Source organism: Pteropus medius, unplaced genomic scaffold, assembly GCF_902729225.1.
Source record: "Pteropus medius unplaced genomic scaffold, Ma_sr-lr_union100, whole genome shotgun sequence".
NCBI classification, from domain to species: domain Eukaryota; kingdom Metazoa; phylum Chordata; class Mammalia; order Chiroptera; family Pteropodidae; genus Pteropus; species Pteropus medius.
Window position 1 is genome coordinate 1,205,249 of NW_024342470.1, and position 64,820 is coordinate 1,270,068.

A 64,820-nucleotide genomic window follows, 5' to 3' on the forward strand; every position below is an offset into this window, starting at 1 on the left:
CTACTTTGCTTCCCTATATCGCACTCCCCTAGAGTCTCCCTCTCCCCATGATACCCATTCAGCTAATAACAGTTATAATCATAAGAGTATCTAATACTAATTGAGGAACTACTATGTGCCACGCACAGTACTAGGCACCTGTCATACATCATCTCATTTAATCTCCCTAATACCCCTGTGAGGTAGGTGGGATTCTGAGGCACAGTCATGTGATGTAACCTAGGCAAGGTCAGAAATGACAGCAACAGCACCTGACACTTAGCCAGACTTGAGCCCCCATTTTTGACCAAGTACATACTACCAGCAGCTTAAAGCCATCAAGGACATAGATGTTCCTATGTCTCCATTCTGCCTTCCTTGGTATCAGCTTCATTCTAAGGCTTCTTTCTTTTGTGGTCATAAGTGGCTTCCAGTGGCAAACAGAGCTACCTGTTTCCTAATTTATGTACAAAGAAGAAGACAGAAAACCTCTCTTCCAGCCATAGAATATAAGTCCTTAGTCTCATTAGGATGACTTGGATACCTACTCATCCTGAGCCAATAATAGGTACCAGGAACACTCTTTCGATATAGACTGATCATCTATGGAATGGAGGTTAAGAGTAAAGCAAATGTCTACCACAGAGGGTGTCTCAAGCAGACGTTCCCTTGTTCCTGTGTGAGAGAAAGACATTTATGCTTTGGCTCTAGTTCATTCTCTCAGCCCGACGTGCATTGCTTCATCCTGGATTTACCTAAGAGAAATTCACCACTGCAGCAAAGCCGATTCTCACAGAGGAGTGCATGTTCTTCTTAGTGTCTGAATTTTTATTTCTGTCCAATAATTATGACCTTGAATTACTGTGCTAAGGAAGTGTTTGACTTATTTCTAGTCCCGCTTTCATAGGATCCTCCAGTCACAGAAAATGCCTCCACCTGAGTCATTTGGGATATTGGCGCCATTATCTATCTATTCATTTCTCTATGACACGCAAATGTCATCCGTGGTGACAGGGGGCAGAGGAGATGGCCACAGTCCATCTCAACTCATATAAAATTTTTTGCTCAATGTGAACTCCTTTCCTTTGGTCATTTTAATCTGTGCTTGGAGATGCCCTAGGAGAAGGGGATTGGTAAAAGTCCTTGGGAGGAGATCCGGGAGGTTGGGTTTTCTGAAAAGGGAAAAAGCAGATCTTGCAAGCTGTGACAGGGGGAGCATATCACCTCTGCTTTCCCAGGAGTGTTCTAGTACACTTTTTTTGAATGGATATAAAAATAAAAACGCCCAGCAGGGGCTTATGAAGAGCAAGCCATGCAAAACTCATTTCTCACCTGGGCAATTGAAACTGCAGGTGTCCCCACCCCTGGTGTCAGCTCCTTCTGATTCACCCCGTATATCACCCCCAGAGTGAGCTTTCAAAGAGTGCAGATCTGATCATGTTCTTGTTCCACTTACAAAGCTCTGACATTTCCCTGTTGCCTCGAGGATAAAGGCAGACCCATCTCCCCAGAACCCCTGCCAGCAACCTTGCCGCTGTCCTCCAGGGCCTCCGTGTTCTGTGATGCAAGCACACCAAGCTCTGGGCCGCCCTCACCCGAGCCTCACTCTATCCCACTTCTGGACCTTGACCCACTGCCTGCTGTGCTCATCCTCCTTTGTTTGATGGTTCAAGGATCCTTTCCTCAGAAACATTCCTTGTCTCTTTGGCTGAGTTAGTCATCTTCTCTCCCTTCTTTCTGACACTGTGTCTTGACACTGATCACACTGAGTTATGACTTTTTCACAGGCTGGCTTCCGACTCCCCTCCTTTCTGTGAGTCTTTGAGGGCAGGGACTTTGCTTAGTTTCTTTTGTATCTCCCTTGCCTCACACTACCTTAGACACACAACATATGTTGGGTAGATAGAAAAGTACATGGAAGGAGGAATGGAAGGAGGGTAGAAGGGATAAATTAAACCAATATCACTTTTTTCTGCCTAGGTGAATAGACATCCGCCAGGGATGCTTTGCAATGCCTGGACTTTTGATGAATACTTTCATAACCTCATCCATGCCTGTAATGGAAAGTTGTATTTGACATGGTACTACTCAGCTATTTGAAGAACCTCGCCCAAAGAGCACCTAATAATGGTAGCCTGATAGGAGGTCACTAGTGACTAGTCACAGGGCTCTGCCCTAGGCTATGTCATGATTCAATTTTTAGCCAAGAGAGTGGTCATCTCTACTTTTAATCAGCATTATTATTCCTCTGCAGAGGCGGTGTTTAAAAACATCACCCCATTGTTCTGAACTCTGCCACCTGCTGAATGCTTTTGGTCTATCATGCCTTGGAGTCCTCCCCAATAAAGGGCATCCTCTAACCCCAATCATGTGCCTTTTTTTCACAAGACAGAGACCATCCAGTATCTCCATTAACTGCACTTCTTTATTTTTCCTTCCCCACTTCTGGTGGGTCCCTCCCCACCAGCACACATGACTACCTGCTCTTCCAGAAGCTCCCCAAGCATGGTCCCACCTCTAGGCCTTTGCCCTGGCTTTTGTCTTAGCATGAAATGTCCTTTCTCCATGTCTCAACTCAGTTAAATCCTAGACCCAGTTCAAATAAGCCCATTCTGCTTCCTGGGCTCCAACCCGACCTACCAAAAGCCTTCTTCCTCAGTACTCTTGCTCCACTGCAGGCTGTCTCTCTGTCCTTAAAAGATAGAGCTCTGAAAAGTGATGCCCAGTGAGGTTCTCTGTGTGCCTGCAGGAAAGGACATATTGAAGGTGTCCATGGGATTCATGACTTAGAAAACAGAGGACTTGTATCTTTCATCCTGCTCAGGAACATATGACAGCTCTCTAACACCTCATACATAGAAGATTAAACTCCTGCTCAGCTTCCAATTTCCTCTCCCCCACCTCAGCTACAAACCCATCCACATCCCAATGTCCCCTCTTCTGTTTCAACCAGTCAGGATTTCAGACTCCCCCTGTACCTGTAAGACCTTCCCTTATACCTCTAGCTTATTTCTGCAAGAAGCAACTCAGATATTTTGTGCCAGAGGGGCCACCTCCTCTTCAGAGTTTTCACAGCATGATACTCATCCACATATTCTCATCATGTATTACTTGTATTGATGTTGTATACCTGAGGTGCCACAGAGTGGATACCCTGTCCCAAGATTTGGAAGAGCTGACTTCTATTCTCTTTTCCGTACCACCTAACCACATTATAATGAGTTTTATTTTCTCACCTGTAAAGTGGGGATATTAACCTGTGCATTTTCCCAGGGAGGCTGTGAGACACAATATAGCAATGAAGGTGACAGAGCTTTAATAAGCAGAAATATTTCTCTTATGGGAGTTTTAGTTGGCCTTGTTGGGTGTTAAGTTTTCAGAGGGTACAGACCTGTGACCTCAGGAAAGTAGACTGCGCACAGAGAACAAGGGGCCCTTGATGTCCCCCCTTGAAAGTCTCAAGGCCCATGGGCATTATTTTGCTGGATATAGGGGCTACATGATGAGCAACAGAAGTAGGGGGGGAATGTGAGCATTTCCCTAGAGAATAAAGGCAACCAGAAATGTAATGGGGATCTGGTCACCATCCAGATGGGATCAGGAGCCTGGAACCTACATCTACTGTTGGACTCTGGAATCTGTGCTCCTTCTTCTCTATCAAGTTTTCATCTTTGCCTGTTTCTCTTCAAAAATCAGAAGACAGAGCTTGAAAGTTTACAGGACTGGGAGAGTGTAGGAAGGGGAGTTAGGGATATGATGCCTCGCTCTTAAAAGTGTTGCCGATGGTGAGGGTCACCAGAGACAAGGCCACTGGTGGAAGGGAGAGTCCGACACCTGCTTAGCCTGAAGAGGGCCCAGGGCTTGGTTATGGGCTAAACTTCAGTGGCTATCTGCTGCTGGTGGGGCTGGGAAGAGAGCATGCAGTGACAGCCCAACATCACATGTCTCTTGGGAGGAGACTCAAGGGCTCCCAGAATGTGGGAGAGGGAGGGACTTCATGGATTATGTAGTAAAGCCTCCAGCAAATACAGGAAAGCAGAGCCAGATAGACTCAAGAGCCCAAGTTAGAAGCCCTAGGTTAAAGATAAACTGTTAAAGCATCCCTCTGTGATTTAAAATAAATATAATATCTAAAGTGCAAAATAAAATTATATTTTTGAAATGAAACAAACTTATATATATGCTGAAATTAAGATTGCCCCTTTTTAGATAGTCCGATTTTTGATTTCGGTTTTTCTACCTTGCAGGTCCCAGACAGGGGCAGAAGAGTCTGAGCAGGGTCCTCCCTTCACAGAATCAAGCTGCCTCTGGAGATAGTGAGCTCTCCTTTTCCAGGCAAAGGTCACTACATGATACTTGGAGGTGCTTTCCACCACCTGTTCCAGCCTGTGCATCTGATCATGAACCAAAGGATTGGGGCTACAAAACTTCAGTACCACGGAGAGCTCAAAAGAGTTCTGCAGCCCTGCTCTTGTTCCCCCTCCTACAGAATGTGTCCCAAGCCTTGGATTTGGGCAGGGAAGTTGTGCAGCACTGAGGACCCAGAGGGGCTGGCGGCCACCATTCGCGAATGATTTTCCCTCTCTCCCTCTCCCTCAACACCTATTTTTTGTCTAACCCTGCCAGTCTTCCTGAAGTCACTGGGATGTCTGCCTGGAGGAAGAAGAGCTTCTGATGCTTCCACTCTCTCTACTCAGAAGCCTGGAAAGGCTTCTGTGAGGAGCCCCTGCCTGAACTAGGGCAGGTGGGAGGACAAGGAGCAGGGTCCCTCTTTAGATGGGAAGTGGCAGTAATTAGCCTTAATGAGGAGGGAAGGGTAGCCCATTCCGTTGCAGGGAAATGGGATTTCGAAATCTTTTTAAGGTCTACGTCAGCTCTAAAATGGCACATAGTGGGGCCTCACAGGGGCTGGTAATTAGTTCTCTTGTCTCTAATGAAAGCAGAGGGGCAGAAGGAGGGGTCGCCTAATGACTGTAGAGATTAGCTTCCAAATAGGCTCCAAATAAGTAGACAGGTGCAGGGGAGGGGGTGAAGACAGGGCCCAATCACCTGTGCCCCAGGATAAGGGGCAGCCAGCTTGTGAACTTGGAGAACAGGGTCCAGGGCCCCCTGAGTCCCACAGAACCAGTGCCCACCCCCACCCTACTTTGTCCCCCTCACTCCCTCACTGTGAGAGGCTAAGGGGTGGATGGGGGCCTCCCCAGTCTGGAAGTGAGGAGCTCTACTACCAACCAGATTCTGGAAATCCATAGCTCTTCATGAAAAGCCCAGAATGGAACATGAAGCAGTGTCCCAGAAGCCAGACAAAACACCTCTCCTTCCAAGGCATGTCGACAGCAGACAGGAGCTCCCATACTTTGACCCAGGGATGCACACCCACTTGCCTTGGCCCCTCCAGACTCCAGGAGCCAGGAAGATCCACTAGGAGCCCTGAGGGTGAGCCTCGATCGGAGCTCCTCCCCCTTAGAACAGACAAGCCTGGATGAAGGCAGCAAAGTCTGGAGAAGAGGAAAGGAAAGGCTGTTGTGCCAGCCCCCACCACCTGTGGCCCCCTGGGCATCGCCAATTCTCACTTTTACAGCAAAGCCTCTTTTTCCATGGAAAACTGGTCATGCGGAGTCTGCAGAGAAACCTACTTTCTTGATGCCACCTCTGTGAAGAGTGGTAATTCCAAGTGTTCAGAACAATGAAGCCAGAGGCCCCAGAAGCTGTGGATCCAGCCAATGTGTCTCAGGTTAGTGGCGTGATGGGGCAGGGAGACTAGTGGTGGCAGCCAAGAACCCAAGCCTGACTTTATGGTATTTTAAGGAATGACATTTATTGACCCAGAAAGCAAAGAAGAGGAGCACTGAGCAGGCAGCAGGGCAGAACAGTGCTTCCTCTCCTCCATGCACTGGGTACCCAAGTAGGATCCTTGGCTTGGGTGAAGTCTCAGGATGCAGGAGACAGAGACCTGGGCCAGGCCGAGGGCCAAAAGGCCAGGCTCCCAACCCAGGCTGGCTCCAGTGTATCCCTTCCTTGCTAGGCCTCAATTTCCTCAAAGCGAAACCATTGGATAAGGTGGTTTCTAAGGGCGGGCAAGAAAAAGTCATTTCTTTCCACTATGGCCTCCCTCCAGCCATACTCCAGCACTGAACGCTATCTGTAGCTTGCTATTGATCTATTTATTTGTTTATCATCTCTCTCTCCCACTAGGCTGTGAACTTCACACAGAGAAGGACCCTGTCTGCCTTTTCCACTGGCTCTTCTATTCCTCAGCACCCAGCATCTTTGGCACATAGCAGGAAATCGATTCATGTTGGTTGACTGACTGATTGACTGACTGACATGCTGAACCAATGCTGACGCATTTGGTGCCTGTCTCACTGAGTAACCTCTAGCCCAGGGGTTGGATGAGCCCCCACCCAGGGTCAGACCACTGCTCTGCCAACACTGCCTCTGACTATATCATCTGTAATAGCTCATCTTACCAAGCACTCAGCATAGGCCAGGCCTAGCAACAGGCTCAGTTAGGATGTGCAATGAGACAGAAGTGCCCAAGGGCCCTCCTTACCCAAGGACCAAGCCCTCCCTGGGGGATGTATTATAGAGAGAAATGTGGGCTTTGTCATGAGTAAAATCTACCTGTGCACTCCCAGAGACTTACACTGTGGGGCTGCCTCTACGTGTCAGTTTCACAGGGGAATTACCTGCAAGGAATCTGGATTCGGACTAAGCTGGAGTTCAAATTCAGGTTCTATTACTTCTATTACTTACTAGAACAGCTCTTTGAGCCTTAGTTTCTTCAACTGCAAAATAGGGATGATTAAAAATAGCACCTTCCTAGTAGAGTTATGGAGAGGCTTAAACAGGTTAGGCGTGTTTTTATTTATGAAAGCCCACTTAGTTTATCCTTTACTGGTCCCAAGGTACAGTGCCCTCTCCAGAGAACACACATCCATGCCCAGGGAGAGCCTGTAGGAAAAGGCAAGAAGGTGCTGTGAGAGCCCAGGCCTCCTTGGGAGGGACGCTGGGCTCAGACTTACTGCTGGTTGTATAATGTGAATGTTCCAGCAGAATAAAACATGTTGTGTGTTTACCATGAGCCAGAACAGTTGTAAATAAGTGCTGTTTGTGTGATGACTCATTTGATGTGCAGGGCAGCCCTGAGAAGTAGGTACTATCAACATCCCCCTCATAAAGATGAAGACACTTCTCATCTGCAAGATGAGAGTTAAGTAAGCTGCCAAGGCTGTGTAGCTGCTGAGTGGGGGAGCTATGATCTGAACCCACATAATCTGGCTCCTGGGCCACATGCCATGACCATGCCACTCTGCCCTTTGCCTCCAGGGTCACCCTCACCCCTTGCCTTCCCTGCAGTTAGAAGATTCTTCCCAGACCTGTTCCCCACTTTCCTCTCCTCTCCCCTCCTCTCCTGTCTTCTCCTCTCTCCCTCTCTTGCCCCCTCTTTCTCTTTCTGTCTCCTCACCTGTCCTCTGTCTCATCTCTTTCCACCTGTTTTTTTCTCTCCCTCTCCCCATCCCTCTCCCCCATTTCCCCTACCTCTGCTTTCCTCCCTTCTTTCCTCTCTTTCTTATCTCCCCCTGTCTCTCTACCTCTGATAAGTGGGCTATCTCATATCCCTGATCTCTGCTGGTAGATGAAAAAGAAGGCAAGAGAAGGGGAGCCTGGGTCATTCTGAGAAGCCCTCAGGCCCACGGTGGGGAGAGCCCCATATTCCTCAGGCGCATTAGAACAGGAAGCATGGCCTGGGGAATTGCCTCGGTCCCTGAGTACCTTCAGACTCTGGGAGACAAAATTGTGCTTGCCTGAACTATAGGAAACCCCAGACCCAGAAAGGCTCCCCACTCTGCTCACAGAGCAGACCCCGGAGGTAGGGGTCTATAAATCAGGCCCCGGGAGAAGACTCTGCATCAGCTCCTCTCTGGAATCTGGGAATACAGAGAAGGCAGGGGATTGAGGGAATAAAGACCCTAACCCAGGTGCCACAGGCAGCCAAAGGACTCCTGAGCCCTCACTCATATTTTCTCTGCAAAGGCCACAAGCTCTGAAGAACCCAGTGCCAGTGGGATAGTCTGGGGACTGGCTCAGACTATCCCATTTGTCTTGGGCTCAGAGTATGTGAGCTCAGAGAATCAGGGCCTAGGCAGCACCCACAGCAGTTTCATAGTAAAGCAACTCTTGCCTCTGCCCCACACACCTGATGGATGCTCTGAGCAGCAACGGCTTTCCCCTTCCTAGGTTTGGCCCTGAGCCCCTAGAGAGGGCCATGTACAACTCCAGTACAAAGAGCCCCAGAAAGGATGTCTCCTGCTCCACAAAGAGGGGTATAGGTGGTAAAAGAAAAACCACAGGATGGAAAAAAGTTTGATGTGAAACTTATGATGTGAGTGCTGGACCCAGCCTGGAGAGGACAGTTGGTGAGTGCTGGACACCACTGGAGCCTGGGGATGTGGGGAGCTCAACATGGTGGCAAGAGCGAGTGGTGCTAAGATGGGGGGGACATTGCTGGGTGACAAAAGTGGTACCAACTGGAGGGAGCTCAAGAATAGTCTACTCTGGAGGTACCAAGAGTCTGAGAGATCTGGGACACCCTTAACCTCATGTCTGGGTGTGGGGGGGCAGGAGGCTCCCACCCTTGCTGGGACAAGGCTGTATGAAGTCTACCCCCAGGGGCCAGGTACAGAGATGAGGTTTGCTCATGAGGTTCTAATTAACTTCTTTCTGAGTTTTAGCTGCGCACCCAAGTGTGTGTGTGTGTGTGTGTGTGTGTGTGTGTGTGTGTGTGTGTGTGAGATTCATCTGATTATTTTTCATGATAAACCAGACTTGACCAAGTTTTTTTTTTTTTTTTCTGGACCAACTCACCTTCATATTAGCCTATCTTTATTCATTTGTTTTTAGGCAATCATAGTTTTAGAGGTAATATATAGCTAAATATCAACTTACGGACTGATAGCATTCTCTCACTGGAACTTTCACCACGGATGATGCACTGTCACAGCTACAATGCTTCTTTCCTCAATCTGCCCTCACTTGGTGGCAGTATTCCCAACTCGTGGTGGGAATCACTGAGTGCCAGTTTAGTCTGGCCATAACTATCTCTGACAGCTGTAAGAGACAGAGCAATTATCTCCGTGCAGAGATGAGTTTCCCAGTCTGGAATGTCATGTGATTCTGCCCATGGCCCCTGAGTGTCTCAAGATGTGGGGCATGGTTTCTGGGACCAGGCCCAGGAATAGAGAGGATCCATGTGATATTTCACAATGGACCCTGCAGCAGTGTCAAGATTAGACTCAAACTTCTTTCCAAACACAAACTCTGTGGTCGAGCTTCAGACTAAGGAGTGGGGATATAAGCAGCTACCATATTCCATGGGTCTCCAGCTCCTTGTTAGGGTATCTCTGATACCAGGATACCTAGGAAGGCATGAGGGGAGTTGGGGTGCCCTGGGCTGGTTGGGGAAAAAGGAGACTTGTGCACAGCTACAGTATAAGGCCATCCACGTCTCTGCCATCCACATGCCCCAGGCTGAGGATCAGGCTGTTGCAGACTAACGGTTCATGTTCAGTGCTCCCTGGCTCCCCTGTACCCCAATCCTCTATAGTGCTACAGCGCCAAGGAGAACCAGGCCAGGATCATTCATGCTCTATAGTTAACCAAGTTCTCTATGCAATGGCTGGGGCCGAGGGGAGGGGTGGGTCAGGTCAGGCTTTTCCTGGGTTTCTGCTAGGGGTTGCAAATCCTCTCCAGGGGTACAATCCTTGGCCTCCAGTAGCCATTCCAGCTCCATCTCAGTTGCCTTGCTGGAGAGAGCTGGTCTCCTCTCTGTTCTCCGCTTCCCCACTATTGGTTCCATACCTACCAAGGCAAGACTGTGTGGGCCCTTCTCAGGGGCAGCTCTGAACTGCTATGAGACTTCCTGGGTGAAGGGTCTCCAACTCAGGACCTCATGATGGTGAGGTCGTGGTGACTCCAGCTCATGTAAGCACAGTACTTCACAGTGTAGGTCTCAGCTTCAGGCCTGCCCTGGGAAATAGGCCATTCCCCTTTCCTGGATGAGAATGGTGAGGCAGTAATAAGTGGAACCCTGATGCAGGACCTGGCATGTTCCATGCCATGTTGAGCTGAGGAAGCCCTCGGGCAAGGTCTGGGGTGGGCAGAGTGGGGCTGGGGTCCTCTTCAAAGGCCAGTTCTGTTTGTGGGGTCTTTCAAAGCCTGGCTGCCTGACTTTGAGTCTATCTCATTGTGAGTGAATTAATTGTTGCACAACCTAGAGTGGTGAGACAAGTTAATTACATAATTACTGCAAAATGACATGTTATTTCATGGCTGCAATATGGTAACTCTGTTGGAAGCAATTGTAATTGCCCAGAAACTGCATTCAAGTGGCTCCGTTATCTCTGGATAACCGTGTAATTAACTTGTGTTACAACTTTATCTGCAGCAAACTCTGAAGTTAGGAGTTGGGGACTTTGGGGATAGACACGGTCATCTGAGACCTAAGGGAGGGTCTGGCATTGAGAGCTCTGCTATTATCCAGGAAAATAATTTGCTTTTTCATGTCGAGCAAGAAAAATTCCTCATTACGGACCCCAGCCCTCAAACTCATGCCCTCAAACTCATTCATAACCTCACATGGTCACGTACAGACAGCTCCCAGGGGCCAGGTACAGAGATGAGGTTTGCTCATGAGGTTCTAATGAACTTCCATCAGACTCATGTCACACAAAAGTACCCACCGCAGCTGGGAACTGGTTCTCTGCCTTTCTTCTGTCTCACAAACATGGGCGCAGTTCCTTCTCAGGAGAGGGAGGTCCCAAAGTTGAGAACTCCTACCCCTGGATCCTTGGTCCTCGCAATCCCTTCCCACAGACTGGGCCACTGGCCACGAAATAGCAACGTGGAAACGAAGGCTCCTCCAAGTCCCCACAAGAGCCCAGTCGCCCTCCCCACTTCACTCAAAGTGGAGGAGCAGGCCTGGAGACAGGGCGACATGAGCTCTGGCAGCCGTTTCTCTATCCAGGAGCAGGCAGAGATTGGCTCTGCTCTGTGGCCAGGATAAAAAGTCTTTGGGGGAAGGAGTGAGTGGCCCAGTGGTGGAGGCAGCCTATTGATATAGCCTTCCCTGTCCAGGCTTTGGACCCAAGAAGTCCCCTTTTAAGTACTGTTCAGTGATACTTTTTCAGTTCCAGGTTCTGTGCTTAGTGCTTGGCTGCAGCCAAGACAAGACAGCACTCCTTCTGCCCTGGGTGAGCCTGGCTCAGCCAGTGGACAGAAAACACCTTGGGTGTCTGCCTGTCTCGCTATCTTCTGGCCTGAGTTGAGTGCCTGCCAGCTTGCCTGTCTGTCCCTGCCTATCTCTGCCTACACACACATCTGTTTGTGTGTCCATCTCTCCTGCCTGCCAGCGCATGCATCTGACTGTGTCCACTGGCTCATCTGTCCCTGACTCTCCAGACTCATCACAGTGGTCCCATGTCCGCTGGAGGGAACTGGCCTGTCCCAGGTCTCTCTGCAGTGTTTGTCCTCACCATGATGTGCTCTGTTTGTTTTCTTGGCTTTCTCCCTCCTCCTCAAGGGCACAGACTGTGTCCAATTCATGATTCATTCTTGGGTCTGGTGCTTGCAGCACAGGGCTGAGACAAAGTGGATTAAGGTTTGCTGGCTGAATGAACGAAAGCATCCAGCCTGCGTGGGCTGTTACAGAGGAACAAGATTGTTCTCACTCAGCCAGAAGAATAGAAAGCCAAGACCCAGGTTGGGCCCAAGCTGCTGGGAGGAGACAGCAATCACTGTCCATTATCCTGAAAGTGAAGACAAGTCTCAAGATGGTACTCCCATGGTAAGGGGCTCAAGATTTGGGGTCCTACTGTGGAGGAGGTTAGAGCTGGGTCGCTGTCTGGGCAGTCAGGGGGGGTCTTACTGGTGGGATATAACACAGAAACTCAGGGAAAGGAGGGTTTTATCTTGCCTCTCTTTATCTTGGGGGCCTGCTCAGAGCCAGAGGGACACCTCAGTAACCACTTCTGGCTGTAGGGTGCTTGGGGTTGTCCCTTCTCTCCAGTTTCTTCCCCTTAAAGCCCACCTGGAACACCCCATGCCCTGCTTCATGTCTCCCCCAAAGGCCAGGAGGAGGGCCCTGCCCACTCCCAAGCAGAGGGGAGGAGCCCAGGTCTGTAAGTCATGTGATCAACGCAGAGTAACCTCCCCGGAAACATCCATAAGTTTAATCCACGCCAGTAATAAAATCGCATTACATTTTTCATAAAATAAATGTTCCCATTTATATACAGAAGACAGAATGTACAGGCCCAGCCTGGCCCCAGGAGGGGTCACACACAGATGGGCAGTAGTGGAGGAAGGGCCGTCCCTTCCATCAAGGATGGAGGAGTTCTAATTGGCAGGAGAGCGGCTGGCCGGCCAGGTGGGTGGGCAGGCGGGCAGACGGACAGATTGGCCTGGAGGCCAGGCGCTGGGTGTTACTGAACCTGGGAGTCAAAGGTGCCATTGAGCTGTCCCTCCTCATAGTCCATCTGACACAAGATCATGTTGTTCTTCAGGAAGAATTTGTCTCCCACGCAAAATCTGGAAAATCCAAGCAGGAGAGAGAGGCCATGGAGGAGTCCCAGTGGGTGGCGGGGGCTCCAGACAAGACCCAGCCTGGCTGGGAGGTGGACATGTGGGAAGTGAGGTCCTGGGGAGCTTGCTCCTTGACCACTCCAGAGGGGATCCTCAAAAGTCCCTGGGTCAGCCCCACTCTCAGCCAGGCCCTGCAGCCTGGGGATAGGACAGATAGACAAGCCTGGGCCACAGTCAGGTCCCTTGTGGAGGAGTGGGGTTCATGGGAAAGCATAGGAATAACCTACCCCAGTCCCAGAGAGGGAGAAAGAGAGAGAAGGAAAAAGAAACAGGAAAAGATCCAGAGAGGAGAGAGATGGAGAGAGGTAGAGATGGGAAGGAGGAAAGGATAAAAATGGTTGATTTTTCCATCCCTCTGTTCCCTTATCCAACTTAAGAGGACGGCTCAGTGAAGAGTACTCTTTCTCTAAACTGAATCTGTGGGTTTCCTGGAGTATCCTTCCAGGAGGAGGTGACTCTGTCCCACCATCTTACTCCCTATCTGGAGAAGACTCTGCTTTGGCCCCCCAGTCCTCCTCAAGTATTGGAGGATCCAGCCCTTTCCTTAAAGATGTCCCCAGAGTGGCTGAGGCCTTTAGTGAGACCCCAGGGTTATAGGCCCAGTCCCAGCAGATCCTAGGCAAACCACCAGGTGGCGCTGCAACTTCACTGAGCCCTCCCGGCTGCAGGTCTTGCCTGAGCCTCAGCCGGACTGGTGTTCCCTGCGGGTCCCTCTGGACCTAGCCCTTTGGGAATTCTTGTATAAGCTCTTTCCTGACCTAGAGGCTCCTGAGGAAAGGGTCTGCCTTCTGGTGCCAGGCCCCCAGTCAGGAGGGTCCCCAGGGCCTCCCACAGGGCTAGGGCACTAAGCAGTGGCTAAAAGACCAGAAAGGAGGCTGGCCTAAAACCAGAATCATAGGAGAGGGGGCAGCAGTGAGGGGCCATCTCCTGAAGGCATTTCGCCCTCCAGGAACCCCCTCTTCTCACTAGAATGTACATGCACACACATGCACTTGGCACACACACAAGGGCACAAGGCATGTGTACAAAACCCTTGCACAAGCACATTTAAAACATGCATGCACTCATCATGCACACAGATCACACACATACCCTCATTTGCATATGGAGACCTAGAATAGAAACATGTTTGCACGTGCATTTTAATTCTATCATGAGGACATACCCAGGTGGACATGGGCATTTAAAAATACACACATGCTCATGACTCACAATGCATGTACACAGCAAGCTCATGCATGTTCACGTCCATTACATTTGCACAGAAATGTGTTCCACAAACATGCACACACAGTATTGGAGCATACACATTTGACTATAAGACTTGGGCACGCATAAACCACACATATGTACATGTCACAGCGTGCACAAGCAGCCATATGCACACGCAGAACCCACGTTTGCATGCAGGCCTCCACGGCACTCCTGGTCTGCCCCAGAAGGAGTCACCTGGGGTCCAGTAAGTGTATTGCTACAAGTCTAGCACTCACCTCTGGTTGCAAAGCTGGCAGGCAAAGCAGTCGAGATGATACACATTGTCCCGGGCCCGCATCACCATCTCGAAGGCTGGGATCAGCTTGCTGCAGGCGGCACAGTTTCCTGTGGTGCCGAAGAGCCTGCGGAGAGAAGGGTACAGAGGGCTCAGGGGCCTGCTAGGGAGCTTGGGGTAAGGAGGTGGTAGGGGAGTTCCTCCACACATGGCACCACCTGTCTCCCATCCCTGCAGGCTTAGCAGGTAGGCCTGGGCAAGAAGATGGCTCAGTGGGTGGGAGCACAGTTGGCAGAATCTAAATTCTACTAAGAAATCAGGTTTCAGAGAAATCAACATATCTACTCACGAAGGAGCTCAGGTGTCAGCTGACACTGTTTATCCCAGCTGGGCTAACAAGGGTCCTGGCCCCCTCCCAGGTTCCCACTGTGGTCCCTTAAGCACTGAGGCCCACCAGGAGAATACTGGGCTGGGCCTTGAGCAGAACTCCAGATTTATACAAGCCAGATTTAAGAGGCAATCTAACAATCATGGGCTGTGTGTTCTCAGGCAAGTCACTGAGCCTCTCTGAGCCTCATTTATTTCAATTATAAAACAGAGACCTAAATACCTTCACAGTCTTGTTGTGAAAACTTTGGTAAACTCTCAAGTCACAACTCATGTAGTAAACATTTATGTAGTGTTTGCTATGTGCCAGGTACTGTTCTAAGGGCTTTACAAAGATCAACTCATTTAATCCTGACGACTCTATGAGGAGGTCTTTTTCAGCTAGTGACTCACTGTGTGACTTGCCTAAATCCCTTTTTCCTTTCCCTGGACCTCAGTTCATCCTTCTTTAAAATGGGGATGCTAGACTAGAGGATTCTGTTCAAAGATGCTTCTAAAACAGGATTGATATTGAAAGGAAGTTCTAAGGACTTCTGGCACAATGCCTCTTTGAGGCAGACAACCCTTCTATTAGCTGCTGGCTGCAAAGCTCTAGGGATGTGAGCTCACTCCCTCCCCCATGCAGGCCAGTCCTTGGCTGGAGGTTCCAATGGTCTGAGCCAGCAAGTGTGTACATCGCTCATACTCCTAGCTTCTTTTCTGCACACTGGAAGAGCAAGCCCCAAGTGAGACAAGGGGGCTAGAGATGGGTGGGAGGCCCCTCTAATCCCTGATTTGTCCAGCTCAAGCTCAGGCGCCTGCAGACAAGCTTGGCTCCATTATTCATCAGTCCAAGCTGCCTGGTGGCTCAGATTAAGGTAGACAAAGGCTGCGCCACAGCATCTGCCTGCCAAGAGGGGCCTTTCTTGCCATCAGTCCAATGAGCAGGCTGCAGAGAGGCAGGCTCTAGACAGCCATTTTCTGGGCCTGAGCAGCTCAAAGAAGCAACCCCCACCCTGGCCCACTGGCCTACCTGGCCCCAAAGTCATTCCTTGGCCTCTGCCAGAGCTCAGGAAAATACCTTCAGGCACCAGTAGCTGGCAGGGCCCAGAATGCATGTGGGTGCTTCAGCTCTGCTGACAAGCTCATCCTGCACTGTAGTCCTCCCTCTCTGCATTCTGTAAACTCATCAGTTTGTCCGCCACTGCCCCACAACCTGGTAGGTTTGGCCTCCAGCTGATGTCCTAAATCTCCAGACTTGGAGGACTTTTCCAGTCCTCAAGGGGTGAGTCCCCAGGAGTATCCCTTCTTTAACCCCTCCTCCCACCTCAGCCTCTTCTCCAGCCACAGCCAGGAGCACTGAGTCACAGATCATGGCTTAACGCACAGCTTAAAAAACAAAACTAAAAACAAAACTTCTACAAAAGGCGGAAGTTAAAGCAAGTGCAGGCAGGTAAATCTTAAGCTCTTTGGGGGAAGCAGGGGAGCCTCTGCTGATAACCCCACCCCCCAACATGCTCACACCTGAGCAGAGGGAGCCCCAAGAAGCCCTCGTTCTGACCTATTAATTAACGCAATGTGTCTTTCTTTGCAAGGCCCAACCACCACCCAGCAGCCTGTGTAAAAGCCAAATGCAGATGCTGGGTCTCAGCCAAGGCCCCTACTCTGTGGCCTCCTTCCAGCCTTGCTGATGTCATAGAAGGTCTAAGGGAGGATTAATTGGGGGAGGCAGCCCCGGGGGAATAGGATCCAGGCTGTGGGGGAGGGTGGGTTAGATTTCTGAGGAATGCAAAGCAAGAGACCTTATTCTTTTCACAACTTCACAGAGGAGTAAACTGAGGCTCAGAGCAGGTTAGAAGCCAAAAAGTTCAGAGCTAGTTCAAACCAAGGTCTTTCAGCTCCAACATCAGTGGTCCTTCTCCCAGGGTCTGGCTACCTGCCAGGCTTCCAGGCTTTGGGGTATCTAATCCCAGGGTCCACCCAGAAAGGGGGGAGCTTGGCACTGGGGAGAGGTAGGAAGGAGGACCCAGGGCAGTCAGGGCTTCCATACCTGCTCCTGGAAGCCCCTCTGAGGATGTCCCTCCCAGATTCCAGGGACAGAGTGGGTCAGTAGCACCTGACAAAGGCAGGGGCAGGGCCAGGCTGGTGTCTTCAGGAAGCTCATCTCCGGTGCCTGCAGTTACAAATGCCTGTCCAGGACCTGTGCTGGCCACTGAGTCCCAGGAGAAGATGGGGCCCTGCCCTAGGGGGTGTCTCGGAAAGCAAGGCAGGGCCAGGACAGTCTGGGATGAGCACGCAGTAGGCTGTGTACTTTTGGTACTAGGTCGAAAGCCGGGGTAGGGCCACGCTGGGTGCTGGAGGATGGGGGGGGCACCCTGAGAAGAAGGGCCAAGTGGCAGGAGGTGGCCCACCTTAGGTAGTCGCGGCGACACAGGATGAGGTTTGCCTTGGTGTAGAGGGTGGAGCCCACTTCGCCAAGGCGGCAGTCACAGCAGGCACACTTGAGGCAGTCCTCGTGCCAGTACTTGTCTAGCGCCTTCAGCAGGTAGCGGTCCTTAATCTTGCGGTTGCAACCTGCACAGCCCTTCTGCTTCCCTTTGGGCTGGACGGACAGCATCGGCACGCCTGCAGATGGACAGACGTGAGACAGATGGACATGAGGGTGCCCTGCAGCTCTGGGCTCTCTAGGAATGGGTGACCACTGCTTCTCCCCACAACTCCATCCCAGGGACCTTCGCTTTCTCCCCAGCAACTCCATCCCTGGTCTTAGGTCCTGTCCTTGGGGCTGCGTGGCATAGCATGTACCCCCGCCCTGTGAAAGTCCCTCCAAGAGCTGCAGGCAGCACTGGGGAGCCCTGTCTGCTTTGCTGCGGGCACACACACAGTCCCAAGGCCTGGTCCCCCTGAGTTGTTTGACCCCATTCAGCCACCGCCCCTTCTATGGTCTGATCTACAGGAAGCCTGAAGCCCTCCTTATGCAGCCACCATCTCACTGGCTCTTTCTGCAACCCTAAGAATGAAATCTCGCAAGGGGTTTGGGGTCCACTAGAACTCCCAGATTTTTTGCCACCTTAAGACTTCCTCAGACTGCTTTTGTGTTTATCCATTTTAACCCAAAACGTCAGACTATAACCTCTTGTTCTATTTATACAGAACTTTGGAGGTGTCAAGAAGAAAGTAAGATGTCCCTTTGACACTCCCAGGAGGGGGCAGGAGCTCTGGAGCTCCTGGCAGGTACCTTCGGGAGGCAGTTGGGCCTGGCCTAGTTGGGGCTCTCTCCAGAAATGCTTCCAGCGAGATTCAAACTTCTGATCTACTGTTGCCCAAGGGAGAGGAGGTGCCCAGTTTCTGGATCCTTGCTCCTCCCACCAGGATAAGAAACTCTAAGCCACTGGCCTCCTCCCAGGGCCCATATGAGATTCTCAACATACAAGAAAATGCCAAGTATAAAGACCTGGAATCTCAGCCTGGTATTCATCGGAGGGAGGGGCAGACCTCACGGCAGGCAAGCGTGTGCATCACTCATCCCCCATGCACACAGGTGCAGAGTACAGGTGTATGCATGCATGTGCACAGAGGCATGGGCTCCTAGCCTCTGGCCCTAGGGCCACAAGGAGTGACCACAGGGAGGGAAAGTTCAGGAGGAGATGAGGACAGATGTCAGGAGTCATCTGGGAGCCTAGACGTTTACATGAAGCCCTGAGTATGGCGAAGACTAGGCTTAGAGGGGAGTGCGGGGAGTCTTAGAGCCCCAACCAGGATGGGGGAGGGGGAGGAGAGGTGCCTGCAAGCCTTTCATGAAGGTGGTGGAGATGGGGGTGTTCCTTTCCTGACCAAGGCTCAGGTGGATGGAGGGGCTGACTCTGGAGGAAATGGTCCACCCCTTTCTGCCTCCCGGCTTTCCAACAAGTCCCTGAAATTTGCCCTCCTTCTGGCCCCATCCTTTCCAAGGGATCCCTGCACTATCCAGAGCTCTGGGTTCAGCTCCCGTCCCCTGGCATCCCTCCTCCCACCCCCCCTGCTCCCAGCCCAGAGTCCGAGCTGCTTGCTTTTCCTTCCTAATTCCAGGTGTGACCCTTCCTCAGCCTTCAGGGGAGAACCACAGCCTCCAAGGGGCCTCAGTCTCAAAATTCATGGGTGTCAGGTCAGATGGACCCTCAGAGTTCTTCTAGGCAAATGGTCTCATTCTACAGAGGGGGAGACCGAGGCTCAGATGGTCCAAGGAGCTAGTGTAGGCCACTAATTAAGCTGGCCCTGGGGGCCTTTACCCGCTCCTCTGCCCTTTCTCAGCCTCATTGTCTCTGAAGACTTCTCCTGGAGAAGGGGCATCCCTTGGGTGTAGGGGGTCGTCCTGAGCCCAGGAGCAGCAGGACAGGTGAGGGCAGGGAGGAGGCATCACGGGCTGCTTTGGGCTCTCTCCTTCCTCCCTCCTACAGTCCCGATAGGGCTGTCTGTTAGCTGGGAAGTTTGCTGCCTAATTTCCTTAATGCAGCTCTAAAGGTTAATTGGTCTTAGAGAATTATGGGGCTCAGAATGACTCTGTCATCAGGCCTGCCTGTGTCTCCTCTGGCAGGGTCCAGCCCGGTCACAGTTCTGAAGAGCCCATGGAGGCCAGTGGGGGATCAGGCACCCCTGAGAGCAAAGGGAGGACTGAGGGGCTCCTTCCAAGGCCTGGCCTGGCCCTTGAATGAGGAAGGAGTTACAAGAGCTGGATGTGGGAAAGTCTGGGGACTCCAGTATGGGACTACAATCTCCAGGGCCTGTGGAGGGAGCACCCCAGCAGCATAGTCACTAATTTTGAATATCTCAGGCCAGTCCTCTAGTATAGGCTCCAATGATGATTTTCCTTTGCTCACCTAGGCTGGTAGCAGGCCTGGCTCCCTCTCCAGCAGCCAGAGCTCTACATTTGTGTTATCACTGGTGGGGCAGGGAGAGAGGTGGTGGCTGTGGGTGGCTGGAACATCCATACTCAGGGGATATACCCAGCCTATGATGTCATACCTCCAAATGATGGAGGGAATCTCAGCACTAGGAGCATCTGCCCTGCTCCATCTTCCTCTGGCTTGGATCCTGGACAGGCTGGCTGGCCTTCCAAGCTCAGGCCCCAGAATGCCTGCCTGCTGAGCCTGCAGCGCTATGAACTATAGCACTAGCCAGCAATTCCATCACCAGTGGGACCTGACACCTAGAGGACCCAGGGAGGCCATGAGGAGCAAAGCCACAAGCTGTTCCCCTGTTCCCCACCCCCTGCCGGTGCCCAGACTCGGCCTGGCACACAACAGGCACTTGTAAGACCTAGGCACCCTGCTCTAGGATGCTGAACTCTGCTTCCTAAGCCCTGGAGAACTCCTAAGAGGCTGCATGGCTTCTACCAGTGTCTGATGTCTACCGACATACAGAACATCAGGGCCAGTCTGGCTGAGGACGTCTCAGAACATCTGGAGACCTTGAGCTTTCTCTGCCTGGAAAGGCTGAGGTCCTGGGAGAAGTCTTATCCCTTCCTTCTTCATGGACCCGCGACACAGTGTTTGCTTTGCCTAGGCTAGTCCAGGAGATTTGAAAATATTCTTGAAAGGTAAGGAGGCTCTAAGGGGGCATCTATGGGCTCCTGCTCCCCGGAGGGTCCAGGCTCTCCCTCCTGCCCTGCCTCCCCAGCCCCCACCCAATCCGCCAGCAGGCCCTGCAGACACCTCTTCCCTCCCTCCCTCTCCTGCCTGGCTCTGGGAGCTGAGCCTCGGGCCATGCACTTTCCATTAAGGAGATAGCATCCCTTTGCTGAAGTCCATTTGGGATCCATTTTAGTGTTATCTAAAAATCAAATCTACATGGTAATCCTTTTAATGTACTCCTGACTTTAGAAAAAAACAGCTTTGCGCTTCTTCAGGAAAGGTTTTAAAGCATTACCCAGTAATTACTACTCACCCATGAAAACACTGATATTTTACAATGGATGATGTTTGCGACTACCCGCACGCACTGGCACATGCTCAGATGCACATAGCGGACCCGGCAAAATAAACCAGTTCACTCGGCCCACGTGTTTCCCTCAAATCTCAGGGCGTGGAGGGGACGTTTGAGGAGAGACAGGCCAAACCCCTACCCTGCCTCTACCCTGGGTGGGCTGACGGTGGAAGGAGGCAGCCTCTCGGTCTGACTCATCCAGCTGTCAGACACTACCCTCAGCTCTCTAATCTAGGGAAAAGCCAGACAGTCCGGGAGACTGGGAGGGACTGCCAGAGGTCATTTGGCTCTTCTTGCATCCTCCCTCCACCCAGGAGAGAAGCTCTCCTCTTCACATGGACATCCCAGATGGTCTGCCAGCCATACTCAAGTCCACAGCAATTCCTATGCCCCCTATCCCAGGCCAGGCTGCCTTTCAGATCCAGCAGGTGGACGTCTCCAAACTGCCAAGCCCTCTGGCTCCTGGTCCCAACACACAATGCCTCCAACTTGGACAGCAGACTGAGCCTGGTTGTGAAGCACTCCCACCATCTCCCAGCAAGTTCCTCTGCCCCAGAATGTCCACCCCACCCAGACCCAGGCCTGGCCTGTGGCTCCCCTACTGGCAGTCCCTGTGGCTACCCTTGGCAACTCCACCTGGCATTTGAAGTCCCCTCCCACATGCCAGCATGTCCTGCCTGGCACTGCTGGATCTGCTCCCTGCAGTATCCTGGAATAATATCCCCTTCCGCCCTGTAAATAGATCGTGTTTGCTTCTGTCTCAGGGCCCTTACTCTACACTGCTCCGGGCAGTGATGCCTTCCTTGTCCTGCTTATCGCACTTTCTTCCAAAGGGCAGTCAACAGTGACATTGAGTCAAAGAGCACAGACCTTGAACTCAGAGTTTACTTTCCAGTCTGGGAACTGTCTCAAGTAGCTGGAGGGCCTGGAGCAAATCCTGCCACCTTTCTGACTTGCATCTGTGTCATGGGGCCGTCATAGGCTCTTTCGCCACAGACTGTGGTGAAGCCGCAGCACAGACGCATCCACAGGGGACCAACGAACAGGAACGGGCAGTATGAGTAACATGCTCTCCAAGTCACCTGCCTTCCCTGCTCTGACACCTGTTTTCTTTTTCCTTTAACTTTTTATCTTGACATAATCTCAAATTTGGAGAGAAGTTTCAAGAATAGAAAGAATTCCTGTATACCCTTTACTCAGATTCCCTAAATATGAACATTTTACCATATTTACTATCTATCTACCTACCTATCTACCTACAATATTTTTCCTGACTCACTTGAGAGTTGATTTTAGAGATTAAGGCCCTAGACTCTTCGATACTTTGGTGTGTATTTCTCAAAAGCAAGGACATTCTGTCACACAAGCATGGTGCAATGATCAAAACCAGGAAATTATCATTCACATAATACTATTATCTAATCTACAGACCTCATTCAGATTTTACCAATGTCCCCAAGTAATATTTTTTTCTGGCAAATTAAAATTCTGGATCATGCACTGCATTCAGTCGTCAAGTTTAGTCTACTTAAATCTGCAAGAATTCCTAAGCTTTTCTTTGTGCTTCACAGCACTAGCATTTTTTAAGAGAACAGGCCAGTTATTTTATGAAATATCTTTCAATTTTGGTTTGTCTGACACCTTTGACCATGACTTTAACTCTTCTGTGCTTCAGTTTGCTTTGTTATAAAATGAGTGTGAAAATAGCACTCATCCCATAGAGTTACCATGAGGAATAAAGGAGTTAATACACGTGAAGTGTTCAAGACTAACTGGACCTGGCAGTCAAAAGTTAGCTCTGATTAGTGTCACCCCATTCAGCACATGGGAAAGGATGACCTAAGTCACAGTTCCATCTCAGTCCCTAAAATAGTGATGGGTACTTATTGTGAGGAAAATAAACTGATATGAATGTGCCACCATGGTTAAAATCACACAGGTACCAGCTGGAGTTCAGCATTACTCAAAGGACAATCTAGTGGTCACTGCAAACCTGTGCAGAAGGAAGTCAGCCCCATCGGTCTGACAGGCTGCTTCAGTGCCCAATCAAGTGGGAAGGGGTTGCTGTGGCAGCTCAGAGGGTAACAGCTCATGGCAGGTCCCTTTGGCAGCTCGGAAGCAAGCCCGGAGGGTGCAGACAGGTGTGACCTTGCTATTTCTCACAATCTCTTCCTGGGCTTCAGTACTTAGGTTCCAAGCCTGTGCTCACACAGCACAACACAGCTGCCTAATGCAGTTCCGGGGCTTCCCTTTCTCCCCATGGATGTCTTCACTCCTTTGGGGCAGGCAGGGAACCTGGATTTCCCAGGGCTAAGGGCTATCTGCAGGGAGATAATGCTGATGGAACAATTAGTAGTGCTCAACTTCTAAGCGCTTGGCTCACAATTGCCTTATGAAATAGGTACCATTATCATTCCCATTTTAACAATAGGGGAGAATGGGGGCACAAGAAAGGTTATGATTTGTTGTGGGTGACATGATTAGCATGGGACAGAGCTGGGATTTGAACCCTGGCAGTCTGTCTTCAGAATCACCTGCTATGCTGCCAGCCTGTGTGCTGCTAACCTCTGCCATGCTACAGACCTAGGCAGGAGGCATTACAGAAATTAGGAAACAAAGAATGTACACAGATGCAGGACACATATACGAATATACACGGCAGCACACAAATACTGACACATGTACACGTAATAATATGCACGTAAACTAGGTCCACAAGAGGCAGGACTGTGCCTGTTTATTCTCCTCACCACAATTTTATTCTACTACCCAGTACATTGTTCGATATAGTAGCTACTCAGTAAACTGCATGAAAATATATATGCATGCATCCAACCACACACATGCATGAGTGTGCTCGTGTAAATACACACACATATGCATGAGCAGTTGCCTGCATTTTTACTGCCTTTTGGAAAAACTACATTTCCAAAGTGGATCGTAGCTCCAAATGAAGCTGATTTGAACAAAACCCACCAGTAAGAAGCCTGATGTTCTGTTCTCTGTTCAAGTTTCCCAAGGAAGTGAGAGAGCGTGAGCCCCCTAGGTTTCGTCCACATGGTCCCATGTGGAGTGGTGGAAGTTACCCGGAAAGTCCCATAATTGTCACACCCACTTCAGCTGCTGGGGCAAGGGGATGGCCTTCAGGAATCTGGGTCCCTACCACTTGCAAGGTGTCTGTACCTACCTGGGCCCATGCCCAGGCCTGAAACTGCAGAGTAGAATCCTAAACGGAGCCAGCCAGCGACCCCTCCTCAGCATCAATCCCGTTTAATAAGGAAATTTGAAAGTGTAATCTAATTCTGCAGAATCTCTTTAGATCTCGTTTTCTCAGAAGTAACTTCAATTCGCACGGACACATCCAGCCTTGTGAGAAGGCCTCCATTTCACACCAGTTTTATCTCCACAATTTCTCGTCTCACTGCACTCCTATCCCAGGGCCTCGCCATGTGGCAGGCGAGGCCTGAACTAATAGCATTTCCTACTCATTTAGAATCAAAAGTCGACGTGAACAACTGTTGAAATGCGTGCCTACAGCCACCTAGAGCATGCTCATTACTGCCCCTCTGCACACCCATTTGCAGGTGGCATGCTTATTGGGTCAGATGAGGGAGAAAAGCAGGCCTCCTATGGCCTCCAACTCCCCACTGGGGTCAGCGAGGGAGGCTGGGAGGCTCTGCTCATGGGGTGGTGGTCAGCTCAGTGGGTGGACTCGCCTCTTTCACTCTGAGACTGCCCCTGAGGGGGGTCTGAGAGAAGAAACAGGCAGTGTAGACACTAAGACTATGGACCCTACACACAGATGGTATGGCCTCGGCTTAAATTCTGGCTCCACCACTTCCCAGCTCTGCCTCAATTTACTCACCTGCTAGATGAGGACAGCCTACTTTAAAAAATTATTTCGAGGATGAAATTAGGTAGTGGACACGAAGTACTTACATCAATGTTTGACCTGTAGCTTTAAAAAATCAGCTGAGAAAATTTATGTATGTCTTAGGATATCTTAGGACCTAATAATTTTATTCCTAGTTATATGCCCAGGAGAAAAGAGGGCTTAAGTCCACCGAAGGAGATATACTAGGATATTTATAGCAGTTTTCTTCATCATAGCCCCAAATTGAAAACAACACAAATGTCCATCAACAGTAAAATGAATAATAAATTATGGTGTATTCATACAATAAAATAGTCCACAGCAATGAAAAAGAATGAATCGCTGGTACAGATAACAATATGGATGAATCAGACGGCGTAATGTTGAATGAAGGAAGACAGACACAAAAAGGCACATATTATATAATTCTACTTCTATGTAATTCCCAAACAGGCAAAACCGATCTATGGTGATAGATGTCAGAATAATGGGGTGTATTATCGCCTGGCAGGAGGCGTGCAGAAGCCTTCCGAGGTGCTGGAAAAGTCCTCTATCTTGATCTGGGTGGTGTTTCAACGGGTGCACACATATGCAAAAATTCATTGGACTGAACATTTAAGACTTGTGCGATTTACTGCATGTATGTCACACCTCAAAAAAAATAAAAGAACTAAGATAGAGAGCCCTCAGCCAGGACTTTGTATGCCTCTTCGGAAAACCACCACTTACTCAGCACTTGCCCCATCTGTCATCTCAGTGAATCTCATATTAACTCTGAGGTACTAAATGATTATCCCCATTCAACAGAAGAGGAAACAGAGGCCCAGGGAGGTTCAGGCCTTTACCCAAGGTCACACAGCTGGTAGGGTGCAGGGTGGGGATTGGAGCACTGGCCTGCCAGACCCCAGAGTTCAAGTGGTCATGCAGCACACGTCCCATGACCTCCATGCACAACCTGGGTGAGGCAGGCTCACTGGGGCAGCATCTGGGTGCTCATGTACAGCCTGGATGCCAGATGATGCTGGGGCAGGGGGTTGGGGGGATGCTTGGAGCAGGGCCTGGGCTAAGACCAGGAGAAATGACAGCCCAGGCTGGGCACTCTCTCCATGCTCTGGTGGTCACAGGCTGCTTCTGCTCCTTGTTGGGCCTTTAGAAGCTATGGCTGCTGTGGGATCTTAAAGAGCATATAGATGGGGCCAGAAAGGGGACATGGACCAGAAACTAAGGACAAAGAGGGGACAGGGGCTGGGAAGGAAGTGGGAGGGCCCCATAGAGGCAGACCCGCGATGCTTGCATTGTAGCCTTCAGAGGAACAAAGAAGACTTGAGATGACACACGTCCTCAGGGAGGTGGGCCGAGCTATGAGAAGAGAGCTGGGGGTTCTAGATCCAGAGTCTGACTAGTCGGGGGAGTCTCAACCAATAGTCCGGGGCTTGTGTGTGAATGAAAGGACAGAGAAGTGTCCTGAAGAAGGGCTGGCTCAGGGTAGGACATTTAAGGAGGTCCAGCAATGCTTGCTTTCTCTACAACGCCAAGTTCGTCCTGGTCTCCACAGTCCACTGCAGTAGGAAACACCAAAAGAAAGCACTGCCCAGTCGTGTACACACACATCTACAGCGACTGTAGCCACATTTAGCTATATGATAATATCCTTTATAGAGTGCCTACTATGTGCCAAGTGCTTTACATTCATTAACTCCCATCTTCATCATGACCCTGAAGTAAAGGAAGTCACATGACCTGCCCTGAAGTAAAGGTGGTAAATGAAGTCACATGGGCAAACCTGGGAGGGGCCAAGCAGGGCTTCAGACCCAGGCTTGGGCCACGGCCCCTCCCTGCTCTATCTCAGGGCCATAGATAGCATCTGCATCATTTTTTTCCTAAGCAATAGGGATAATGAACTTCTGCTTGTACCCTATCTGGACCCTGCCAAAAGAAGAAGGCTCCGAAGGCCACTTGCAGTGATATATTAGTCAGGGCAGGCCTCTGGTCCCCAGTGTCCCCAGAGGAGCCAGTCCTGTACAGGAGTACAAAGGAGCAGGCATTTTTACAGCATGTTTTGGTGGAGACAAACCTTAGGAAAGGGGTGTCCTAAAGCCTGAACCTTCAGTGGCTTTCCAGTGTCTGGAGATGAAGGGGCTGAGGACCTTCCATACACACCTCATTGCTGAAGGACGCTGAACCCAGCACAGCCCCGCGTCAGGCAACAGCTTTAGAGGACCCAGTCAAGAACTTGTAGGCGGCCTGGACGATGCACTGAGAGACACTGGAGCAGATTCAAACAGAACATGCTCTTGCGCTACATGTGGTTTTCTGCATTCCATAGTGAGGGGAAATTAAGAGACATCAGAGGCTGCATGTGCTCTTTGGAGTATGCCATGGGAAATGATGCTTAGGTTAACCGCAGAGTTATCTTCAGGACAGGAGTAGGCATTCTCTTCCAACTCTCTGATGGTCTAGAAGTATCTCGAAAGCCACAGGTCCAAAACAGGATTCTAGATCTCTTCCCCCAAACCTGACCTCAGTTCCCTTACCCGAGGCTTCCCTTAACCATACTAATGCCATCACCCACCCAGACGCTCAGGCCAGAAACTCAGAGTCATCCTCAGATCTTCCATCCTCATCCCTCCTTCCCTACTGACTCCTGCTCCCCAGCCCATTTGCTTCTTTCCATTTCCAGAGTGACCACCATCTTTTACCCCACCATCAGCACAGTTCCACACCACCCTCTTGTGTCTCATACTCACTATCCATTCTTCACACGGCAGCTGGAGAAATCCTTTAAGACAAAGTAAGTCAGGTCAATGCTCAGCTGGAAACCCTTCCATAAACTCCAGTGGCCTGAGCATGACATATACATTCTTCATCAAGCCTATGATATTCTCATGTGGTCCAGCCCCTGCCTCCCCTTCCCACACTGTGCTCCAACCACATTCTAGATCTCCCTTTCTGCCTCAGGGCCTTTGCACATGTTGTTTCCCCCTTCGGAGAACACCCTCCTGCCTCTTCACATGGCTGGCTCCTTCTCATCTTTGGGCTTTAGCTTAAATGTCATCTCCTCAGAAAGGCTGTCTTAACTTCCTTACTTCCTTATTTAAATGAGTCCCCAGTCATTTCCTTCTGAATTTTTATCATAATCGGTAATTGTTTTACTTTTCTATAATTTTACTTAAGAAAAATGATTGTGCTCTCTCATAAGAATGTATGCCCCATGAAGGCCTATTCTGGGGGCTCCGCCTTGTTCACCACTGTGTCCCCAGAGTTAAGCCCCACAGCAGTCATTTTTTAACTATCAGTTCAGTTAATGAATGAAGAGACTGAGTGCAATCTATACAGATATTACTGGCAAGAGTCTGCTGGCCAGAGTGGCCTGATGCAGATAGGCAGGCTCCCCAGAGATGGTAGACTTAATTAAGCTTGTTGCTGCCCCATGCCACACATCCCTAGGTACCTGCAGCTTTGTGGTCCCAACAGAAAAGCAGATCCAACCGTGGCAATGCCTCCAGGTCCTGCCTGCCACAGTCTGGATTTTTGAGAGGACGACCCCAGGGCTCCAGCTCTTGTGCAAACATAAACTTTCTACCCTTTAGGTAAAAGGTCAGCAATCCTGTCCTTTAGCCCCTGTATACTTATGAAGAATGAAGCCCCCCTCCGTACTTCCCCTTACATATAACTAACTACTCCATCTCAACACTCAGGGAGTCCTTGGTGGAGCTGTAGAGCTCAGGCCTTTGTGTAACCTCCACAGCTCAGTCTTTTCCTTTGCTTCTGTGGCCTGGGCACCCCTCTTCCCCTGACACAGACCTAGCCTTCACCTAGGGTCTTCTTGGCTTAAAGATGTGACCACTCTTCCAGTCTAGTCTGACCCTCTGGGGGCCAGTGGAAGGAAATAGCCCCTGAAGTTTTCTACAGGGAAACCCTAAGCCCAAGGATTCCTCTGTCTGTAGCCCCCACCAAGTCCCATCCCATCCTGAGCCCCCAGGACCCTTGGCAAGATGCTGCTTGGAGCCGCACAGTTGTGGGGACCAGTGGGGAAGCATCTGAAAGGTGCATTCCCAAGACAGCAACTCAGATGTTCCCTGGGCGCCCAAAAGGCGCACACCACCCATCTAATGAAATAGGGCTCCCAAGGGGCCTGCAATCTCCACAGAGGAGAAGGAGGGCATGGACTGTCAGACGAGTCTCAATTTCACAGCATCAGGGACGTGAGCACCAAGGCGCTGAACCAGAAAACGAGAGTCTGGCAGGAGCGGCAGACACACCGTGAGCGCCAGGGGATCGGAGATTAGGGCCCTTCAAAATCAATTTTGAATTCAAACTTTTAAATGTGTTCTCCAGACACAAAAAGAAGACCCTCCAGGAAGGCTCTGCCCAGCCAGCTGCTGGGTCCTGCTTCCTCCAAGTAGCCAGAGCCCATCTGCTAGCCACTGGGCTGTAGGAGGGAAGGGAGGTAAATGGGCAAGGAAGGAGACTCTGGACCCCGCCCCCAGGAGCTGCGGGGAACAGGAGCCTCTTCAACTCCTGCTGAGACAGCACTGCCTCTGGGGCACCTGCCTGAGGTGCTGTCCTGGGGCTTCTTGGAGAGGCCTTGGGGGGTCCCCCACCCTTCTTTGCAGACCTGAATGAGAAGAGCTAAAGGCAAGATTCATGGAGACCAGCTCCCTCTTACAGCCCTCCCCACCCGCTACCAGCCTGACTGAGGACACTCATGGGGCACCAGTGGCTGAAGCCATTTAGAATGAAAGCTTTGGAGTCGGACAGGCAGGGATTTGTATCTTAGACTAGCCATGGGCTCCCAGGGCAAAGATTCTGGTTCAGAAGTGAATTTCTGTTCTGGAAACCTGGTGGGGAAAAGCCTGTTGTAAGTGTCTTAGAGTGCAAACCCTGTGAAGTGGGGGTGGTCTGAAGCCCCCACTGTAGAGGGAGAGAAAGTGTCACCTGGGTATGAGTCAGCAGGGCAGCCTGGCTGCTGGGAAGGCTAGTGTGGCCGCAGGCTGCATTATCTGAGGCATGCTATCTGTAGCCAGGGAGCTGACAAGCATGCTGTCTGTCACTTGTCAGGCCACGTGTGGAGTACGGAATACTGTTCTGGGCTCAGAATTGTAAGGTGGAGAGGAAGACACAGGGCAGCCGGCCTCATGAGGAAGCTGAGCAGAACAACCTGCTCCAGCCAAGCCTTGGAGAGGCCACCGGGCCCGCAGTAGGAGGCTTGGCTGGCAGAGGATGCTTCTGGCAGCCCCAGCTATGGCCCCCTGCTCCTGCCTGGGTACCCGCTCAGCTATAATTCTTCCTCCAAATATGCAATCAACCCACCACTGAGGCCTTCCCCATCTCTGGGTGGGGAAGTTGATCCATGACAAGTCTCTCCGATCCCAGTGACTTCACAGTCCCTACATGCCAGTTCTCCAAACCTGAGACTAAACCCCAACTTGAAGCCACACTCCTGAGACATAAACGTGAGCGACTGTGAACCACTCTTCTGTTGAGGAGCAACAGAAGGGGTAGCCCTCAGGCCTGCAGAGACCTCACAGGGAGCCCCTTCTGAAATGAGGAGCACTGGGAAGGGGCTGGAGTCATCAGACCATACATAGGAGAGGAGGAAGGGGCTCCCTAATCCCTCCTGCCCCTGGCTGGGGAGTGGGCTGCAGACTCTGCAAGGAAATTACAACTCAGGCCTGGGTAATGCTCCTTTTAGTTACAGCATAAACTGCGGCAATAAAGCGTACCTGGGGAATGTTTAGAGAAAGCACTAATGATTTCTTCCCTAGTGGTTAATAAATTCACTTCCAGATCAATTTGTTCGTGATAGAGCCCGGCGAGCGGAACCTGCGCGGCGGGCACAGCCGAGTGTGTCTTTTTCAGTATAAATGATTTATTACGATGATTAGCGGCACATAAACAATTTAAAATACAACGCTAATTAGTTTGGGGAAGAAAGGAGGGGAAAAGCCACCCTGCCTCTCTCCCCATTATGTTCTACTTCCCTAAGTGTGTACTTTTTAATTAAATCCAAATGTCACAATAAATTTAAAGTGTTTTATTACCACTCAGGCTAACTAAGGCAGTCATGCAAGCCCCCTTCTCAGGCATCTGTGGGCCGGGCTGGGGGTGAGGATTGAGGGTACCAGCAGGATCTGTCCACAAACTTTCCTTGAGATGGGAGGTTTTTATGAGACCCTTGAAAACCCCTCCTGGTTTCTGGCAGCCCCCGGGCTAGAGAACACTGGGACTGCCCACTCTTCCTCACCTTCCTGGACAGCCCAAGCGATAGCTCCTCCTTAAAAGTGGCCCTGACCAGCCCAGAAGCCAGCCACATCTCCTTGATGGTCCCTCAGAACTCTGAACCCTCATCAAGCCCTCCTCGGCTGCTCCATAACTATACCTGACACCCTCTACGTGCCTGGTATCAGGCTTGGCGTTTCCTATAAGATATCTTGTTCAATGCTATGAGTAGTAATTATTGTTCCAATTTTATAGATGGGGAAATTGAGGCTCAGAGAGGTGGAGCAACTTATCCAAAGTCACACAGCTAAAAAGTGGACTTTTGCAAAGACCTTATTCCTATAGCACCATTCTACCTTAGAGCCCATATCTGACCATGTTTAGGCCCTGGTTTCCCGGCACCCAGGATGAAGAATAAAATATGGTGACTGCTCAGAGAGGGATCTCCTGAGTATAGAGCTCTGCCTTGCCCGGAGACACAATGAGGCAAGAGTTCAGGACAGGGACTTTGACTTTAATGAGTCTGGGTTCAAGTTCAGGCTCTGTCATTGGCCTACAACATAAACTCAGTCAAGTCATTTAGCTTATCTGAGCTTTGTCTTCCCTGTCAGCAGAACTGAAGTAATAATACCCAACTCACGGGGCAAAAGAACCAAAGCAGCTAAGAAGAATGCTTTGCAATCCTTGACATGCGATGTAAGTAGCAATTACTACCAAGAGCCCTTGAGGTGAGCAGGGATCTATAAGCACCCATTTCATTGATCAGAAAACTGAAGCCAGTAAGAGAAAAGACTTACCTAAGGACTTACCCACTAAACCTTAGGAGCCCAGGGTACGAGGCTGCAGGCAACCTCCCTTCCAAAAGCTTTAGCAGCCAAGGATGGTTCCTCTCATAAACACTCTTAAACGGTTTATTGGAAATTAAAAACAAATATCCCTAAACATAGAGTTACCATATGACCCAGCAATTCCACTCCTAAATCTCTACCCAAGAAAAATGAAAACAGATACCTACCCAAAAACTTGTATGAATGTTCACAGCAGCATTATTTACAATAGCTAAAAAGTAGAAACAACCCAAATGTCCATCAACGGATGGATAAATAAAATGTGGTATATATATACAATGAAATATTATTTGCCCATAAAAAGGAAGTAAGTACTGATACATGCTACAATATGGATGAAGCTTGAAAACATTATGCTAGGAAAGAAGTCAGCCACAAAGACCACATCTTGTATGATTCCATTTATATGAAATATCCAGAATAGGCAAATCTATAGAGATAAAAAATAAATTAGTTGTCTCCAGGGAGAAGGAGAATAGGGTGTGACTACTAATGGGTCTGGAGTTTCTTTTTAGCGTGATGAAAATGTTCTAGAATTAGATGATGATAATGGTTGCACAGCTCTGTAAGTATACTAAAAACCACTTAATTGTATATTTTAAAAAGGTTAATTTTGTGGTGTGCAAATTATATCCCAATAAAACTGTTATAAACAAAAACAAATAAACAAGACAAAAATTCCTTTGAGAACTAGAGAAATCAGTTTATAAAAAAGTTAAGTCCTGGTGTCAGGAGAGGGGGCCTGAGTAGTCTAGTAGCCAGCCCTCACAGGGAGGCCAGGCCCTGGTCAGCCTATTTCCCAACTGCTGCTCTATAGGGAGGAAAGGGCTCCAGAGCCCCCTGTACCTCTCTCCTCCATATCCCCCATCCAGAAATCTGACCATACTCACTTTTTCAGCCCTGCTCCCCAGGAAACTCAGACCCTACTGGATTCATCAATCTCCTCTGACCCATTTGCTTCTGCCTCTGTACTCATGTTTTGTCTTCCCTGGTCTTTGTTGAAATTTCTGTATCTTCTGAGGTCTATACATTATGTGCAATGCCCTATCTGCAAACTAGGCATGCCCTGGGGAAGGTTCCCTCTTTCAGACCTTGAACTTGTTCTATATTGGGTTTCACAAGTTACGGTGTGAATGTAAGAAATAGGATCGCAGTGAAGTTCGCCAGGCCCAGCTGAGGTAAGTTTAGTAAGGAGTGCTGCAAGTTCAGATCCAGCCCTCAGAGGCCAGGAAGTCAGGCAACATCTGCCTTTGGGTTGCATGAAACTCTCTGGAGGGAGAGCGCACAGTGCCCAAGCTAGAGACAGCACCCTTTGTGGCTTATCCCAGAGGGTAACTCAAGAAGATGAAGCATCCTGACCAGCAAGGGGTGCCAGGCCCACTCTAGGCCTACAACAGAGTCTAGGGTAAAGGACTAAGGTTAGGTTGAAGGGTGTTATAGTACCTCAGGCCTTTTCACATGTGGGAAGAGCCCCATGGAGAGGACAGAACACTTCTGGTCACTTGAGGGCGATACCTGGGCCTTGAGCCAAATGCCAATTTTCAAGGCATGAGGCTGGCTTCCTGAATCTTCATGGTTTCATCATGGGATACTGTCTCAGGAAGCCTCAGGAAGTCTCCAGACTTCTCTTCCAAAGTCCTATGAAGCCTGGGGCCGAGAGATGACCTCTCAGGGGTGGGGGGTGTCAAGAGAAGGGATTGCAGGTACCTGCACTTTATGCAGCCACTGTGTTCTCACCAACATCTCCTTAGGTGGGCACAGTGCTGCCCAGCTAGCCAAACACATGAGAATATTTCCTCCATTTGCTCTACAGGGGACAGGAAGGATGCTTTGGGCCCTAATTTATGTGTGATTAAACTGAGGTTCAGCGAGGCTAAGTGGTTTGCTCAAGGTCACACAGCAGTGGGTGGTAGAGCAAGGCTTGCCCGAGATCTCACTGTCAGAGGATGGCAGAGCAGAACTGGAATCCAAAGCCCATGCTTATTCCTTCTTCCAAAAGTCAAAAGAAAACTACCTCTTCAGTAAGTTGTCATGCCCTCGTGCAGTTGTTGTTTCTTTTGAAGAATTTAAAGATTTCAAATCCGCATGTATCTTGGCTGGTGCTACTGGGGTTTCTCTCATCTTGGGGTAGGGAATCCAAAGCCTTTACCTTGCAAGGGAAGGCAGAGCTTCTGGGAGTGTGGGCCACTGAGAAGAGTGTGCAGCCCTGGGACAGGATGGTGTCCAGGTCCTGGGAGGCCAGGCAGGTGTGGTTATACACAGATGACTCTTGCGGGTCAGCTCACTGCAGAGACCAAGCCTCTGAAGGGAGGCCTGGTGGGACTGAGCCCTTAACCTGTGAAATCTGATGCTAACTCTAGGTGGATAATGTCAGAATTGAGTAAAATTTTAGAACATCCAGTTGGTGACCTCTGAGAATTGAAGAACTGCATGGTGGTATTGGAAAACTCTCCAGAGTAGCCCAATGATCTCAATAAAATGTACATCTGTCCTCTCTCTGGGATGGAAGGAATCCTTATGACTCTCTCTGCTTCCCTCCCGACCTCTTCACCTGGTAACTACATTCATTCATCTATTTATTCATTCACTATTCCCTCAACAAATATTTACTAAGCACCTACTACTAGAAGCTATCCCCTAACACCTATATTTTGATAAGAATTATACCAACACTGATGATTTTCATCAAGAAAGTGGTTCTTCATAGTTGCATTAAGTCGATTTGATTCCTTGATCAATTTTCTTTTCACTAGTATTAAACATTTCTCCCCCATCCCTTTCTATTTTATTGGAATCATTTTCATTGGGATCAATTATTTTTAAATTTTAACTGGCTATTTGGTTCATGATCTATTTTTGGTACATATTAAATCTTACAAATCAGAGCTTTCGCCACTGTTGAGATTTCTTTTGTGGCAATTATTTCTACCAGAAAATATTTCCCGAGCCAACTTCTGCAGATCTAAATTTTATCAGGAAGATTGGATTCCTCTGTCAATTTTTAGTCAATAACATATTTTACCAGGTGCAGCCTTAGCTGTTGCCAGGTTTGCTTTGTGTTAATTATTTCAACCAATTTAAATTTTTTCCTGGATCTTTTTTGGGGGCATTTTCAATGCTAATGAGATATTATTTTCATGTATAAGGCATATTTTAGCACTGATCTGATAAAGCATTCTGAGGATCAAAGAGTAGTATGAAAACATCACTGGGGCAAAAAGGCAGGTCAAAACATCACACTCGGCGCTTGGGCTGAGTACCAGGTCAGAACTGGATGCCTGAGGGAGCCCTGCCCACAGCTCCCGCAGAGACCTAGCCTCTGCCAAGATGCCTTCACAGATGGGAAACAGCTTCTGGCTAAGGTGGGAGCGGCTGCCTGCGGGAGACAGCTTCTAATTGATAGGCGAAGAGATGGGGTGCAACCCTGACATCCCATACCAGGCTGAATGCAGCTTCTGTTGGGCCCCAGAGTTTTCTACTCAAAGTATCTCAGAGACACTCAACTGAGAGGGGAAGTAGATGCTTCTTGGTGCCTTTGTTTCTCCACCATCAAAGGAGGTAATTGACCAGGGTTCTCTCAGTCCTGAGGCTGTGACTTTCGCTCACTGAATTCCAGGCTTTGGGACTTCTCCAGGAGTCCCTTCTGTCCCCTAGTTGAGGCTCTGCTTGGAAACAGCCAGGAATGGAACCATCAACCTGGATTCAAATGTGGCAAGACCAAATACGGAGGGCTGGGGCCACAAATGCTCTCATCTGGGATCTCTACTTCTATTGACCCCAGAAGACCAAGGAAAGACAAAAAAAAAAAAAAAAGCATCAGGTAGTTTCTCCTGGCCTTGGCCTCACCACACCCATTCCCTACGAATAGTCATATCTCCACACACAGTACCATACACAAGCATCAACAGCCAGTGACCCCTGAAATGTAAGGGGAAACCTAGACCCTGAGAGGGGAAGGGGTCTGCCCAGGGACATACTGTAAACTGGCGGCAGAGCCAGGCTGTAGCTGCAGGAGTTCTGGCTCCCAGCCCTGTGTTGCAGACCACTGGAGACCCTCCTTCAGCCTTGCTCCCATGCAAGGAACTGCTGAAGTAGACTCTGCCCAGGCCACCCCAAAGACACTGGCTCCACCGTATCTAGCGACTGCCAGCAAAAAGTTGAGGCCCTCGGTCCATCAGCTGCAGGGAGGCTGGCTCAGGAAGGAACCACCTGCACCTCCTCCATGGGTATGGTCACCAATGAGTGAGAAGAGAAGCCCTAGGGCATGGACGGCTGCTCTGTAGGCTCCTAGAGGCCTCAGCAAACTTATCATCTATGAAAAAAGAAATTCAGCAGCTCCCAGCCCAACCCTGGCCTCTGTGTAAATGTGTTTACAATCAGTGACATCCTCTCTCACCAACAGGGACAGGGAGGACCTGGGAGGGCCTTTACTACCACCTCCTCAGGCTTATGGCAGGCAGAAGCCTGGTTCTCATCTGAACTCTGCCATATACCAACATGCTGGGCTATCCCCAGTAACTGTCTTTTCCTCTCTGGGCACAACCTACTCCTCTGAAAAATAGGTCTAGTATTTGATCTCTCAGGCTAACGTGGGTACTGTGAAGGTTAAATGAAAGGCTCTAAGACATCCCTGCTTGAGGTGACACAGGTAGCAGAGGCACTGGGTCTCCCAGGGATAGGATGGGTGATTCATTCTCTCTGGGAACAACTGAACTGTTGGACACCTAGGGCCTGAGATGTTGTTCCAGAGGCTGACCACTCAATTTCTAAGATGGTCCCCAATGGTCCTCTGTCTCCTGTATTCACGCCCTTGTGTAATCCATCCCCATACACACCCACACACACTTCCTTGAGTGTGAGCTGGATCTATTGACTTGCTCCCAAGAAAGAAAATATAGCAAAAGTGATGGAATATCACATCTTTGATTAGATATGTCACATTTTATAAAAGGCTATGACTTCCTGCTTCCTAGCAGACGCTTCCTTAATGGCTTTAAGGAAGCAGGCTGCCATCCTGAAGAGGTCTACATGGCATGGAACTGAGGGCAGCTTCCCACCACAGTTAGCGAAGAATGGAGGCCTCAGTCCATCAGCCCGCGAGGAACTGAATTCTACCAACAACCAAATGAGTCAGCTTGAAAGCCCAATTCCCAGATGATTCTTGAGATGAGACCACAGCCTGGGCCAACACCTTGATTGTGGTCTGAGAAACCCTGAGCAGAGGACCCAGCTAAGCTGTTCCCCGACTCCTTACCCACAGAAACTCTGAGATGACAAATCCCTGTTGGTTTAAGCTGCTAAATTGTGATTTGTTACAGAGCAATAGATGACTGATATACCACCTCACTGGCATACAGACACAGGACAGGAGGGACTTTCCTCAGGCCAGACAGAGGGGGCCCTGCAAACAGAGGTCTGCCACACCCCCCGTGTGGTTGTGAGCTTCCCTCTGGAGCCCAGTCCTTGCTAAACTGTTGGACACTTGGGGCCTGAGATGCCATTTCTGCTATGGATATTGTGAGGAGAGGAGCCCAGGAGACAGAGCCTGCTCTCTAGTCTGCCCTGGCCAAGCCCTCTGATCTCTACAGACCAGGAAAGTGGGCAAAGCTGGTCCACCAGTCCTCATGGCTGTAGCCCTGGGGCCTTTCTGAAGAACAGCGCTCCCAGGGCTCTGAACTCCAGGCACATCTGGAGCAGAGTGAGCACTCCAAAGTATACCCACTTCCATTTTCTCCCCCGCTCCTCGCCAAAACCCGAGGAAGGTTAGGGAAGCTGCACCACTCACCTACAAGATCAGAGCATTGCTTATTGAAGGCTCAACAGATCCAAAAGGTTGTCATGATCATACTCAACTAGCTAGAATTACAATTTACTATTAAGAATTACTATGTGGCAGAGGCGGGATTTGAACCGTGTCTGTCTGACTCAAAGCCCACACTAGTTCCACTTGTTTTACAAATAGGAAAACAGAAACAGAAGAGTTTCTCAAGCATTCTAATGGCACCCACAGGCAGCTCCCACACAACCCATCCTGGACAATCTGTCACCAGGGTTCAGGAATTGGAGTTTTTAAAGATTCAGGGAGAGGAAAGACAAGGATGGAGCAGGTGCCAGCTGTGGGCCCTAGATGCTCAAGCCAGAACTGCTCTCACTTATTTGGAAGTGTGGATCTCCCTCCCCTTCTCTATCAAGTCATTGTGCCAACCTGCAAAGTTGAATTATTAAAACTCCCTTCTGGGGTACCACATGGATTTTTCTCCACTGAGAATCAGAGCGGAGGGGCGGCTGATCCTGCCACACAATATTAAAATGTCAGGAGTTTAAGGCCTGCGTTGGTTGAGTCATAAGTTATCAGCACCCAGTGAGGGCCGACAGAATGCCTCCCTTAAATTATTAAGCAGAAAGCGTCAGACTGTAATATTTTGCTAAACCAAAGTACAGACACAGACAAAGATGTCATTTCAATATTTGAAACCAGCAAGTTTAATTTAAAATAAGAGCAAACCAATAAGCTCAGAACATAGCAGTGTATGAGAGGAAAATTATACTGTGAGAGGAAAAAAAGTGGAAGGACTTAAGAAATTTATAAAAGTAATCTCCAAGTGGAAATTAGAAATCAAGGCCTAGAAACAGAATAACACAAAAGAAATATTACTGTCCACTTTCTAAATCAATATAACACTGCTCCACGCCGGAATTACCATGGTAACTCAAGTAAAAAGAATCAAGCAATTCTTATTATTTCAAAATAAAATCACAGCCTGAAGCCTGGGTTTTATTACAACCACTGATAGATCGCTGGCTTGTATTTATCTGAAATATTGCTTTTCAATCAGCTGGTTTATGAATGTACACAGGACTCTCACCAGCCCACTTACCACCCCATTTTGAGGCGAGGGGCTAACCAATGAATTGAGTCCCGCCTGGCTGCATCTGCATGTATGCCCAGATGTAAGTCAGCTCTGGTAACCACGGAGCTTCACACCTCTTCCAACTGTCCAGTGGCTTTGCAGGACAGAGAGAAAAAGCTGGAGGAGGCAGTGAGGCCGACCTCCTTGTGGTCCCCCTCCCCTTGCCAGTGGTGGAATGGACCAGGGCTTTGATAGCAAAGCCCCTGACAAACCCAACAGCAAGCCTCCCCCGCCCCCTCCATGTTGTCCTCTTGCTAATTCCACCCCTGTCCTGTGAACTCTCCCTGAGTGTCTTCCCCGATCCCCAAGTCTGCCAGCTGGAACAGGGAGCTGGCAAAGGGCAGAGAAAGGACACTCTACAGCCAGACAGCCTGAGTTCACAGGCCAACTCTGGACTTGCGAGCTGTGGGACCTGCGACCAATTACACAGCCTCTTTATACAGCAGTTTTCTCACCTGTAAAATGAGGATCATAATAGCAGCTTTTTCCTAAGGTGGTTAAGGGTATTAAATGAGACCATGCATGGAAGACACCTTTCTGGATTGAGTACAGAAATGGCCCCAATTCTTTACTCCTCCCTGGTATCCATATCCTTTTGCATGTGACTTTTCACCTCCTCCCTTCAATAGTAGAATCTGTTTCCCTAACTCTTAGACTGAGGTTTGCCTTGTGATTTATTTTAGCTAATAGAATGTGGCAAAAGTGACAACATCCTGGAGCCAAACCTAGGCCTCAAGGAGCCTCTTATGCATCCATTCTCTCTTCTGGACCTGTCTCTGCCATGTGAACAAGCTGGAAGAACTTGCTTGATGATGAGGGACATGCAGTCTTGTCACCCGCTGCATCCAGCTGATCAGCCATCTTCCAGGTATAAGTGAGATCCAAAAAACTGCTCAGCCTAAATCACTGACCCACAGATTCAAGAGCTAAATAGCTGCTTGTTGTTTTGAGCCTCTGAGTTTTGGGGTGATTTGTTATGCAGCAATAACTAATTAATGTACATATACAACACAGTGCCTCACTTTCAAGTAAAGATTCAATAAAACGATAGTTATTGTATTTTTATGACCCCTAAAGACTGACAGCCAAAGAGATCATACTGTACCATGCAGAGAGCAATGTAACTTCACACAGGCATGAGGTTACCTGTGTACACGGACATTGGGTGCCAGGTAGGTGTTGCTCCCATCGTAGAGATGTAAAAACTGAGACCCAGTAGGTTGTCTGAAGTCACACAGTAGTCAGCTGGGACTATGATGAAGGTCTCCTGAATCATGCCAGCAGACTACACCAGAAGACAATGGGCCACTCGAGAAAGTCCAGTTAGGAAGGGGCAGGAGGTAGGAGCTGGGGACCTAATCTGCCCTCGCTACCTGGACCAGCCTGCTTCCTCTTCTCACGTCATCTGCTTTTAATTTGCCCCAGTTGTGTCAGCTACTGTGGGCTCCTTAGAATACAAAATAAACATACTCCATCCAATGAGAGACAAGCTTATTGCTTAGTTGGGTGGTTGTGACTCTGAGCATGGGCTGAAATGGCCTGTAAGAGGCTTTGGCCACCTGTGGGCTCCTGCAAAGCCTACAAAAGGGGAAAGGGTGTGCCAGGCAAGGGGAAAAACACAAGCAAGGGTAAGGCTGGGTCTTCATGGAACACAAAACCAGAGTAGATTTATTAGATCTGCACAGCTTAGTATGGCGACAGGTCTCAGGCAGAATTCCAGGGGAGCAGAAGTTGGGTCATCTGGATAGGAGAATGGTGGTGGCAGAACAAGAAAGAGGTGAGTCCAGAGTCCCAGATGAATGCAATCCAGTGGTGTGCTGATAAATACCTAACAACTGGCTCTCTGGGAAGCAGCCCTGATTTGTAATATTTGCCAATTTCCATGGTGGTAATACTTCTACTATGGCTGATTTTCAAGTCACGAATGTGATTTCACTGAACTTAGAGTTGAGAAGAAAGGTGCAATATCAGCTCTTGAAAGCCAGTACAAGTTGACTCCACTGGTAGCCCTACCTTGAGTACAGACCTGCCAAGAAAACTCACTCTAGCAGCACTGCAAAGAGTTAAACCTAAGGGTGGAAGGATGTCCTGCATGCCTCAATGTCTTCAACTCCTGGCAGGTGGGCAGACAGGATGGGCTACATGCCAGATGCACCTCTGGGGCTTCTCTGGTCCATGAAGGCCCAGGCCAGGTTAACACCCATCAGCACCTGCCATGAGAACCTATATCTGAGGACTGAACCATATACACTGGGCTGTCAGTAGGCAACTCGGACCATGACTGGGATGTCCAGGCACATGGCACCAGTCCAGCTAATGTTCTTCCTTATTGGAGTTTTCTACCATCCCGACTCATCATGCCTTGGGGACAGGGCAGAAGGCATGGAAGGTGGGCATGGAACCCAGAAAGATGTGGAAATGCTGGACTGTAACTCCCTACATAATTCTGGGCAACTCTTTTGCCCACTTTGTGCCTCAACTATTCCCCTAAAAATGAAGGGTCTTGAAAAGAGTGATCTTGGAGGCTTTTTCCCACAATGCTAATCACCTCGGAAATTTGGACAGTGGTGAGTAGCGAAGCCAGCCTGCCTCCTGAACAGCAGTGATTGGTGGCCATGATAAATGAACAGCAAGGTGGAAGGTGTGGTCCAGTGCCCAAAAGTGAACATGGCACCAAACTGGACATAGGACAATTTCAGATCACATTGTAGCAGTGCAGAGATGTCACCTCACACAGGCATGAGGCTTCCTGGTTTATCAAGTGTGTACATGGACATTATCTCATTTAATCCTGAAAACAATCCAGCCAATTAGATATGTTCTCATTGTAGAAATGAAAAAGTATAGAGGCAAAGCAACCTCAACGTTGGGTGGGCATGGAGCAAAAAAAGCAGTGGACATATTGGACCAGCACAGTTTAGCAGGATGGCAGAGGTGGCAGCCAGTCTAACAGCACCTGGCACACTGGGGTACCCACGCCCCTTTCTCTATCTTCTTCCCTAGATCCTTCCAATCTTCCTAATGTCCCTAAACAGAAGTTCCTGGGAGGCCCTCTAGCCCCAAAGATAGATCTGAACAATCATCCATGGTCTCCTGGCTACTTGGGGGCAGCTCTGTCCTGGATGGGACATATCTCTGAAGGGGCCTGTATCTGCTCAGGACCCCAGCATGGCTTGGGGCACTTCCCCATCGGCCTCCTCTAGCTACAGCACCACAGCTCTGCCTTCTGCTCAAAGAAGGCCCAGCCCGTCCAACCACAGCAGCCTTGCTCCAGCAGCCCAGTTGTGCCAAGCCTGAACCTCACATCTCCTTCGCCCATGACCACAGAGGGTCGGCCGCCAATGCTGGCTGGAAATCATCCATTTGTTCCAAGGGAGAGAGACCAAAATAGACTTTCTCTTGGTTCTGTTCACACATGGGGCCTGCTGAGAGGCTCCTTAAATGGAAGCAGGTGGGGCAGCCGCCTGGTCTGACTCTGGGACACAGGGTGGGGCGGGGAATCAATTCTCTGAAGGGATGAGAAACAGCCCTCACTCTAGGAAAATGCACTCTCCATGTGCTAAGAGCATCTTTGTGGGACATGTTCAGAGAGAGAGAGCAAAAGAGAAAGGCAGCTCTTGAAGCCACAGAAGCCAAGTGAGTGGCCAAGCCAGCACCGAGCCTGACCCGGCATGCAAAGGGTGAAGCTTTTAGGCAAGCAGCGGCCAGTGATCTCAGCTTCCCCCAGTCCTAATGCTTCTGAAAGGCTCTCTCCTACTCCCTGTAATTGGGCATCAGTAGTTAATGCAGTATTGACTGCATTACACGCTCCCGTGCCTCCCCTCACTAATGCCAATTGCATCACCTTGTACAGTCACCAGCTTGCTTAGCCAATAGCCGTTAAAAGCAATCCAAATCATGAATCATATGGGAAACTTTTAGCAAGACACCGCCATCCAAGGAGACAATTTACAGTTGAGTTAATCTGGGTACATTAGTGAGACATGGATTCTGGACGACAGACCAATTTATGTTGTTTCCCTGTCCCCCCTTAATGTTCCATGTGGGCAAATGAATAGAAGAGCAGGGAACAGAGAGAAGCACCTGCTTCTTAACCCAGGGCTCCAGGAGGGGGTGGGAGAGACCCACATTTACAGATTCTCTGCCTGAGTTTGGGTAGGAAGGGGAAGCAGCTGTATGTGCTGCTCAAAATTTGTGATGCCTTGTTCCCAGCAGTGAAGAGGTGGCTGGGGCTGGCATGGTAGATTCAGATAGAGACCCTCTTCTTCTAGGCAAAGGGTGACTGCCAGGCCTAGCCCCTCTGCCAGCCTCACAAGGCCTTCCCCAGGCCTCAGCAGGCAGCAGTGCCCACTGGCCTCCACTTTCTGGCCGACGGGCTGGGTCTCTGCCATGGAACAGCATCAGGGCTCACTCCCTGCCTCCACTCCAGGTCTGGGGAGGTCCTGGCCACACTCTACCATGAGAGGCCCCCAGGATCCTCTGTGGTCCAGAATATAATGAGATATCCCAGGTGGTCCTGCTGGTCAGCACCCAAGCATAGCCAAAAGCCTGCCCTGGAGGATCAACTGAGTCAGCTGTGGAGACCGTGCTCACAGCAGTCATTAACAATTGAAGACATGCTGTCTGGGCCTCCTCAGGCCAGCTCCACTCTCCTTAGGCATTTTTACTTATTAAAAATGCTCTAGGAATCACATCTGGTGTTTAGTTCCACAACCTGCCTGCTGCTTCCTGTGGTCACCCCAGGATTCCTGCTGGGCTTTGCGGTGGCAGCTTATACCCAGGCCTACCCTTCTTCAGCATGCACTGGGGGACACCACAGCACCCCCAAGGGTATGTCTCAGCATCCTCTCCTGTCCAGTCCCCCACAATCCATGGCTCTCACTGTTCTTGAGGTCACTTGGACCTTCTCCTGTCTGCCTCTACTCAAAGGCTTCTTCTCCAATAGCCTGAGAGCTATTTGACTCCCGGGGATCAGGGAAGTAGCTCCCTTTGCTCTCCTGTGACTGCCAGCCTCCGCGGAAAGCCCACAGTCTAGAGCCAGTTCAAGCACGGGTGCCAGGGGAAGAAGGGCTGTTTCTCCATGAAAGTTGGAGCTGGGCTCCCTTTGCTGACAGGCAGGCCCAATGGCATTTAGAAAGCCCGGACCCTGAGTTCCAGTAAAGTAGAAATGGCTAGGCCAAGAGCAAGCATCCAAATGAAAGCAATTAATCTTAAAACCCGAAGTTTCACCGTTTGCAAAACAGATCTTTCCTCTCTGTGGTGGCCCTTTGCTGCTCGACCTAATGGATTACTTTATTAATAATGCACTGTGCTTAAAAGCAAAAAAAAATTTTTTCTGACGATTCAATACTTCAGAAAGTCTCTTAAACCCGTTGCTACGGCAAAGCGATTGATATTTTATTATCTTTCAGAAGTGCAACATGAAAGCCCAGCAGCCCAGCAGAGCAAGAGCTTTGGTCCGCGGCAGCTGGCAGACCCGACTTCAACCAGAGGAGCCCTGGCCTCTTCCGACAAGATGCTGTCAGGTGGAGAAAAGGCATTGGGGGTGGTTAATAAGAGCCCCGAGTCCCTGCTGCAGCCAGACAAAGGGTGCAGGGCCTCAGCCCCGAGGAATACACTCCTTGGGGGCTCAGGGGCCAATGCTGCCACCCAGCACAGAGAGCCCCACCTGTGGGAAGGGCATATGGGCTAAGAAGAAATTAGGCAGTGGGTTTGGAGGGGCAAGAGAGTAGATCCAGAGCCTTTCTCCCTCACCCAATTAAAGGTAGCAACTGTAATATTTCCTGGAATCAGGAAAAGCCAGACTCTAATGAGGAGTAGAAGGTGGATTTATGAGTAGAAAGGTTACTTTTGGAGGACAGCTCTGGGCTGGGCAGGACAAGAATCCAGTGGCTCCTCAGGGCTCCAGGTGTCTGCCTTCCTTGTGCTGTAATGGGACCTGAGTTCGGTGGCATTAACCTGAGTAGGTACCATATTGCTTAGATTGGACAAGGCTAAGGGGGACTGAGGGGTATCATGCATTCTCTAACACAAGTCTGGCAGAGACTAAGGTAAATATATATGCCCAGGGTAACTGAGGTGCACTGCAGGCTGGAGGCAAGAGACTGGTTAAAATGGCCTCCGGAGAGCCGTTCCTACTCAGGCCTCATCTGAAAACCTTTAGTATCTCAGAGCTGGAGGCATTCTGTGGTTCCTAGGGTGCCTGGACAGAAAGCTCTAAGACCCAGGATGGTGCTGATGGGTCATCTTGTTGGCATGAGACCAATCCCCCTGCCTGAGACCTTCCATGTATGGGCCTGGGTCTCCTGGATTTCTGGCTTGGGCCAAATAACTGAGACTAAAGACACACTCTGATTTCCACATGCTCCCCTTAGTGAGCGTATCCCCAGACACCAAAGTAGGAACCTCTGCTCTGGCTTCTCCAAGCCCCTCATTTTACCAAGAGAGAAAGTAAAGTCTAGAGATGAGCATGGCTGGTCTGAGATTAGATAGGGAGTTAGTAATGAAAGGAACTAAATCAAGGCTTCCTCTCTCCCTGTCTGGCCTGAGCCCAGATGCCTACTTCTCCTTTTTATTCTATATACAACTGCACCAACCCAGTCCTCTGATGGCCTGAATAGGGCTCCAGGGGAGGGGTCCCTGAAGAAAGAAGAGAATACTGGAGATGGATGTCACACCCCAGCTAGATCCTGGAGAATGAATTCCTTTGGCTAGAAGCATTTACTATACACATTCCAAGAAACAGCCTTTTCCAGACACGGGGCTCGGCCACGTGCCACCCCTAGGCCAGACACTTTAAACAGCCCTCCCTGCTGGAGATCTCAGAAGGTGGTGGGAGACTAGGGGCATCCACACTTGGGAGCAGCAAAGTGAACATCCTGTGTGACCTTGAGCAAGTCACTTAACTTCAAATTTTCACCAAGTTCCCATAACAATAGCACCACTGACCTGGTGGGCAGAGGGCACAGGCCCAGCGGAGACTCACTGGAAGGTAGGAGGACAGCCACCACAGTAGCTCTAAGAGGATTCCCGCTGACTCGCAAAACCCACCTTCTCAGTTTACCAGTAGAAGGCAAGTTGCAGTGTGGGCACCAACAATTACGTACACATCTCGCTACGACCCTCACCTACAGGGCAGGAGAAACTGGAATTGCCAGGGAATGGCCATTCTTCTGACTCTGGGGTCACAGGCCACCCACTTGATTTTACACTCAAGGGGTCTTGATTCCCCACCTCTCCTGTGCACCAGGACACTTATTGCAGGGCGTTTCCAATCAGGAAGGCTTTGGGGTATGTGGGACCACCTGCTAGTGGCCTCCAGCAAATGGGCCCTTCTATTCCGACCTCTAAGGCGCCCCGAGGCTCCTGACCACCGCAGGTGCATGCCACTCTCGCGGGCATCTCCTGCCTGAGTGCCACTGTAGTGGGACACTTTCTTCCTCTGGGCCAAACTCCTGCCTCTGCGCTCGGAAGACCGGGAGACAGTGGGCCAAGCACAGGAAGCATCTCCCGTTCTCACCGAGTCACATAAGCAGGCAGCTATCTCCCTGAGGGTCCAGCCAGCCTTTCCTTCACCGGCCGGGCACCCCGGGGCGGGTGCGGTCTTTCCGCGCGCGGCTCGCCGCAAGCCCTGGTGTCCGATTCCCCCCAAGCCATTGATTTGCCCAGCGCTCAGCGCCTCTCGGGTTACGCGGCGGCGCGAGGGTGATGGCTGCGGTGAGAAGAGCAGCCGCAAAGACGAAACGCTCTGCGCGAACCGCCTTGCGCGGAGATCGTAGGGGAGCCAGAGCCTCCCTGCGGCCCGCAGAGCATCCCCTCCCTGGCCGGCGCCCGGGCTGGGGCGATGCGCAGTCGGGGACTCACTCACCTCCTCCCATCCCCAGTCCCACTCGGCCCTCCCCGCACCCCCCTCAGGCCCCAGATCTCCCCCCGCCCCTGACCCAAACCCCTCGCCTGTCGCGCCCCTGGCAATCCCAGCACAGCCCTGCCTGCAGGTGTGCGCCGGTGTCTCGGCGTGTACGTTCCCGCGCGTCGCGGCCAGGGGGTGCGGGGCGTCGAGACCCCCGCCCGCCACCTACCGTCCTCCTTGTCCAGCACCATCATCTCGGGCGCTCCGTGTCCAGCGCAGCGCGGCTCGGCTGGGAGAAGGGCGCCGACTCTGGGCGCGCTTCGGCGGGGCAGCCGGTCCTCGGGCAGCAAGCGGGCTCTAATTACCCGCTTGTCCGGCTCTTAACCTAGATTGCACTCAGCTAGAATTACATTCAGGAGTGAAGCACTTCGCAGATACAAAAGCAGACTCACCTACTTTTGTGCCTCAGAATTGCAAGGAACTACGAACTGCAATTTAGAGAGGGAGAGAGAAAGGGGAAGAGAAGATCAGAGCCGTTTCTTTGATTCTCACCTTCTAAATGGCTCAATTTGCCCAGTATAATCTGTCTTAATGTAATTGCATTTGATAGCTCATAACCCTGGCTCTGGCAACGACACAGCTTTCAGCCTCATAAAGTGTTTTCACCTCGGATTTAATCTGAATCTCAATCTAAAATTATATTCAAAGAGATGGGGGAATCTCGGCGGCCGTCTCCCGCTGCCTTTCTCCCTCAATGTATGAGGTTTGCACTCCTGCTACTGAATAAATGCACACATTTCCCGAGGCCCCCCTCCCTCCCGGGTTAATGGGGAGTGGAGACGCGCGGCTGCCCGGCTCCGCAGCGCCACCTGGAGGCCTCTCGGCCCCAGGCCGGCGCGTGCCTCTGATTAGGACCCAGGGTCCGCATCCCTGGGACTTGTCTGGTGGACCACGGGTGTGTCGCACGCACCTTCTCAGCCTTCTTTCTCTGACCTCATAACCTTCCTTCATACCTGCTCTGTCCCTGGGGTTTCTGGATGTTTCCTGGATTGTTCGGCAAAGTTGACCCTCTGCAGGGCACAAGCTCACACTGTGAATCTCATAGGACCACTCTTACCCCTGCAGTCTCCCAAGAGCATCCTGACTCCATAGTGAGCGGGATTCTGTCTCAATTTCTCTATGAGCAAGCACAGCATGGCCTTCTCATTCCTCATCCTACAATTATTTATTGAGCATGTATTATGCGCCAAGTACTTATTCTAAGGCTCTAGGGATGCATCAGTGAACAGAGCAAAGATTGCTGCAATTACAGACTTGACAATTTTTGCTCTATAATTCAGGAGGCAAGAAGAGAGGCGGTGTCCACCTCCTCTCCTCCTGAACCCTGCTTCTCCCCAGAGCCCTGGGGCTGGTGGCCAGGATGCCTACTCCAGGAAGACCACTCTTAATAATCAAGAGCATTTTTTTTTTTTGATAGTACAGAGTTCCAAGATAGGTTGGAAATCTTAGTGGCTTTTGTCCAGCCCAAAGAGTCCTCCAGACAGATGTGTCAAAGGCTCAGTTCCAGCAGTCACTTCTGAGGACTAGACCCAGGCAAGGAGAAGGAAGCAGAGGTCCCTGGAAGGGCAAAGGGCCGCCAGTTCAGATTTCGTTTAATCTCTGCCTATTACCAATGACGGTCCTCTGGTCCTCAATTTTGCTGTTGGTGAAGTGGGAGACCTGCTCATCTATCTCCAAAATTGCTGTGGGGATCAGATGAGATAATGTATGTGAATGTTTTGTAAACTGTGGCACCACGGGCAATGAGGGGGTTTATTGGGTACAAAGGAGGCCTAGAGGCCAGGCCATGCCCCTCAAGCTCTGGGAGGCCCAATGCAGGGTGCTTGACAGGGGTGGGGAATAGGGGAGCTGGAGTGGTGCTGCAGCCTGTCTTTCTCTATCCTAGGCAGGGAAGTCAGGCTTTGAGAAAAGAGGAGAGAGCCTGCTTCTAATGAGATGCCTCATCCACAGCTCAGAGGGTTTCACTTTCCCCTTCATCTTGAATACTTAATCCTAATAGTCCTTGAGTATATTTGATGTTAAATATATCATTTTGCACAGCCTGACCATCCCTTAGGATTGTGAGCTTGATCTCTCCTTTGCCACTGCAGCTGGAGCTGTAGGTACCCTGAGGGTCTGAGGGAGGCTTTGGCACTGCTGCCACTGGCTCATTTAGTGTCAGCCCCTCACTCCAGCCTGAGCTGGGGGCCAGTGTAATAAGTAATGGGCCCGATGGGCTGGCAAGAGGCAGTTTCTTGCTGTAGACACTGCAATATAACCTGGAGGTATTTACTCCACAAGAGCTACAGCTTTACTCCTGACTTCCAGGGTCGCTTCTCACTTTCAGGGCCTAGCCCTGACCCACATACCAGGACTCGACTAGCTGGAGCCACTGTCCCACTCTCTTGTCCAAGTGTTGTGCTTGGGACTCTGTCTCAATACCAGTTTCTACAGCCTCCAAGGTACCCGATTGGCAGCCACACAGCAAACATCCCTCTGGGGAGTCAGGGACCCTATGCCCCAACCTAGGGACCGGAGCAGGCCTGGGGTGCTGAGCAATGGACTACCAAAGCAGGTTGGGTATGTCAGCAGGGGATTGGTGTTGAGTGTGAAAGGCTGCTTGTGCCCACAGGTAGCTTTCTCTGGACCCCCAGGTGTGAGTATTGAGCTCCCACACGGATATGCAGAAGGGCCTCCACAGAGGCCTTCTGGTTTACAGAACTACCCAGCAAGCCTTGGAGGGTTTCGGTGACCGGAGCTCCCAGCCAAGAAGGGTCCTGCTGGGTTAACAGATCCAGACATGAGCCTCACTCATCAGTGGCCTCCCTCTCACCTCATGGGTAATTGCTGGGCAGGCAGGTAACTCCCATGCCCGTTCTCAACCCCAACCAAGCTGCCTCCAGGTCCAGGGGCACGCCCACAACACCAGGGTGGAATGCTCAGATCCCCTGGGGCTGGGAGAGGTAGCTTGCACCTGACACATTCATTCCACAGGTGATGAGCACATACTCTCACTTAGACATTGCCAAGAGTGCTCCAAAATGCTCTTGAAATGCCTCTGGAGACAGCAGAGGGAGGCCATTTGATCAGCCCCAAGGTTACATTAAGGAGAAAGAGGGTGCTACTGGCTGCCTTAAAGTTTTTAGAAGGCCCTAGCAGTTTGTCACTGCACCTGGCAGGAAAGTTTCCTGCATTGGGTTTGTAAAGTGGTGGGAAAGACTTGGTGCCTGAGGGCCTGTGCAGACCAGATATTCCAGAACTCTTCAGTGGAAGCTGTCTGATGTGCCTCTGCCTGAGGACCCTGCTCCCAACGTGGTGCACCTGTCACCAAGATGAGATTACTAGCTGGTCTCACAGGTCATGCTCAAAGAGGTATTCAAAGTGACAAGGGCCCCTTCCCTCTGTCTGCCGCACTTGACAGAACAGAATGAACCTACAGACTTTATAGTACCATCAGGTTGCTTGCTGGCCAAATTCAGACACCCTGCCCCATACTCACACAAAAGCAGGCCATGCACAGGAATTTGCAACCAGGTAGAGTGGAGAAGTGCAGTTGGCACACTTTTCCTCTTTTGTTTTCTAGAAAGCCTAGACAGGCCTTCTAGGTGCTGCAGTTATATAATTCATTAGGCCTTGCGGAGGCCTAGGCCAAATCTGCACCCCAGAAAACAAGCCTAGAAAACAAAGCCTCTCCCACTACCCTTGTTGAAGTCCAACTCACTCCCTGCCCAGCGATCCGAGAAGGTTGTGGATGTATGCTAACCAACTGTTCGTTTTGCCTGGGACTGAGCATCTTCCCAGGATGCAGGACTTTCAGTGCTAAAACCAGGAACGTCCTGGGCATACCTGGACAGTTGATCAACACAGAGGTACTGGCAGAGTAAAACAAGGTACTAGTGGAGCCAGAGAGAAAAGCCAGGCAGCCAGACTCTTCCCTGCAGATGAGCAGCTGTCTCCCAACCCCAAATTTCTTAGCCTCCAGACTCAAGGCTTTCTCTCCCTGGCACTAAGGAACTGCCCTAGCCCCTGGGGGTGGTCCATGGGGCAGCAGGGCTGAGTTCCCCTGGAGAGGAATGGGAAGGGTGTGAGGGGGAAGGGTGTGAGGGGGACCCCGGGCTGGGTCCAGATTTTGTGAGAGCCAAACTTAGACAATTGGGGTGGAGGTGGGTGTCTCTTTAAGAAAAAGAATACAAGATTACCACTGAAGGACTGAAGTTTCAATGTAAATTGGCTTCTGATGTTTGCATATAGGGCTCACCTACATACCCTAGCCGCGGGACACCTCCCGATACGCTAGGCTGGGGGAACTGATGATGGAGAGCGACCTCCCCAGCCTTGCCAGGGTGAAGCAATGTCACCCATTCCGCAGCTATGAAGTTCCAGATCTAAGGGACCCCAGTACCGTGCTGGTTTGACTGCACCCTCACCCCCAGGTCCTCTGGGCACCCCCTAGGGTTGCTGTTTCACAGTGGGGAGCAGAAGGGGGGACATGCAGACACCCAGGGAGTCTAGGGAGTTGGGGGGCAGTAGGCACGCACTGTGAGGAAGCCCCCGGCGAAAGGCGGCAAGAGCCAGTGAGAAAGTTCCCGGTCGCAGCGTGCGGGGCTAGCGGGCTCGAGGTGGCCCGTGGGACTTCCTAATCCCTCTGAGGAACCACAGGGGCTGAGCCTCGCATCCCCGCCACATACACACCCGCGCACGCATCCAGCCACCGTGTTTCCGGGAACCCTCTCAGCGGCCCCAGGCACTGGGGCCGCGCGGGGGGCGCTGCCGCTATAAGAGGGGTGGCCTCGGCAGGGCCCTGCCGCCGCCTCCCGTCCCCGCACCGCACGCCCCACGCCCCGCGCGTCCCGGGGCCCCTACCGTTCTCCTGGTGCAACACCATGGTCCCTCGGAGGCTCCAGCCCAGCACGGCCCGAGGACTCACAGGGCTCGCGGTTCGGACTCCGCAGCAGCCCGCCTGCGCTGCTCCTGCCAGCGCCGCGCGGGCTCCGCGCCCCACGAGCGGCGGCCGCGGACGGGGGCGGGCGGACGGGTCGGGATCGCCGCGGGCAGGGAGCGCGGGAGGGCGGGGGCGCGTCTGCCGGGCCGGGCTCTCCGGAGCCGCGTGAGCAGCCGCTGCCCGGGCCGGGCCGCGCCGGGCCGGAGCCGGAGCCGGAGCCGGAGCCGGAGCCGCGCGCGGGTCCTCTCTCGGCGCCCACCGCGCTCGCCGCGCTCGCCACAGCCGAGTGAAGCCAGCGTTTCCCAGGGCCCCTTAGATTCCCCTGTTAATTAAATCAATTCATTATGCTCAGATCTGATTAGCGGCCCTTCCCCCCTTTGAATCAATTATTCAATACACAAACATAATTGCTTGGGCCAGAGGTGCCCGCCATTAGCTTATTTAACTCCAAGGACACTAATTACCCGCAGGGCACGGGAACTTTTCTCATTAATTCTGACAAAACACAAAAGCACAGCCAGAGTGTGTGCGTGTGAGTGACTGTGTGTGCGTGTGTGTGTGTGACCGCATGCCCGAGTGAGGGCTGTGTGTGTGAGCTAAAGATGAGACTGGGGTGGCGGAATGTTTGCGACCGCGGATTGTGGGAGTTTTGGGGTGTAGTTCTGAATCTGTAACCCTGTTGTCGTGAGTGTAGTACTCCGTGCGTGTGATTGTGAGGGAGGGACTGTATGTGTGCATCGGACTGGGTGTGGCTCTGGGTCTGGGGACTGTGGGCCAGGGTTTGAGACCCAGCACAGGAATGTACGAGATTGTGTGAGTGCTTCTGTGTGTGATTTTGTGAATGTGACTTAGGGGCACTGTGGCAGGAGCCCCCACCCGCCTTTTTGTTTTCATAATTGCCCAGCCATTGCCCGCTGCATGCTCAAACCCACGGGGAAAGTGCAGAACGCAGAAGAGAAACCGGGAGGATCAGGAGGCTGTTGGTGGGTAAGCCACGCCGCAGCCAGGCTGGAGCACAGTGTCTCACCCCCCATCATCTGTGTGTGCACTGGCAAGGCTATGCTCCCCCTTTTTTGTCCCTCTCACTGCCCATCCCAATATTTCTCCCACTCTCCACTTTTATCCCAAATCCTTCCTCCATCCTCGGAACTCTTCCCCTCACGTTTGCACAAGTGCCTGACACCCAGGCACGCCCCACCCAACTCTATCCACCCTATGCCCAGGTCTTGGCCTCCTATCCTCAAGGCTGAAGAGAGGATGTGCCTATGGTTAAGCAACTTCTCCACATTCTACCTCCCAGGAAATCTCTATTGAGAAGGAGGAGTGAGAGAGCCCACAGAAGCAGGGACACAGAGGGTAATTGATTCCCCCAAATTAGGTTTCTGCTTTCTAAAGACCAGCATTGTTCCTGTTCTCAATGTGCACAGAGGTATTGAAGATTTCCTTTTTGTTTCCTCGGGCAATGAATGAGCTTAATCCATTTGGCTTTATAAATCAGGAAACTAATATTCGCTCCTTCCATAGCAGCTTTTTAAAAAATTTAATTGCTGGGGGAGGTGCAGTTTATCACCCTCATGCTGTCCCTAAACCCCCACTTATAAAAGCGCATTCTGATTGAGGGGTGGAGAGAAGGCTGGGGGTGGGAGAGAGCTCATCCTGATTCTTCCTGCCCTTCTCCATTCTCGCATATGGACCCACACAGTATCTGGAAAAGTTTGTGAAATGATTAAATGACTTGTATTGAATTCAGTTAAGAAAAGGGAGGTGTTCAGAGGTGCTCTTCAAAATGATCTCCCAAATCTGCTGCTCTCAATCTCCCACTAGCACTAAATGTAGTCATGCCACGCCCAGGTTTGGTAAATTCTCTAGAGTCATTGTCCTGGTGCCAAGACCTGAACTTGCTACTCTCCTGCTCAAAAACTTCCATGGCTCCTCATTGTCCACAGACAAAGCCCTAGCTCCTTGTCCTATCATTTTAGGCCCCTCATGAGATCTGGAGAAGGCTCTGTGAGCACCACTATCCTTCACTTCAATTCAGCTGATATCTATTGATCAACAAAAATCTTACACTCCTTCTCCTCTGGACTGCGTTACTACAATTGAACACACCCTGCAGGTTCCTGCTCCAATTACTCTTCTCATGGCATTCCTCTGCTTAGAAAGCCTCTCAAAGTCCTCTAAGGAAACAGCTCCTCTGTGTTCCTCTAAGTGTGTGTCTCTGCGTGTAGATTCGTTTGCTGCGTGGTGTGTGGATTGAGTCCTGGGGGATAAGATCAGCCCCTGAGGGCACGGTTTTCTCTCTCCTCTGGAGTGGGGGGACAGATATGGTATCAAGAGCCTACACTGAATCGCTGGAGAAAACGGGGACTGCAGAGGAAGGGAACTGATGTAGATTCTACGATAGAGGCTCAGAAGGAGACACTCTTGGGCACCGTCTTTTTTCTCAGGATCTCGGCTGGCATGGGACCGGAACCCAAGCACATGCTTCCTCTGGAGGCCCACTAGTTGGATCTCCATGTTGTTTAGTTCTCTGTGTAGCTAGGCATGGCCTCTGCCTCAATTAGTGCCAGCTGTTTCTTACACTAGGGCATCTGGTCAAGGAGGCTAAAGGGGGCTAAAATTCTATTCTCTCAGCTCTCCAACCCAGGTGCCTAACATGGGCTACACCCATCTAAAGAGGGCACCTTTTGCTCATTCGCACAAAGGAACCACATGGACTAGTATGGCTCTGCAATTGGGTATCTCTACTTGACCAGATTTCACACTTGGAGAGGTTAGCCTGAGGGGTGAGCACCAGCCTCTCCTGTCACCATCCTCACTCACACCAAGGGCCTGTGTGAGGTCTTAGAAGGCCAGCTTCTTGGTTTTTGTATAGAAAGAGAAAATTCAGAGAACTTAATCATCATGGAGTGGTCAGGGATACCAAAACAGATGCCCAGCCCTAACTCTGAATTTATATGGGGCCCCAACTCAGGTGAAAGACACTGAACTCCAACTGCAGCTGAGATTCAGACATGGACAGACCTACTATAAGAATTGAGGTCCCCAACGGGAGCCACGCCGGAGAAGAGACAGCGAAGTTCCTGAGAGGAGATTTTCATGGGGGTACTAGACCGATCATCAAGGCCTGGAGTTTGAAGGGGCACCTCCCACCAGCACTCTGAGAAGAAGAAGGCAGTGGTGTAAAGGAGGAACTGGGTCACTTAAAGGCCCTATAGCTTTGCTATGTGATCCCTCTCTGAAAGAGCTGATCACTAGAAGCAAAAGATATCTCCCTGCCGAGCTGAGAAGGACGAGAGGCTGGGGTCAGCATCTTGGTGGCATTGGTAGCAGCACATGCACGAAATGGACAACAAGATGGCTAGATCATCGGGCAGCACCTCTAATTATATGGGGGCATCTCTACAGGTCGTCTGTCAACCCCACCTCCCAAACACTAAGATTGTTAGAGAAAAAATGACTTTATCCAGAACTCAAAATCTAGTGGTGTCTAGAGGGTACTTGGGTTACACATGTAAGCATTCCTAGGTCTCTCAACTTTATGGAGAGGAGGATCTTGAAGAGCAGAATTTGGGGCTAATTATTGTAAATGTGTGAGAACTGATACTTGGCATCTGTGTGGCCTATATGTTCCAACCTGTCCTAGCTCTCTAACGGACATGAAGAGAAAGGCTGTGTGAGCAAGAATGGGCTGGAACAGTAATAGGGAAGCAGCCCCAACCATCAGCTTTGCCTGGAGCCAGTGGAGCTCAGCAGGAGACGCAAAGGGCACTGCCGTGTCAATGCTAGGAAGACCGAAGATTTGCTCCTCCCGCCGCTCCCCACCTGGAAGGTCTCCTGAAGACACATTTGCTCTCTTATGCTTCTGAATTTCTGTTTCGTTTCTCTTCTCTTCTCCCCAACCTCTGGTTCTCCTTTTTCATTCCAATCTTAGCAGATGTCATCACCTCCCACCTTACTGAGATTCGACAAAGCATCAGACAGGAAAATCTTCCTTCTCTAGCTTCCAGGAGGTCTAAGCTCCTACCTTTGTCTTCAGCATCTGCAACAGGCACCTGGTCACATGAACTTTCCTCCTGAAGCATTGGAGAACTGGAGAACATGGCCCTCCTCCTACCCTGGCCCTACCCCTCAGCATGTGCCCTGGCCCACCTGTTCCATTGGCTCTTCCTCTTCCCTTCAGTCTCCCCATCATGCTGGGACTTTCACCATAGTAAGCAAACAAACTCTGGTGTCTTACCCAAAACAAGCAAAAAAATGAATTCACTGGACCATCCCTCTATTCCTCTACCTATTTCCCTGTGTTGTGCTTCCTCACCTTTCACTCTCTCCTCACCTTCCCCTATATGACTTCAGCCTCCAAAAGGCTTGCCAAGGTCACCAGTGACTTTTATGTCACTAAAGGACTATTTTCAGCCTCACCTTACCTAACCTCAGCTTTTATTGAAGTTAATTCCTTCCTTCTTGAACATGTCTCTTCCCTAGACTAACATGTTCTCTGAGTTTTCTTTCTAACCCCACCTTCCCGCCCCCTCGGATGTCTCTTTTAGTCTTTATTTCCAGCTTCTCCTCTTTAGTCCAAACTTTAGCTGTTGGCATTCCCCTAGGCCTTCCTGGAACTCCTTCCGCTGGTACGTCATCTGCAGCTGTCAGGATCACGCCTTTGAGTTCTACTCCAGTGTTTCCAAATACCCACTTGACACACATGTCCACTGGATGTTTCAAAGGTATCTTAAATTTTAAAATCTTGAATTTAACCCTTGATTTTCTTCCCAAATCTTTCATCTTATTTCAGTAAGCCAGCCACTCAGTTTTTAATACCGGAAATCTGGTAGTAAAGCAGGATTTCAACCAAGCCACCAAGAGTAAAACAAAACAAAACGAACAAACAAACAAAAACGACAGGAATGAGGGAGAAAAAAACAGCAAATACATAAAATAAGATGGAATAAGTAAAGCTAAGTATATCATATATTACACTAAACATGAAGAGACTGAATGTCCTTATCAAAGAACAGATTGTCTGAGTAAGTTAAAAAATAAAACACAGCCAAATGCTGTTTATAAGAAATAATTCCAAAACAAGGTGACAAAGACTGAAAATAAAGCAATGGGCAAGGATATACCAAGCAAATACAAGCAGAGAAGGAGTAGGAACAGCAATATCAATGTCAGACAAAGCTAACTTCGAGCCAAAAGCATAAACTGCTTGGAAATTAAGAAACACTCCCCACCAACCCACAAAGAAAGAAAGAAAGAAAGAAAGAAAGAAAGAAAGAAAGAAAGAAAGAAAGAAAGAAAGAAACACTCCCTGAAATAACTACTGGATCAAAAATAAGATGAAAATAGAAATTGCAAATCATTTAGTAATGAGAAAGAGAACACAGTGTCCCATATGGAACTTATGGGACACAGCTGTACTCAGAGGAAAAAATATAGCCTTAAATTTTTTTCTTTTTTATATATTTATTACAGGTACAGTAGAAATCTTCATAAATAGTTGCAGCTTAAGTACTTTTAATATTTTTTAAAAGAGTGAAAGCAAATTAACTTGGTATTTAATCTAAGAAATTAGAAAGTGAACAAACTAAGCCAAAAGGAAGTAGAAAGAAATTAATCATTTAAAATTATAAATTAATTAAATAGAAAATAAACAAATTACAGAGAAAATAATTAAAAGAAAAAAATAAACCCAAACCTGCTTCTTTGAAAAAATCAACAAAATAGATAAACTCTTCCAGGCAAATCTGGTTAAGAAAAAAAAGAAAGCAAAAATATGCAATAGTAAGTATAAGAAGAGAGATACATCACAGGTACAGAAAGGGTTAAAGACTTATAACAATAATGTGTGTAAACCTATGAAAATAAATGTGAAAACCTAGAGGAAATGGATAATTTCCAAGCAAAGTAGAAAATGATCAAAATTGAGCATAGAAGTTGAAATCCTTAATATGTCAACAAACAGAAGAGAGTTAAAAAGAAATGAAAACTCTGCCTATAAACATTACAAGATACCATATGATCCAGCAATTCTACTTCTGGGCATATACCCCAAAGAATTGAAAGCAAGGTCTTGAAGTAATATTTGTATACCCCTGCTCATAGTAGCATTATTCACAATAGCCAAAAGGTAGGAGCAACTCAAGTGCCCATCAATGGATGAATAGATAAACAGAATGTAGTACATACATACAATGAAATATTATTAAGCCTTAAAAAGGCAATTCTGACCCATTCTACAAACTGGATAAACCTTGAGTATATAATGCTAAGTAAAATAAGCCAGTCATAAAAAGACAAATACATTATGATTCCACTTACAGAAGGTACCTAGAATAGTCAAATTTATAGAGACAGGAGTAATATGAGGGTTGCCAGGGGCCAGGGTGGGTGAAAGTAATGGGGAGGGTTATCTTTGATAGGTATATAGTTTCAGTTTTATAAGATGAAAAGAGTTCTGAGGATTGGTTGCACAACAGTGTGAATGTACTTAACATTACTGAACTGCACACTTAAAAATGGTTGAGATGGTAAATTTTTTAATGTGTATTTTGCCACAATTAAGAAGAAAATAGAAAATATCACAACGCACAGATTATACTAAAAATGAGTTTTACATACCCTTTAAAACGGATTAAATAACAATTTAATGTTATTTAAACTATTCTGTACAAAAGAAAAAGTTGAAAAGTTTCCTGGTTCGTTTTATAAGCTGCTATTTTCTTAATTAAAAATAAATAAATAATTTAAAAAATCACAGACCAATTTGAACAAGTGCAATTTCTGAAATAATATATTAGCTTATCGGATATGGGAAAGTATTAAAAGAATACACCATACAGAGGAGAGTTTAACACCGCAAACATGATTCCAAATCAGGAAATTTATCACTGTAAGTAAGTACAGCTACAAGTAAAAAGGAACAAGATATGATCATGGTAATAGAAACCAAAAATCATTTGATAAATTCAGCAAATATTGCTAATAAAATATTAAACAAAACAGAAATAGAAGAAAATTACTTCCCTTTGATAATGACTATTTACAAAGACCCAACAGCAAATGTATAATGACATTGAGATTTCCAGAAATTGGGGACAAGACAGGGCGCTCGTTATCATTACTATTATTCAATGGTTTTTGGAGATTTTCACTAATTCAATAAAACAAGAGAATGAATTCATCAGGATAGAAAGCTGGTTTTAAAAAGGACAAAAATATGTTCATGTAAAATGATGTGATTATACATCAAGAAAATTCAATAAAATTTAGTTTAAAAGCTAGTAGAGTTAATTAGATAATTGAAAGGTATCTAAGTACAAAGTAAATAGACAGAAATCAATAGATTTTTTTTCTAAATGCAATGATATCTTAGAAATGGTTATGAAGAAACCAATAATCTATAATAGTGACAAAACTATAAAATACTCAGGAATGATTTTAAATCAACAACCATCAAAAGGTAAAGATCTCTGAAGAAAGTCATGAGATCTTATTGAAGGACATATAACAAGATCTAAACAAACAGAAAGACAGCTATGTTTCAAAGGAAAGACTTATTCTCACAAAAGTGAGTTTTTAAAAATTAGTATAGAGATTTAATGAAATTTCTATTAGAATCCCAAGTAAAAATATTTTTAAACCTGAAAAAAGTATATCTGAAGTATATTTAAAAAATAAATATCTGTGCCTAGTTTAGAAAACCTGAAAAGAAAGGCTAGTAGAAAACTTTTATTAGATAATAAAAAATATTACAAAGCCGCCATGATCTGAACAGTGTGGAGTAAGTCAGGGAGAGATAAATAGATAGAGAACCAAAGAGCCATAAAATAAATCTAAATATAGAAAGGAATTTAATGTATGATAAAAGTTGCATTTTAACTCCTCAGAGAAAAAATTAATAAATTATACTACCACCTGAACAGACATTTCTCCAAGGAAGATATACAAATAAGTCGATAAGCACCTGAAAAGATGCTCAACATCGTTGGAAATGCACCTCGAACCACAATAAGATACCACTTCACACCTACTAAGAAGCTAGGACCAAGGGCCAGATAAAAACAAATGTTGGTGAAGATGTGGAGGAATCGGAACTCATACATTGCTGGTGGGAGAATGAAATGGTGTAGCCACTTTATAAAACAGCCTGGTAGTTTCTCAAAAGTTAAACACAGAATCACCATATGACCCAACAATTCCACTCACAGGTATACAGCCAAGAGAATTGAAAACATGTCCATGCAAAATCTTGTACACTACTGTTTATAGCAACATTATTCATAATAGCTAAAGGGGGGGAAACAAATGTCCGTCAACCGTCGAATGTATATTATTTGGCTATAAAAAGGAACAAAGTACTGATAAATGCCACAGAATGAATGAGCCTTGGAAATGTTATGCTGCGTGAAAGAAGGCACAAAAGTCCACATGTTATTTGATTCCATTTATATGAAATGTCAAGAATAGGCAAGTTCACAGAGACAGAAAGCAGATGAGTGGTTGCCAGAGGCTAGGGGTAATATGGGGATGACAGCTAAAGGGTATGGGGTTTCTTTTTGAGATGATGAAAATGTTCTAAAATTGACTGTGGTGATTCACCTATCTGTGAATATACTAAAATGCATTGAATTGCACAATTTAAATGGGTGAATTGTACGGTATGTGAATTATATCTCCATAAGGTGGTTTTTAAAAATGGGCTCTCATAGATGGTTATCCATCTGGAAGAAACAAATGGGATTCCCTACCCCCCTAAATACAAAGATTATGTTCCAAATGGGTTGAGACTTTAATATAAAAATGAAACAATGAAAATATTAGAAGAAACTTAAAGAAAAAGAGGAATAGATTTAAATAATAACATGAATAAATTTGATGGGAGATACCTGCAAGAGTAACAGAGTAAAAGATGGACATTCTAGAATTAATTTGTAAAACTTCGATGGCGAAAGTTACCATAAACAAAGAAAAAAGACAAATCATTTACCAGAAAAATATTTGCAAACCATACAATGGTGAAAGGGAAAATATGCCATGTATACAAAGAGTTTCTGTAAATTGTAAAGAGAAGACAAATAAATGCCCAAGAGAAAAATGAAAAAGATGTATGAAAAGGCCATTCCAAGAGGAGGAAATCTACATGGCCAATAAAATGCTTACCTTCATTGTTAGATGGGAAAACACAAATTAAAGCAAAGTAAGTTTTCATTACTTTAATTCCTCAGATTGTCAGAAAAGTTTTAAGAGTAACATGTTCAGGTTTGCTAAAAATGTGAGAAAATGAGTACTCTCATTTGTTGCCAAGCAAGTAATCTGGCACCATCTATTACAATATGGGGCAAGTAATCTGGCACTATCTATTAAAATAAAAAATGCACATACCTTTGACCCAGAAATCCTACTCCTGGGAATGTTTTCTATGGAGGAAAATCACCTGTATATAAGGGGAACCCTATAATTTCAGTATTGTTTGTGGTGGGAGAAAACTGGAAACTATTTGAATATCAATGTTACTCAATGATCGAATAAATTGCCATACGACCAAGCTGTAGAATATCATGCAGCAGTTAAAATATGAGTTAGAGCTACAGCTACTGACTTGCAAAGGATGTCTATGATATACCGTTAAGTGAGAAAAGTAAGTTGTAGAGTAGTAAGTAATATTATCTCATTTGAAAGAAAACCTCTCTCTGTTTAGATGCACATGAGGAAAACATGTGCAAGGCTGGCCTCGTTTGGGCTGTGAGCTAGGTAACCTTAGCAGGTGAGAATAGAAGGTGGGAGTTAAGGGGAAAATATTACTTTTCTTCATTAGACACTTTAGAATGTTTTCATTACTTATAATGAAGAAGGAATTTGTCGTTAAATTTTTTTTAGAAACAAATCATTTTTCAAAAATTATTTAATTTATTTTTTATGGTGACATTGGTTAACAAAATCCAATAAGTTTCAGCTGTACAATTTAACAGTAATGCATATATATACTTACACTGTGTGTTCACCTCCCATAGTTAGATTTCTTTCTGTCACCACATATTTGACCCCCTTTACCCCGTCTACCTCCCCCCTACCCTCTGGTAACCACTAGTCTATTGTCCATGTCCATGACAATAGACTAGTTTGTCCTGTTCATTTGTTGCTTTTAGGTTTATAAAAACTCAACCATTTTTGACACTCCTCCAATCATATACTCACTGCTACTGCACGAGTTGGAGTGACTGTTATCTTTTGCACACTTTTATGAGAGCTTCCTACTGTCCTCCCTGTATCCACCTTGAGCACCAATAATCCAGCCTCCACATGCAGCAAAGAGATATTTTTTAAATGCAAATTAGATTTTGTCAACTAACCCTCCAATCTGAAATGGCTTCCCATTGCTCTCCACGGAAAGCCCCCATCCTCTGTCTGTCCCTTGGCTCTACACGAGCAGGCTCTCCTGAAGCATCTCCCATCACTGACACCCACCGCTTGCTCCCACACTGCTGCATGTTCCTCTTGTTATTGTCTGAACCACTGCCTGCCTCAGGACCTGCCGACGTGATATTTCTCCTGCATGGAATGCTCTTCCTCTCCTCTTCATTTGGATCATCTCTTGCTCACCCCATGGATCTGAGATTTAATGTCACTTCCTTCTTCAGGGTGGCCTCTCCCTTCAAGACTAGGTTAGACCTCCCCGTTACAGTTTGGCATAGCTCTCTGTGCTTTTCCTCCATAGCTCTTATCATAACGATCTAGTTAATTACATAGTTGTTTGTATAATTATTCGCGTGACAGGGATAAAAGAAAAACTATTAAGCTATTAAGTGTTTGCATCTTCTCTTCCAGCCCCCTGCTTTAGGAGAGAAATGGGTCAAACAAGAAGGCCTCAGGGGTCTAACCCAACTTTGAGCTTCCGAACTTGCCCTTGTCCTCCTCATGCCCACTACAGTTGGGAGAGTTTCACCTGGCTCAAATATTTCCCTCCACTCTCTTATTTATCTAGCCAACTAGCATGTTCTGAGAATTGGTTATGACAAAGCCCTTTGAGGTGCTGCTGAGTTTGCAGACTTCCCCAATCAGCTAGAGGCACAACTGTCTCTATGGGACAATCCCAATCTCCAGATGGCTTTCTTCTGCACCTCCCACCCTTGAGAGACCCTCACCAGGGGGACTCCCGGAGGCTACAAACGCCTCAGCAACAAACCCCAGCTTGACCTGCAGCTTCAAAATCTCAATCTGAATCCTGACTCTGTATGATTAAGGGTCATCTTCCTTCTTCGATTCTCCTAATCACCTGTCCACTAAGAAGTGGCAACCTGGCCCACTCCTTGGCTGGGTCTCGAAGCCAGGTGTTTCCATGTGCTTCTGAGGCGGGTTCTGGTTCAAGAGCTTGGTGGACTCTTATCAACTGGCCCGTGGGGCTGAGCACTGTGACTCATGCCTAGAGAAAAGACTGTTTCCCGACAGGCTCCCCAGAATGAACACACCCACATGCAGGTGGTCCCCTTGGAGCTACAACCGCATGTCCCAACAGCACACAGGTCTCACAAGCAGTCTTCCTGGATGCTGCAGGCAGGGGCTGTGGTATGTGGCACTGGTGGGGGAGCGCTCCTTGTCTGCTTTCTCTAATCTCTAGTAAGGTCCTTCTGTCCTGTCCCTCCCCAGAGATGGAATTGGCCAAAGGGGTTCCTCCTCACCCAGCACCCAACCTGTCTGAGAGGTCTCACCAGCTCCAACATGATACAAGTTTGGAGGAAAAAACCACCCCCCTGGAAGCACATAGTCCGCCATGGCTGCTGCTACCCAGGGCCTGCCTGGGCTTCTCCAAGCTGGATGCTGAGCTCCTGCACTCAGGCCACCCCTTTTGATGAGTCATAGAAATATTTGAGTCTTTTCAGGGCTGGCGGTCACAGGAGACCACTACTCAGGACCTGCACTAGATGTGCCCAAGCCCAGCAGATTGAGCCACCCACAGACAGGAGGACCACAGTCTGGGGACAGGCTGCTAATTCAAACCTTCAGAGCCTGCAATGCTGCCCTGGGAACACTGTTGGTGGTGTCCCCAGCCTCTGTTTCCCCTCTTCTGGACACACAGCTGCCCAACTGAAGACTATATTTCCCAGCTTCCCTTGCAAATAGGTATAGATAAGTTACTATTCTCATGTGTTGGCAGGAGAGATAACTATTTTTGATTTTCTTGCTTTCAAAGAAGTTGCTTGTCCAGAGTTTCCTGTATTCCCCTCTTCCCATAAGCTAGAGTATAGACATTTGACTATGCAGATAAGAATAATAACCCTAAGGGATGCAGGGAAACAAGATGGAAAGACGCTGGGTCCCTGAGTGACCTGTAGAGTAGCCCTGCCAACCTAAGCTTTTTATCTCCTATTATGAGAGAAAAATAATGTCCCATCTGTAGTTTTGGGTTTCTTTGTTACAGCAGCATAGCTTTTTCCTTAACAAATATACTGAACTTGATTCTCCATCAATAAAATAGTCTCTATGGTTTCTTCGAATTCCAAGTTTCCAGTTTCAAGCTCTGCTTTGCCAGACCCCTGGTTTTTGAGCAGCTGCTCAGGATGGGAACCTCTGTCCCTTGACCTGGAGCCAACGCCGAGCCTTACTATACCCCCTGCTTCCTCCTTACTTTGAAAAATGCCCTGACGCTCACATAAGGGCCTGGCCCTGGGAGAGATGGAGGAAAGGATATACAGAAACATCCAAGCCCCTCTCCCTTTTTCTTTTTCTTTTTCTTTTCTTTTTTCTCTCTCTCTTTTTTAAGCTGAGGGCACCGCTGAAGCAGAAGCCAAGGGCAGGGGCTTTGGGGGAGGCTGCTGCCTCTGTCTAAGACTGCTTAACGTTTCAGGACCTACCTGATGTGAATCCAGTCATGTAGTAATCATGACCCTACCCTTGGCCTTTTTAGCTCAACTGTTGCAACAGTAGGCCTCTTGTAAGACCCACCCCTCACTCATTCTTCCTTCTAGTTTGTAGGCCAGACTTTCTGAACTTGAAGATGTGGTCCAGGCCTGTGGACACAAAAATGTCAGGGGATTGCTTTTCCCAAAATACATTCCGTAGAACCCCAGTTGTGTCCCTGGCTAAGGTGGCACCTGCCTATTTCATGCCTTGCTTGGAGACCCCAACAAGTTGTCTTAGCAGTTCTTAGAGCAATGTGGTACACAGAAACCTGTGCCCCAGAGGGCAGCCCCCTGACTAGTCCAGTCTAGCCCAACCTGACCTGAGAATTTGCCAAAGGGTGATCCTAGCAGGAACTCAGGAGCTAGAAGCTACTGACCTAGAACTAAACAGTCCAGGATAAGCCCAGACCTGCTAAGGCCATCAGAACCATGCCAGAAAATAGAGATGGAGCTGAGACTTCTGCCTATTAAGTCTGGACTGAAAGCCTCATATCCTCCTTCATATTCCCCTTGTTTATAGCCAAAAGTGTCTTGTGCCTCTTATGGGCACCAGGGTTCATGGTCATTATAGTAGACAACTGTGGGATATGTTTAGCATGCCCCCACCCCCAAATACTTCCCCCACCCATCATTTTATTCATATGTCTCCTGTGAAAGATGTCCAACTCTTGCATAATCCCACACCCATGGATGGATGAGCCCTGGAGTAGGCACCTGACCCAAGCTAGGAGTTTTGGGCTTGGGGCCAAGAAAATTGAGTTAGTCCTTCTTTGGTTGCTAGAGGTGTAAGATGTAAAAG

General features: G+C 48.9%; 1 protein-coding gene across 1 annotated transcript; it reads right to left on the minus strand.

The window, feature by feature from the left end:
• Positions 1 to 12,266: 12,266 nt before the first annotated feature.
• LMO1 (LIM domain only 1) lies at positions 12,267 to 51,066 on the minus strand. Its single transcript, XM_039863503.1, has 5 exons — positions 51,044 to 51,066; positions 46,371 to 46,629; positions 16,888 to 17,101; positions 14,112 to 14,237; positions 12,267 to 12,567 (listed from the first exon to the last, which is right to left on the minus strand). Exons 2-5 carry the CDS (start codon positions 46,393 to 46,395, stop codon positions 12,462 to 12,464), a joined length of 471 nt encoding a protein of 156 aa, XP_039719437.1. The 5' UTR covers positions 46,396 to 46,629; positions 51,044 to 51,066; the 3' UTR covers positions 12,267 to 12,461.
• Positions 51,067 to 64,820: the final 13,754 nt, after the last annotated feature.

Coding starts and splice junctions, on each gene's coding strand:
- LMO1 (XM_039863503.1), bottom strand. CDS start 46,395: ATGATGGTGCTGGACAAGGAGGACG. Junction 17,102..46,370: donor GGTGCTGGACAAGGAGGACG/GTAGGTGGCGGG, acceptor GTCCATCTGCAG/GCGTGCCGATGCTGTCCGTC. Junction 12,568..14,111: donor TGCCAGCTTTGCAACCAGAG/GTGAGTGCTAGA, acceptor TGGATTTTCCAG/ATTTTGCGTGGGAGACAAAT.